Below are 72,089 nucleotides of genomic sequence, written 5' to 3' on the forward strand. Positions count from 1 at the left end.
TTATAAAAATGTGTTTACCACACCATATTTACTTAGGCAAAATATGGCATCTCCCGAACATTTTTATTTTAATATTTGAAAACTTTTGTTATTGACATTAATTGAATTTAAATTTTGAAACGGTTTCGAATCATCGCGAGGTTAACAACAGTAACCGTGGTGACGTGGCACCATTAGCGTGGGATTACTGTAGCTTAATTATCCGGGCGTTACAAATCTCCTCCACTACAAGAAATCTCGTCCCGAGATTTAGGAGGTAGAAGGAAACAGTGCGGGGTATTCATCACGCAGGCGATCCTCGCGTTCCCAAGTGGCCTCATCTTCAGAATGGTGCGACCACTGGACTTTGAGAAACTTGATCGCCTTCTGACGTGTGCGGCGTTCAGCTTGGTCGAGAATGCGGACCGGATGCTCCTTATAGGAGAGGTCTTGCTGCAATTCCAGCACTTCATGATCCACGGCTCGGATTGGGTCCTTGAAGCAACGGCGGAGCTGTGACACATGGAACACATCGTGAACCTGAGAAAGGTTCGGCGGTAGCTCCAGTTGGTATGCCACTTTTCCACGCCTTTCGAGAATAGTGAATGGCCCAATATAGCGAGGAGCTAGTTTGCCCTTGATCCCGAAGCGGTGAGCACCCTTCATAGGTGTGACTCGAAGATAAGCCTTTTCGCCAGGTTGATAGACCATGTCTTTATGATGACGGTCATACTGACTCTTCTGACGTGACTGAGCAGTCTTGAGATTCTCACGGATAATGCGGACTTGTTCTTCGGCATCTTGGATAATATCCGGACCGAAGAGTGGACGTTCCCCAGTTTCTGACCAGTTCAGAGGGGTTCGGCACTTTCGTCCATATAACACTTCGAAGGGGGCCATCTTCAGACTAGCTTGATAGCTATTATTATAAGAGAACTCAGCATACGGGAGAGATTCCTCCCATTTCTTGCCGAAGGAAATAACGCAAGCTCGAAGCATGTCTTCGAGAACTTGGTTGACGCGTTCAACTTGTCCTTGCGATTGAGGATGAAACGCAGTACTGAATGACAGATGAGTTCCCATAGCTTCTTGGAAACTTGCCCAGAATCTTGAAGTGAATAAGTTGCCACGGTCTGAACTGATAACCAATGGAATACCGTGGAGTGAAACAATCCTGGACATATAGAGCGTTGCCAGTTGACTAGCAGTGATCGTTTCCTTGACCGCCATGAAATGTGCAACTTTGGAAAGCCGGTCAATGACGACAAGAATAGCATCATTACCTTTCTGTGACTTGGGAAATCCAGTGACGAAGTCCATCTCAACATGGTCCCATTTCCATTCAGGAATAGAGATAGGTTGCAGAGTTCCAGCAGGCCTTTGATGTTCTGCTTTGATACGACGGCAAACGTCACACTCAGCAACATAACGAGCAATGGCTTGCTTCATATTAGACCACCAGAATCTCTGACGGATGTCTTGGTACATCTTTGTACTACCAGGATGGATACATAGAGGTGTATCATGAGCTTCTTTCATAACTTCCTGTGTCATATCCAGGTTTTTCTCTGCACATGGCACCACTAGGCGCCCCTTGAAGTATAAGGTGCCATCTTCAGCAATGGTGAAGAATGAGGGCTTTCCTTCTGCGAGGTAGCGCTTAATCTTGTGGGCTTCAGAGTCATACTTCTGTAGCCTTTTGATGCTGTCCTCGAGATCTGGTTTAGCAACTAGGGTATTGAGGGAACCCTGGGTAACAACGTGGAGGTTCACCTTGCCAAACTCCTTAGGAGGGGGAGCGAGTGCACCCGGAGGAACAATATGGAGGTTCAGCTTCCTGAATTCTTCAACAAGCGAGGGCTGAACTTTGTGAACCTGGAGGTGGTTGCAGTAAGACTTGCGGCTCAAGGCATCAGCCATTACATTAGCCTTGCCTGGCGTATAGGAAATACCCAAGTCGAAGTCTGCAACAAGCTCCATCCATCTCTACTGACGGAGGTTCAGGTCTGGCTGAGTAAACAGATACTTCAGACTTTGGTGGTCGGTGAAGATCTCGCAACGATTACCGAGAAGGTAATGTCGCCACTGCTTCAGCGCATGAATGACAGCAGCAAGTTCGAGGTCATGAACTGGGTAGTTCTCTTCGTGAGGGCGCAATTGCCGAGAGGCATAAGCAATCACTTTGCGGTCTTGCATTAGGACACAGCCTAATCCTTGACGGGAAGCGTCGCAGTAAATGACGAAGTCCTTAGTATCAGGTGGAGCTAGAACTGGGGCAGAAGTCAACTTGTCTTTGAGTGCCTGGAAACTTTCCTGACACTTGTCTATCCATTGGAACTTGACGCCCTTATGCAACAGGTTAGTCAGAGGCCTGGCGATCTTGGAGAAGTTCTCGACGAATCGACGGCAATAGCTGGCGAGACCGAGAAAACTTCTGACTTGCTTAACGTTCTTTGGAGGAGTCCAATCAAGAATAGCCTGAACTCGCTCGGGGTTGACGGCAATACCATCCTTAGAGATGACATGCCCAAGATACTTCCGGTAGCCAGAATTCACATTTGGAGAATTTGGCATATAGTTGATGCTCTCGTAGCTTTTCCAGCACAAGTCGAAGATGTTCAGCATGTTCTTCTTTGTTCTTGGAAAATACCAGGATATCATCCAGATAAACCACGACGAACTTGTCGAGGTAATCCATGAATATATAGTTCATCAGACGAGAGAAGGTGGCTGGAGCATTGGTTAAACCGAAAGACATGACGGTGTACTCGTATGAACCATAGCGAGTCACGAAGGCGGTCTTTGGGATATCCTCTTCGCGAACACGGATCTGGTGGTAGCCCAACCTCAAGTCGAGCTTAGAGAACACTGACGAACCCGCCAGTTGATCATACAGATCATTGATCCAAGGAAGGGGGTATTTATTCTGGATGGTAGCTTGGTTTATAGGACGGTAGTCTTGAACTAATCGGTTTGTCCCATCCTTCTTCTTGACAAAGAGAGAAGGTGCTCCCCAAGGAGAGCAACTTGGGCGAATGAATCCTTTGCGAAGAGATTTGTCGATTTCCTCCTTAAGCTCAAGGAGTTCATGCGGCGGCATTTTGTAGGGTCGCTTGGCTATAGGAGTGGTGCCTGGTTTCAAGTCGATGATGAATTCGACAGCTCTAGCAGGGGGAATCCCCGGAAGTTCTTCAGGGAAGACGTCGAGGAATTCACGCACGACGGGAATGTTTTCAATGCCCTCGAGTGGTGCAGCGTTCAATGCATTCAATGCATAGAGCCTTGCCTCGGCATTTTGCACCAGATGAGCTTGGTAAGCAACTATTTCATCTGAAGGGTGTAGCAGATGGACGGTTTTAGTGGCGCAAACTATAGAAGCAGTATGCGCTTTCAACCAATCCATACCCAAAATGAGGTCGATGTTAGACGACTTCAGGATAATGGGAGAGGCATAGAATTCTAGCCCTTCGATTTCCACGGGGACATCGATGCCAACCAAGGAGGTTTGACACTGTCCCACGGGGGTTTTGACCAGTACCGAAGTGTTCATCTCCTCACATTTAACGTCGTGCTTGTATGCAAAATCTTCTAACATGAATGAATGTGATGCACCTGTATCAAATAAAACGGATGCTGGTACTGAATTTACGAGGAGTGTACCCATCACAGTAGCAGGCTGGTCTTGAGCTTCGTTGAGGTCAACGTGGTTGGCATGAGCACGACCATAAGACTTAGCATTGTTGTTGCGGGGCTGATTGTTACCACGGCCAGTTGCTGGAAGGGCCAGTTGATTCTGGTTCTGGTTGCATTCTCTAGCACGGTGTCCTGGTTGACCACACCTGAAGCACAAGCCATTATTCGGAGTGGGAACAGGAGCTTGGGATGGTGGAGCTGGAAGTCTTGACTGCCTAGATGGTGGTGGAGGCAGACGAGGTGCAGCATAGGTTTGCCTTGGGGCAGATGCATTTGGACGGTACATGCTGTTCGGGATCCATATCTTACGCTTTTGTGACGGCGGGCCCGAAGATGAGCCCGTGTCACGGTTGCGCCTGTGAGAGCTCTGGTATTCCTGCAGACCAGTTTCGACATTGATGGCCTTGTTCACCAAGGTGGCGAAATCAGCAAAGTCATGCACTAGAAGTGCGAGCTTGATGTCAGCTTGAAGGCCATCACGGAACTTCTCCTGTCTGCGTGCATTAGTTGCAATGTCCTCTTCAGCATAACGAGACAAGTCCAGAAACTCCCGTTGATAAGCTTCAACAGTTTTGTTGCCTTGGGTGAGGTTGCGGAACTCACGCTTCTTCCGGTCCATGACTCCTTGAGGAATGAAGCGGGCACGAAAAGCAGCTTGGAAGTCTGGCCATGTGATGATTGTTCCAGCTGGCAGAGTACGCCTGTGGCTGTCCCACCATTGAGCTGCGGGTCCCTTCAGAAAGAAGGAAGCAAAGTTGACATAGCTGGCAGGGGCTACATCAGCAGACTCCATCTCATAGGTGATGTCACAGAGCTAGTCATCAGCATCCAGAGGCTGAGTTGAGCTGCGGTAGATGGTTGGGTTGAGGCGTATGAAATCTTGAAGAGTCACTTGGGCTGGCTGCTGGTTCATATTGGGGCGAGGAAACTGAGCCATCATATTTTCCATGAATTGGCGGTTCAGTTCAAACTGTTGGATCATACCAGCCATGTACTCAGGTGGTGGTGGGGCATCGCCACCACGACCACGACCACCTGGTCTAACCATCCTGCTAATATATAACAGGGGTAGTTCAGCATTGGGAAATATTTGCAAAGACAAGAATCATTCATGATGAAACATGCATAACGAGAGGAGCACGATAGCTACTACATAGTAGTCGGCATAACTTACAAAAGGGGTCATGCATAGAGTTCAGTACACAGAGTTTAGTACATAGACTAAAACATCATAGGCGGCACACAGGCTCGCGGCGACTGCAACTAATACTTAACTAAGCAAGACTACATCAGTCCCAAGAGGTACTGTGGAGGTAATCGTAGCCCGACAGCTGGTAGTGAGGCAACGGATAGCCCTCCACGTCAGCAGACTGGGCCGCGGATACTCAGGTGTAGAACCCGACGCTCAGGTGGCCGAAGAGGACCAATGTGCGGGGAGAGTAGCCTCCCACCTCTGGCCAACCGACACCGTGGGGCATCACGGTCCTGGCTGGGTAGATCGCAGTACGCCGGTACCTGTCCAGATCGGACAAAGGGGTGCACGCAGCGTCAGAGCACGGTAAAGGTGCTGATAGGTGGTGTACATCTCGTGGCGAAGAGCTCGGTTAGCTCGATCCAGCCCATCAGCATGCAGAACCAGGTTCTGATGGTAGAAGGGCTCTCGGGTGACAGTGGAGTAGGCAGCAGTATAGTATCCCTCCGCACCAACATCAGAGGCGATAGCAATGTGCCTGAAAGGGGAGGTGTCCAACTCCTGATACTCTCCACGAAGACGTGTCAGAGCAGCATAGGCAGCATCGTGGACAGCCATATCGATGGTCACACCAACTCCATGTGCGGTGTGCAGCACGGTAGTGGAGTCATACTCCGAGAGTAGAGGTGGACGATGGCACGGTACTGCTCCTGGTTAAAGTCCTGGTACTCCTCGTAGACGGTGTACTCAGGGTGCCAGCGATAACCCAGATAGGTCATCATCTCAGCTAGCACCGCAGGTGATCCCGAGGCACCAATGGCCGTCGTGTGGCGAACGACCTGCCTCGTGGGTTCCATCTGAAAGCAAAGACGTTTCAAAAGGAGTCAAATGACAGTGTGTGAATTGTTCAAAATACTACTCTAAGAAACAACTATGGCTTATCCAACTTTGGGGTGAATGCGGTCACGGGATCCTAGTGTTAGAGTTAGTAAATTCGTTTAACCCGAGTAGAAGAGAGTTCAGAGTCCCAGAGTAAAGGTCGAGGAGTAAAAGATCCTAGTACCACCCAATGGCGACGTGGGCCCGTAAGACACACAGCCATGTTAGTAAAAGTTTTGTAATGTCTAGACTCGACTTCGGCCAAGGAGTGTGGAAAGGGGGATTCCTACAGGCAGTCGGCTCTGATACCAACTTGTGACGCCCCCGATTTGACCGTACACTAATCATGCACGCAAATGTGTACGATCAAGGTCAGGGACTCACGGGAAGATATCACAACACAACTCTAAAACATAAATAAGTCATACAAGCATCATAATACAAGCCAGGGGCCTCGAGGGCTCGAATACAAGTGCTCGATCACAGACGAGTCAGCGGAAGCAACAATATCTGAGTACAGACATAAGTTAAACAAGTTTGCCTTAAGAAGGCTAGCACAAACTGGGATACAGATCGAACGAGGCGCAGGCCTCCTGCCTGGGATCCTCCTAACTACTCCTAGTCGTCGTCAGCGGCCTGCACGTAGTAGTAGGCACCTCCAGTGTCGTAGGAGTCGTCGTCGACGGTGGCGTCAGGCTCCTGGACTCCAGCATCTGGTTGCGACAACCAGATAGAAAGGAAAAGGGGAAAAGAGGGAGAGAAGCAACCGTGAGTACTCATCCAAAGTACTCGCAAGCAAGGAGCTACACTACATATGCATGGGTATATGTGTAAAGGGGCATATCAGTGGACTGAACTGCAGAATGCCAGAATAAAAGGGGGATAGCTAGTCCTGTCGAAGACTACGCTTCTGGTCATCTCCATCTTGCAGCATGTAGAAGAGAGTAGATTGAAGTCCTCCAAGTAGCATCGCATAGCATAATCCTACCCGGCGATCCCCTCCTCGTCGCCCTGTTAGAGAGCGATCACCGGGTTGTATCTGGCACTTGGAAGGGTGTATTTTATTCAGTATCCGGTTCTAGTTGTCATAAGGTCAAGGTACAACTCCGGGTCGTCCTTTTACCGAGGGACACGGCTATTCGAATAGATAAACTTCCCTGCAGGGGTGCACCACATAACCCAACACGCTCGATCCCATTTGGCCGGACACACTTTTCTGGGTCATGCCCGGCCTCGTAAGATCAACGCGTCGCAGCCCCACCTAAGCACAACAGAGAGGTCAGCACGCCGGTCTAACCCCATGCGCGCAGGGGTCTGGGCCCATCGCCCTATGCACACCTGCACGTTGCGTACGCGGCCGGAAGCAGACCTAGCCTAGTGGCGTCCCAGTCCAATCCGGCGCGCGCCACTCAGTCGCTGACGTCAAGAAGGCTTCGGCTGATACCACGACGCTGGGATACCCATAACTACTCCCGCGTAGATGGTTAGTGTGTATAGACCAAATGGCCAGACTCAGATCAAATACCAAGAACTCGTTAAGCGTGTTATGTCGAAGTAACCGCGGACGCCGTCCAGGGCCAGGCCCACCTCTCGCCTAGGTGGTCTCAACCTGCCCTGTCGCTCCGCCACAAAGATCCACTTGCGGGTACTCGTACGAGCCGACCCGACTTTAGTCATCACATGTGTCATGTATAGTATATAAGCATATACCCGTGATCACCGCCCAGGTGATCACGGCCCGATAGTATAGCACAGCAGACGGACAAGAATGTAGGGCCACTGATCGAAAACTAGCATCCTATACTAAGCATGTAGGATTGCAGGTAAAGGTAACAACAGTAGTAGCAAGGATAGGCTATGCATCAGGATAGGATATCGGAAAGCAGTAACATGCTACACTACTCTAATGCAAGCAGTATAGAGAAGAATAGGCGATATCTGGTGATCAAGGGGGGCTTGCCTGGTTGCTCTAGCAAGTAGGAGGGGTCGTCGACTCCGTAGTCGAACTGGGCAGCAGCAGTGTCGGTCTCGTAGTCTACCGGAGAGAAGAAGGGGGAAGAAACAGTAAATACAATGCAAACATAAGCATGACGATGCGTGACATGACAATGAGCGGTGCTAGGTGTGTCCTAACGCGACAGTAGGTGGTACCGGCGAAGGGGGGGAACATCCGGGAAGTATTCCCGATGTTTCGCGTTTTCGGACGGACGGACCGGAGGGGGAAAGTTGCTAGTTCGATAGGTTAGGGAGGTGTGGTGGACGAACGGACTGCGCATTCGGATTCGTCTCGTCGTTCTGAGCAACTTTCATGTTGAAAATATTTTAATCCGAGTTACGGATTAAAAGATATGATTTTCTAAAGATTTTATTAATTTCTGGAATTTAATTAATTATTTAATTTAATTCGAAATTTGGATTTATGACATCAGCATGATGTCATGCTGACATCAGCAGTCAACAGGGGTTGACTAAGTCAAACTGACATGTGGGTCCAGTGGGACCCACCTGTCATTCTCTGATTAGGTTAATTAGGGTTTAGCTAAATAATTACTATTTAATTAAATTAATTATCTAATTAGATTAATTTAAACAGGATTAATTAACTTAATTAATTTAGTTAATTAATTAATTAATTAAAATTATTTTTATATTTATTTTCTTTATTTATTTATTCATTAATTTTTATTAATTAATCTATTATTATTATTTTATTTATTATTATTATTATTTATTTATTTATTTATTATTATTTTTTTATATTTTTTTCTTGTAAACGTTCTGTGTGGGGGGGCGCGGGCCCCGTTTGGAAGTGGCCCAGAGGGGGCGATGCGGGTGCGGGTTACGGGCGCCCGTTAGTGTGCGCCGCGGAACCTAGAGGGGCGCCGGCGGGCAGGGCGCTGGCCGGGGTAGGGCGAGGTCGGGTCGGGGTAGGGCGAGGCCGGGCCGAGGTGGCCGAGGCAGGGGGGGCGCGGTGGCCCGGCGGGACGGACCCGAGCGGCGGCCAGCGAGGGGGCCGCGGGCGATCGATGGCAAGGCCGCCGGCGAGGCGTTGCCTCGACGCGAGGTGCGCGCGGCCAGGAGCAGGGGAAGCGTGCGTCGGGCGGGGCACCACGTGGTTGGCCGGGGGCGGCTGTCCGCGGGCGCCGGCGGGCGACGGAGCCGAGCGCAGGGGAGAGGCAGGGTGCACAGGGGGAACGAGGAGAGGGGGAGCTCACAGGGGTGGTAGGGGTTCGGCAGCGGGGGTCGAGGAGGAGCACGGGGACGCTGGCGACGTAGGGGAGGCAGTCCGGCGGGGTCGTCTCCGGCGACGGCGTCGAGGGAAGAGATCGGCGGCGTCGGGCGCGTGGAGGTTGTTCGGGGAGGATTGGTGGAGCGAGGCGGCGGCGATGGCGTTCCGGCGACGGAGTGGTGGGGCGGGGCAGCCCGGCGAGGCGAGGGCGAGGCCGGCGGGGCGGTCGGCGACGGTGGCCTCCTCTCGATCCCATTCTGGATCAGGGGAGGGAGGAGGAGGAGATATTTCGGGGGTGGGGGGGAGGTGTCGGTGGGGGTGGGGGTACCGGGGAGTGGATAAGGGGAGAGGGGGGCGCGGGGTGGGCCGGCCCAATCGGGCGGCTGGGGGTTGGCCCAGTTGGGCCAGGTCCAGTGGGGGGCTTTTGGTTTTTTTTGTTTTTTTGTTCTGTTTTCTTTTCTTTTTTGTAATTTCTTTTCTTTTATTTATTTGCTTTTCTGTTTTATTTCAATTTAAACTATTTAGGCATTTTATAAAAATGTGTTTACCACACCATATTTACTTAGGCAAAATATGGCATCTCCCGAACATTTTTATTTTAATATTTGAAAACTTTTGTTATTGACATTAATTGAATTTAAATTTTGAAACGGTTTCGAATCATCGCGAGGTTAACAATAGTAACCGTGGTGACGTGGCACCATTAGCGTGGGATTACTGTAGCTTAATTATCCGGGCGTTACAGAAGCGGCGGCCTTTGGTCCCGGTTGGTGGCACCAGCCGGGACTAAAGGGGGGGCATTGGTCCCGGTTGGTGCCACGAACCGGTACCAATGCACCCATTTAGTCCCGGTTGGTGGCACCAACCGGGACCAAAGGCCTCTTGCTGCCCGCGTCGCGGCCAAAAGTTTAGTCCCACCTCGCTAGTTGAGAAGGGCTCGGAGTGGTTTATAAGGCCCGCTGCGGCTGCTGTCTCGAACTCCTCTCTATAGCAGGCTTCTGGGCCTAACTTTGGCGCGCTGTGTGTTGAGCCCTCTAGCCCTTCTAGGCCTGTATTTGCAAACCCGAGGGTTGGAGGGCCCAGCGGACAGCGCCCCAACAATTTTTTTGCTGTATTTAGTTTTTTTGTTTTCTTTTTTTGCTTTATTTATTTTGTTTCGTTTCTACTTACAACAAAAAACTTATTTATTTCATTTTATTTTGTTTCTAATTACTTATTTATTTTACTTTATGATAATTCTTTTTGCTATTAAAGTTTCTATCAAAAAAAGTTCTTTATGAAAATTCTTTTTGCTGTATTTAGTTTTTTTGTTTTCTTTTTTGCTTTATTTATTATGTTTTGTTTCTACTTACAACAAAAAACTTATTTATTTTATTTTATTTTGTTTATAATTACTTATTTATTTTACTTTATGATAATTCTTTTTGCTATTAAAGTTTCTATCAAAAAAAGTTATTTATGAAAATTCTTTTTTCTTTTAATGATTTTGAACAGAAAATGCTTTGATAATTTTAGTTGCATCAATTTTATATGATTTTAGTTTCAATAATACTAGAGGTTTGTTATAATGTTTTGAACAGAAAATACTTTGTTAATTTTAGTTTCATAAATTTTATTAAAGTTTATTTTATTTTGTCGGAACACAAGAAGTCCGGAGTTGTTAAAAATAAAAAAAGAGGCGCAATGCTCGTTGATTTGCTTCAAGCCTTTCGGAATAGTGTAGACTGCACTGCACATAGCTCCATGCAGTCTACCTTATTCCTCAAGGCTTGAAGCTAAGCAACGTGAGCATTGCGCCTCTTCTTCATCGTCTCTGCACTCAGGGCTTATAAACCGCTCCTAGTGCCTCTCAGCTAGCGAGGTGGGACTAAAAAACTGCTTAGTAAGGAACTCTAGTACCGGTTCGTGCCACGAACCGGTACTGAAGGTGCTCGTGGGGTCACAGCCTCATTAGTACCGGTTCGTGGCACCAACCGGGACCAAAGGGTGGAATTGGTCCCGGTTCGTGCCACCAACCGGGACCAATGGCCTTGCACAGCGGCGTGGTGGTGAGTTTAGTCCCACCTCGCTAGCTGAGAGAGAGCCGCACCTGTTTATAAGGTGCGGTGCGCCTGAGCTGTCGAGCTCCTCTCTAAAGCAGGCTTACGGGCCTAACCTCTCTGTACATGCCTATGGGCCTACTGGGCCTTCTGCGGGCCTGAATCCTGGCCCATGGATGGATTTCTAATCGTATTCAGGCCGTGGTGGCCCAGTAGGTGGCATAATTTTTAATTTTTGGCCTGTTATTTTTCATGCATTTACTAATTATTTTGAGCTATAAGACCCTAAAATTGAAAAGCATTTCAAATGAACTCTGAAAAGGTTGAAAGTTGGCATGGTATCATCATTTCATCGACATAGCATGTGCAAGAAAGTTGAGAGGGTTACAGCAAAAACTAGATGCACTTCGTGTACAAAACGGACAATGGTATCATACTCGTCTGTTACAAAGTTGGCATGGTATCATCATAATAGTTGCGGGAGAAAGTCTTCACTTTTTCTTCGCTTGTGTCATTTGCTTATTGCGCCGTAACCATGGATAATCTTCATCGTTTATCAGGATGCTTGGGTCAGCCTTGACTTTGAAGGGAGGAATTTCATGAAACTTTTCATAATCTTCAGACATGTCTGTCTTGCCCTCCACTCCCACAATGTCCCTTTTTCCTGAAAGAACTATGTGGCGCTTTGGCTCATCGTATGATGTATTCGCTTCCTTATCTTTTCTTTTTCTCGGTCTGGTAGACATGTCCTTCACATAGATAACCTGTGCCACATCATTGGCTAGGACGAACGGTTCGTCAGTGTACCCAAGATTGTTCAGATCCACTGTTGTCATTCCGTACTGTGGGTCTACCTGTACCCCGCCTCCTGACAGATTGACCCATTTGCACTTAAACAAAGGGACCTTAAAATCATGTCCGTAGTCAAGTTCCCATATGTCCATTATGTAACCATAATATGTGTCCTTTCCCCTCTCGGTTGCTGCATCAAAGCGGACACCGCTGTTTTGGTTGGTGCTCTTTTGATCTTGGGCGATCGTGTAAAATGTATTCCCATTTATCTCGTATCCTTTGTAAGTCAATACAGTCGAAGATGGTCCCCTGGACAACGAGTACAACTCATCACAAACAGTGGTGTCACCTCTGAGACGTGTTTCCAACCAACTGCTGAAAGTCCTGATGTGTTCACATGTAATCCAGTCGTCACACTGCTCCGGGTGTTTGGAGCGCAGACTGTTCTTGTGTTCATCGACATACGGGGTCACCAAGGTAGAGTTCTGTAGAACTGTGTAGTGTGCTTGAGACCAAGAATATCCGTCCCTGCATATTATTGAGTCCCCTCCAAGCGTGCCTTTTCCAGTCAGTCTCCCCTCATACCGCGATTTAGGGAGACCTATCTTCTTAAGGCCAGGAATGAAGTCAACACAAAACCCAATGACATCCTCTGTTTGATGGCCCATGGAGATGCTTCCTTCTGGCCTAGCGCGGTTACGGACATATTTCTTTAGGACTCCCATGAACCTCTCAAAGGGGAACATATTGTGTAGAAATACGGGCCCCAGAATGACAATCTCGTCGACTAGATGAACTAGGACGTGCGTCATGATATTGAAGAAGGATGGTGGGAACACCAGCTCGAAACTGACAAGACATTGCGCCACATCACTCCTTAGCCTTGGTATGATTTCTGGATCGATCACCTTCTGAGAGATTGCATTGAGGAATGCACATAGCTTCACAATGGCTAATCGGACGTTTTCCGGTAGAAGCCCCCTCAATGCAACCGGAAGCAGTTGCGTCATAATCACGTGGCAGTCATGAGACTTTAGGTTCTGGAACTTTTTCTCTGGCATATTTATTATTCCCTTTATATTCGACGAGAAGCCAGTCGGGACCTTCATACTGAGCAGGCATTCAAAGAAGATTTCTTTCTCTTCTTTCGTAAGAGCGTAGCTGGCAGGACCTTCATACTGCTTCGGAGGCATGCCGTCTTTTTCGTGCAAACGTTGCAGGTCCTCCCGTGCCTCAGGTGTATCTTTTGTCTTCCCATACACGCCCAAGAAGCCTAGCAGGTTCACGCAAAGGTTCTTCGTCACGTGCATCACGTCGATTGAAGAGCGGACCTCTAGCTCTTTCCAGTAGGGTAGGTCCCAAAATATAGATTTCTTCTTCCACATGGGTGCGTGTCCCTCAGCGTCATTCGGAACAGCTAGTCCGCCGGGACCCTTTCCAAAGATTACGTGTAAATCATTGACCATAGCAAGTACGTGATCACCGGTACGCATGGCGGGCTTCTTCCGGTGATCTGCCTCGCCTTTGAAATGCTTGCCTTTCTTTCGACATTGATGGTTGGTCGGAAGAAATCGACGATGGCCCAGGTACACATTCTTCCTGCATTTGTCCAGGTATATACTTTCAGTGTCATCTAAACAGTGCGTGCATGCGTGGTATCCCTTGTTTGTCTGTCCTGAAAGGTTACTGAGAGCGGGCCAATCGTTGATGGTTACAAACAGCAACGCGTGCAGGTTAAATTCCTCCTGTTTGTGCTCATCCCACGTACGTACACCGTTTCCATTCCACAGCTGTAAAAGTTCTTCAACTAATGGCCTTAGGTACACATCAATGTCGTTGCCGGGTTGCTTAGGGCCTTGGATGAGAACTGGCATCATAATGAACTTCCGCTTCATGCACATCCAAGGAGGAAGGTTATACATACATAGAGTCACGGGCCAGGTGTTGTGATTGCTGCTCTGCTCCCCGAAAGGATTAATGCCATCCGCGCTTAAACCAAACCATACGTTCCTTGGGTCAGCTGCAAACTCAGCCCAGTACTTTCTCTCGATTTTTCTCCACTGCGACCCGTCAGCGGGTGCTCTCAACTTCCCGTCTTTCTTACGGTCCTCACTGTGCCATCGCATCAACTTGGCATGCTCTTCGTTTCTGAACAGACGTTTCAACCGTGGTATTATAGGAGCATACCACATCACCTTCGCAGGAACCCTCTTCCTGGGGGGCTCGCCGTCAACATCACCAGGGTCATCTCGTTTGATCTTATACCGCAATGCACCGCATACCGGGCATGCGTTCAGATCCTTGTACGCACCGCGGTAGAGGATGCATTCATTAGGGCATGCATGTATCTTCTGCACCTCCAATCCTAGAGGGCATACGACCTTCTTTGCTGCGTATGTACTGTCGGGCAATTCGTTATCCTTTGGAAGCTTCTTCTTCAATATTTTCAATAGCTTCTCAAATCCTTTGTCAGGCACAGCATTCTCTGCCTTCCACTGCAGCAATTCCAGTACGGTACCGAGCTTTGTGTTGTCATCTTCGCAATTGGGGTACAACCCTTTTTGTGATCCTCTAACATGCGATCGAACTTCAGCTTCTCCTTTTGACTTTCGCATTGCGTCCTTGCATCGACAATGACCCGGCGGAGATCATCATCATCGGGCACTGGTTCCTCTTGATCTTCAGCAGCTTCCCCCCTTGCAGCATCATTGGGCACATCGTCTGGTTCCTCTTGATCTTCAGCAGCTTCCCCCGTTGCAGCATCACCGTATTCAGGGGGCACATAGTTGTCATCGTCCTCTTCTTCTTCGCCGTCTTCCATCATAACCCCTATTTCTCCGTGCCTCGTCCAAACATTATAGTGTGGCATGAAACCCTTGTAAAGCAGGTGGGTGTGAAGGATTTTCCGGTCAGAGTAAGACTTCGTATTCCCACATATAGGGCATGGACAACACATAAAACCATTCTGCTTGTTTGCCTCAGCCACTTCGAGAAAATCATGCACGCCCTTAATGTACTCGGAGGTGTGTCTGTCACCGTACATCCATTGCCGGTTCATCTGCGTGCATTATATATAATTAAGTGTGTCAAAAACCATTACAGAACATCATGAATAGATAATTAAGTGACCAAATTAATAGAAGTTCATCATCACATTAAAACCAAAGTACATACATAGTTCTCAAATTACTCCAGAGCATCTAATTAATTAAACCATACATTGAAACTATGTAAAACATTTCAATGCGAAAACAAATGCGATCATAATCGCAACCAAGGTAACAATTGATCCAACGGCATAATGATACCAAGCCTCGGTATGAATGGCATATTTTCTAATCTTTCTAATCTTCAAGCGCATTGCATCCATCTTGATCTTGTGATCATCGACGACATCCGCAACATGCAACTCCAATATCATCTTCTCCTCCTCAATTTTTTTATTTTTTCCTTCAAGTAATTGTTTTCTTCTTCAACTAAATTTAACCTCTCGACAATAGGGTCGGTTAGAATTTCCGGTTCAACCACCTCCTAGATAAATAAAATCTATGTCACGTTGGTCGGTATATTTGTCATAAACAATAAATGAACCAAATAGTTATAAAAAGATAATATATACCACATCCGAATCATAGACAGGACGAGGGCCGACGGGGGCGGATACCAAAACCATCGCACTATGTAATAAGAAGGAATAATAAAAGTAACAAAATTAGACAAGTAACTATCTAAAGTAAGAATTTTTCCTTTCAGAAAGAAGATAAGAACAAGAGGCTCACCACGGTGGTGCTGGCGACGAGATCGGCGCGGGCGATCGACGGCGGTGAAGACGGGGACGGGACGTGACGGACCGCTAAACCTAGACAAATCTCGGGGAAAATGGAGCTCGGAGGTCGAGTTTCGAGAGGAGAAAGATTAACTAGTGTGGCTCAGACATTTCATCGAACACCTCATGTGCATAGGAGGTGAGCTAGAGCACCCAAATGCCCTCCCCTCGCCGGCCAGAAAAAACAGAGCACTGTGGAGTGCTCTGCTGTGGCGATGGGGTATATATAGGGAACTCTTTGGTCCCGGTTCGTGGCACCAACCGGGACTAAAGGCCTTTGGTCCCGGTTGGTGCCACGAACCGGGACCAATGCCCCCTTTAGTCCCGGTTGGTGGCACCAACCGGGACCAAAGGCCTTGTGCTGCCCCGCGTCAAAAGTTTAGTCCCACCTCGCTAGTTGAGAGGGCTCGAGAGTGGTTTATAAGCGCTGCTGCGCCCACCCTCTCGAGCTCCTCTCAACTGCAGGCTTTCGGGCCTAACCGTTCTCTTTGCCTGTGGGGCCTACTGGGCCTTCTGCGGGCCCGAATCCTGGCCCACGGACGGGTTTCAAGTCGTATTCAGGCCGTGGTGGCCCAGTAGGTGGCATAATTTTTTTCTCTGTTTTTTTGTTTTCTCTTTTGCTTTATTTGTTTTGTTTTGTTTCTACTTACAACAAAAAACTTATTTATTTTATTTCTAATTACTTATGTATTTTACTTTAATTATTTTATTTTTATTTATTTTACTGCTGCTATTTTTATTTATTTTACTGCTGCTTTTTTATTTAATTTATTAAGGTTTATTTATTTTAGTTACTATAGTTTATTTTATTTTATTAAGGTTTATTTATTTTTATTTATTTTATTAAGGTTTATTTATTTTATTTACTTTAAAAAATGAACATAGATGCGCTTATAGAGGAAATTCAACCTAAATTCATAATAAATTTCTATGAAATTTACTGTGAATTTAGGTCAAATTCCCTGTATAAGGGCATCTATTTTCACTTTAAGAGGAGCTCAACAAGGCAGAGAGGGACGGGCTTATAAACTGGTGTGAGCGCCCTTCGGTTGGCGAGGTGGGACTAAACACTGGCCGCAACTACGACCAGCCCTTTAGTCCCGGTTTGTGGTATGAACCGGGACTAAAGGGTTGTGGACCAGGAGCGTGGCCCATTGGTACTGGTTTGTCCCACCAACCGGGACCAAAGGGTCCGGACGAACCGGGACCAATGCCCCCACGAGGCCCGGTAGGCCCCTGGCCGCACGAACCGGGACCAATGCTCACATTAGTCCCGGTTCGTGACTGAACCGGGACTAATGTGAATATTGCCCTGTGACCAAAGCCCAGTTTTCTACTAGTGAACCGGAAGCGTGGTATGCAAGCAATCCGGCGGGCGCTTTTGAGGACCCGAAACCCCGCACGCCCGAGAGGACCCTAGGGCCTCAAGGTTCGTTGCGCTACAACTAGAAGAACAAACAAAGAACGAGAGAGAAAGAACAAGGGAGAAGATAAAAGTAAAGGTAAAAGATGATAGATTGATTTGTCGATTGTGTGTCGTTCAATCGGCCATCACATCTTGTCTATATAAGAGGCGGATGGACTTTACGTATAAGAGAAGGACTCCAAATCTGGTCCAAATCCTTCCAAAATTAGCTGAACTTGGATTAGGTATGTCAGAGACAGCAGTTCGCCTTTTGTGTTTCACAGGCCAAATACGACCTCGGATGAAGATGCGCCCAAAAGAAAATTTAACCGTTTCGACGAGACGAACAACTTTTGTGTTGAAATTTTTTCGATTAGAGCGTATTTTGAAGGCTGAATAGCTAGTGCAAACTTGCAACCCATCACACATAGTCACATGTGTGTCTGGTCCCGGGCGTCATATTTTGCTCATGGTAGGCTCACGCTGCGCGGGCTCTAACTTTTGCATACGACCTTGAATTGAGACAATTATATCAAAATTGATCATTTCGACGAGACGAAGACAATCAATGTATAAAATTTTCTCATATGAGGTTGTCTTGGAGGCCTAATCGGCCGAACAGTATTCTTCATACAAAGTTCTAATACTTCGAGCACAACTTCGGCCCTCGAGATGATATCGGATGACGCTGACCCAAACTTCAAAGATATTCATATCGACAATGCATAATTTTTTCATGCAGATCACTTCTTCATTTGAGGCCATCTTAATTGGATTTTTGACCATACCAAACTCTGGTGTCAACACCCATCAGCGAGTGTAATGTAGCGCCAAAGCAGGGACGCATCGCTGGGGCTATTTGTCGCCAGTATCTGATTCCTTATTATAGGAATTGCCTGCGTGCGAGGGTGAGCTAATCGGCCCGGCCCATTTGGGGTAACCGATCGCTTGTGTTCGTGTGTCGTTGTAGGATGTGTTTGGTAGCATTCTCAACCTATCTTAGTTGTTCTCGTTCTATACATGCTGAACGTAGACATGTTGAGTAATGCATTAGCTGATGTTTGGCAATTGTTTATGTGCTAAGACATGCTCGGCTGAGACTTTGTTTGGTGGACTACATCTATTTAGGCATGCTGAACAATTTTGGATTTCGAAGATCTTTTTTCGAATCGTGAATAACATTTACAAAATGTGAACAAAACTTTTGAACATTTTTTAAAAATAAACCAATGTTCGAATTTTGAACATTTTCTGAAAAATCAAACATTTTTGAAATTTTGGAAGTGTTTTAAATATTTAAAGAAATTTTGAAATCTGAACATTTTTTTAAAAATGTAAACAAAATCTATTTTTAAACATGTTTTGAAAATTTAAACAAATTTAGAAATTCTGAACATTTTTATAAAAATAAAAAATAATAATTTTAAACTTTTTTGGAAATCTGGATATTTTTTGAAATTATGAACAGCTTGTCAAAATTTAAACAAATTTCGAACTTTTTTGAAAATTTAAACAAATTTTGAATTTCTAAATATTTTTTGAAACACGTACTCCCTCACTTCGCTCGTGCATGCTTGAAGCATCTCCAGCCATTCGCCCCCCCCCCCCAAGGGCTTGAAATAGCGCCGCTTAGGGGCTAACCGACGATAAATTTGGCATGGGGGTGCTCGGGTTCCCACCCGACCCCCCCCCCCCAAGTTTGCCGCCCCAGCCGCTGATTTCGACCCAAATTCGGCACACTTCAGCACAAATTCAAGAACAACTAACTTTTATCACATAGTTCATCACAAAAAAAATACAAATCAAATAGTTCAACGAAGCAAACTCATAATTCAAACACATATTAAAACACAGCGAACTAGGCGTTGCCCTTGAGCCTCCATAAGTGCTTCACCAGATTGTGCTGCAGTTCTTGATGCACCTATGGGTCTTGGATCTCCTGACGCATATTGAGGAAGGCAATCCATGATGTCGGTACCTGGTGATCAAAAGTTGCAAGAGGACCCTGCCTATAATATGGTTCAGTGGCAAACACTGGCTCTTCCTTCTCGCTCTCAATGATCATGTTGTGCAAGATGACACAACAAGTCATGACCTCTCACTTTTGAGATTTCGACCAGGTCAGAGCGGGGAACCAAACAACAGCAAATCGAGATTGGAGCACACCAAGTGCCCGCTCGACATCCTTCCTGCAAGCCTCCTCACACTTGGCAAAGTAGGAGTTCTTGCCTCCGGGCACAGAGTTTGTGATAGTCTTCACAAATGTGGACCATCTCGGATAGATGCCATCTACTAGGTAGTATCCCTTGTTATAGTGACGCCCATTGACCTCGAAGTTCACCGGAGGAGCATGACCTTCAACAAGCTTGGCAAAGACATTTGAGCACTGCAGTACGATGCTGTCATTTTAAGTTCCTGGCATACCAAAGAATGAGTGCCAAATTCAGAGGTCTTGTGTGGCCACTGCCTCAAGTACCACACTGCAAGCTCCTTTGGCGCCTTTGTACATCCCCTGCCAAGCAAATGGATAGTTTTTTCATGCCCAATGCATGCAGTTGATGGTGTGGACTCGGCCATGCATCCATAGTCTTCCAGTATATCACCGGGAGCTCTGTATGCAAGCATCCTCATAGCTGTCGTGCACTTCTAGAGTGAGGAGAATCCAACTATGCCGATGCAATCCTTCTTGCAAATGAAATAGCTGTTGAACTCCCGGATGGCATTCACAATCCTGAGGAAGAGCTTTTGGCTCATCCGATAACGGCGCCGAAATACTTTCTCGCCGTGCAGTGGAGCGTCGGCGAAGTAGTCGGCGTAGAGCAAGCAGTAGCCCACCAGCCGATGCCCCTGCTTGCTCTTACGGCGGCCCGGTGCCGAGCCACCTCGCTGTGGCTTTGCATTGTTCGCGAACAGGCCGGCCAGAGCAGCGAGGATCATGAGGTGCTCTTCGTCCTGGGTGTCGGCCTCGGCTTCCTCCTCCATCAGAGTTGCGAACGCCTCCTCGTCATCGAATTCCATTGCCGGACAGGCAAATCGCCGAACACCTAGCGGGCGTGGTGGCTGGGCAGCTGTCATATCCCCGCATGCGTGGTCGGAGTCCTGGAAAGCTCTCCCAGGAACGGGATGGAGGTTGTCGCAGCGAAACCCTCTCTTTCCGTTGGGGAAATGGCATTTCTATCGGTGGACGCGGGTGGGCAGCGCCGGGAACGGCATGGCGGCGAAAGGGGAAGTGGTGTCCTACACCGCGCGGTTCGAATCTGGGCGGGGAAAAGTCGTTTCTCGCCTAACAGTGGTGGCCCTAGCGCAACTTTTCCTTCCGCTGGAGCCCCCAAGTACCCCCCGGTGCGCTGGGTTCGGCCTGGGATCGCCGGGTCAAAAATGGGTTGAACCGGCAGAATGCGATGTCCTGGGGGTGACTGGGCTTTTTTTCAGCGCCGGCGGAAAAAATGGCGTCTTGGGGCGGCGTGTTGGGTGGGCGAGTGGAGATGCTCTTACCAAAGAACGACTACTGGGTGTTCTGCGTTTGTAAAGGCTACGTCAGTATTTGGGCTCAGCGCGTGCATGGTGAGGAGGCTGCGTGCAAGCTATCAAACACCCAAGAGTGGGTATAGTAGGGAACTTTTATCCTCATGCACCCGTCATGTACCCTATCAAAAACACCGATAGTCGCTCCTTGTGCTCCACGTTTTTTCTTTTGTTTTTTCACCATCGTTTGGTTTTTTTCTTCATTATACTTTGGTTTTCTTCTATTTTCTTTCCTAACTTCGTTATACTTTGGTTTTCCTTCTTTCTTCACGGTTTTCTTTTTGTTTCTTTGTCGGTCTTTCTTTTTTTCTTCGGGTTTTTCTTCTTTCTTTGTTTTTATAAGGTTTGTTTCAACAAATGTATACATTTTTCAAAAGCGTTGTACAATTTTCATATACTGAAGGAACATTTTTGTTGTGCTCTTTAAACATTTTTTATAGAATACATGATTAACATTTTAGGAAATAAATGTTTTTCATGTTTAGTTTTTTAGGCACGGTGTACATTTTTCGTATATATCTAAAACATTTGCATATATGTTTAACATTAATAAATACATGATTTCACTTTTTTTTAATTGAGCATTTGTTTTTGACTAGGTGTTAAACATTTTTTTAAATAGATAATACATTTTTAATGACATTTTTTTCCTTTATGCAAACATGTTATTACATTTGTACAAGGATTTTTTATAGAAAATGTGATGTGCACATTTTACTAATGTAATGTGCACTTTTTTAAGGCCGCTGCTAGGCGTCAGCCGGCTGATCTTAGAAAAAGATAAGCCGCCTAGCCAGCCGTTGATTTGCGTCAATAAATCTGAATTGGGTCGCTTCATTCCCTGATAGAACCACGCCATCACTTCCATCCCAACTTTCACCAGCATCACTGCCGTGTCTCCGCGCGACACCTCCAGCCACCAACAGAGCATCAGCTGTAGCCTGTACAAGCTCCATGCTACTGCTTCCCCGGTGCCGCGCGTGTAATTCCTTGAAGCATCGGTCATGCTTCATTGCTCCACCCACGATGCTCTGCAGCTCCGGCGGCCCGACGATGTGTCATTCCAGCGCCAGCGATGCTTCCGACGGCCAGGCGATGCTCCACTGTAGCACCGACGATCCTTCAGTGTCTTGGTAATGCTCCGACGATCCTCCGGCAACTCGGCGATGCTCCATCGCAGCAGCGGTGATGCTCCAACGATCCTCCGGCGGCTCGGTGATGCTCCGACGATCCTTCGGCGGCTCAGTGATGCTCCATCCCAGCAGCGGTGATGCTCCGACGATCCTTCGTCGGCTCGGTGATGCTCCATCGCAGCAGCGGTGATGCTCCGACGATCCTCCGGCGGCTCGGTGATGCTCCATCCCAGCAGCGGTGATGCTCCGACGATCCTCCGGCGGCTCGGTGATGCTCCATCGCAGCAGCGGTGATGCTCCGACGATCCTCCGGCGGCTCGGCGATGCTCCATCGCAGCAGCGGTGATGCTCCGACGATCCTCCGGCGGCTCGGCGGTGCTCCATCACAGCGCCGGCGATGCTCCGACGATCCTCCGGCGGCTCGGTGATGCTCCATCGCAGCACCGACAATGCTCCGACGATCCTCCGGCGGCTCGGCGATGCTCCATCGCAGCAGCGGTGATGCTCCGACGATCCTCCGGCGGCTCGGCGATGCTCCATCACAGCGTCGGCGATGATCTGACGATCCTCCCGCGGCTCAACGATGGTCCATCGCAGCACCGGCAATGCTCCGATGATCCTCTGACGGCTCGTCGATGCTTCATCGCAGCAGCGGTGATGCTCCGACGATCCTCCGGCGGCTCGGTGATGCTCCATCGCAGCAGCAGTGATGCTCCGACGATCCTCCGGCGGCTCGGCGATGCTCCATCACAGCGCCGGCGATGCTCTGACGATCCTCCCGCGGCTCAGCGGCAATGCTCCGATGATCCTCTGACGGCTCGGCGATGCTCCATCACAGCACCAGCAAAGCTCCGACGATCCTCCGACGGCTCGGCGATGCTCCACCGCAGCACCGGCAATGCTCGGATGACCGAAGATGCTCTGTTGCAGCACCACCGATTTTCCAACGTCCCGACGATGCTCCATCACAGCACCAGTGATGCTCCGACGGCCCGGCAACGTTCCCGTGGCCCAGCGAATGCTCCATTGCAGCAACAATGATGTTCCAGCGGCCCGGTGATGCTTCAAGTCTCGCCCACCTCGCTTACTACTAAGCGTCATAGGAACCAGCAATAAGCTCGACCACCACGTGTCCCATTCGCGCACCAGTCGCAGCATCCCCGGGCGGTTCGCAACAGCCGGTCGGCAGCCCCTAGCAGGATCATCGGTCCCCCGTCACAACGGCCGCCCATCCTACACACCCCTGGCTTAGCAGCAGGCCTCAGGCTGTCGCAGCAGCTGCTGGTCCGCTCTTGGAGCAGCAACCAATTAAGATTGCCCTCTTATTATCGCCCAGATTTTTCTTAGCAACTGTACCCAAGCGGCTTGTTGAAACCCGTGTTGAGAATGATCCATCAATAGACTTTGCATTATCCATTGTTGAGGCTCTGCGAGGAGAAAACGAAAACCACAACAAAAATGAAAATATGGTACTCCGAAAACCTATGCAACAACAGTAGTACACCAAAACCGAATAAGAACCACACTATCTCTACAATGGCGACTACTTGCTGAAACACGTATTTGCTAGATAAAAAACCACTGCCGCTACATTTTCATACTACCAATATAAAACAAAAAAACACAGCACCGTAGATATAAAACCCCAGTACATGCAGGTAATCCATTATCCACTGATAACAAAAGCACGCAGCTACTACTGAAAAAGTAAACTACAACTATCCTAGAATGCAAAGGCTACTAGCAGGCATCTACACGTAGAACTACTACTGCAGTAGGAAAGGATGCAGCAGGAGTCAAATGAAGGCTGAAGTAAACTACAACTATGCTACTCAACTGGTGAATATTGTACAGAGATTATCCGCCAGAGCATGAATATTGTGTTTGTCTGTCAGAGATATCACGGTACTTGGGAGTTCAGACAGCCGCACGAAGGCGACCAATGACCAACATGATTAATTAGCAATGAAGAAGAGATACAGCTCTGTTAGGCTGACGAAGCACATCACACGAGTATTACATTATCCAGCACTAATGAAGCATTACACAAAAGGTAACCCTGCTAGTGAAACAAAGTTACTAATGATACATTATCATATTATATACAGCATACCATACATGTAATCAGAAGCCTCATTTTGACAAAAGAAAGAAGAAAACACCAGTAGTCTGTACTGCAATGAAACAACACTCAGTTGGGTAAACTCAAGCCCATGCCTAGAAAAGAAAAGAAAACAACAGTAGTCTGTACTGGAATGAAACATCACTCGCAGTTGGTTAAAATCAAGCCCATGCCTAGAAAAAGCAAAATAAAAGAAGCACATCCCAGTCTGTGTTGCAATGAAGCACCACTCCCAGTCTGAAAAACAACATTCGCTGCTGTGAAGCCCCAGATCACACCCATCTCAGATTGGATTTGCTTTCAATGTGGATTTGCTGCACTGAAACAAGGAAATCCGCCCTGACAAGCCCCTCTTCCCCAAAATCACAACGCCATTGACTCCCCTCTGCCTCACGAGCGCCGCTCATCGAGCCCCCGCACGAGTACCCCTGATTTTGTATCGAGACCTAGCATTTCAGCTCGATTTGGGGTAAGTGTGTTGAATACCTGCGTGGCAGAGCGTCGTCATCGATTCTCCTAGTTTGATCCAGCCGCCGTCGCCGTGGCTCGCCGCGTCGCCTCTCACACCAGCTACTGCTTGAGTAGCGCCCGGATCTGACGCCCCTGCTTCCATCTCCCTGAGACGCTAGGCGGTCGAGCGCGATGCAGTCGAAGCTGAGGCTGCTGAGCCCGTGTTGCTGTCTAGGCGGGGGCGTGAGAGATGCCAGCGCCGCACGATCAAACTCGATCGGACGGCTCCCGAGGAGGTTTGCGCCAGCCATAGAATCAGTCGGTTGAAACAAAGGGTTTCCCTTTTTTGATGTATGAAACCTTTTTTATATTTATATGGACATTTTTTGTATTTTCTAAAAATCATTTTTACATGGCATGTACAGTTATTCTAAAGCGTGGCATTTTTCAAACACTTTTTTGTACAGATTACTAATATTTTTCAGATACGTTAGAAACATTTTTCCATACATGTTTTCATTTTATTTTCAAATGCAATCTTAACATTTCTAAAACAAAAATGGTAAATAATTTTTTAATATATATATTTAGAATGTTTTAAGATATAAAAACAGAAAACCAATGTGAAGTAAAATCGGAAGGAAAAAACAAAGAGGAAAAACCATGTGATGTTGACATCACCAACGTTAATGTACCAACCCAGTAGCATCTCCTTTAGGCGACCCTAGCTAAGAGCATCTCCAGCCGTTGGCCTCCTAAGAGGCATAAAAATCGCCGCATGGGAGTGAGCCGGTGGTATAATCGGCTCTGGGGGCGATTGGGCACCTAGCCGTCGCCCCCGGGTGCCGATATCAGCCCATTTTTTGGCCCAATTTCGGCAAAAAATAGCGTGATATCGGCACGAATCGGCCCATATTCGGCGTCTTGGGGGCGTGACTGAGGGGTTTTTTCGGCGCCGGCGCGTAAAAAGTCGCCTGGGGGGCCTGTTGGGGGCGCGACTGGAGATGCTCTAAGGACTTGGCCGCGCCCGTGAGGCATGTCAAACAATTTAAAAATGCAAACGTCAAAGAACCAAAGGCATTGGCTCGCTTTAGTGCTTGTAGTCGTCGCTAGGTGGTCTACGGATTTGGACGTAATTTTTATTATTTCTTGTGTTCGTTGTACTGTCATGATTGAAGATGAATAGATCGAAAGTTTATCCCGCAAAAAAAAGAACCAAAGGCATTGGCAGATTCGAATATTTTCTCAAATTTCAAAGGTAATTTTTTTAAAACAGTTTTTCTTGAAAGACGAACATTTTTAATTTCTTTATTTAAAAAACTCAATCTTTTTTTAAAACACAAACAATTTTTGGATATATGAACTAGTTTTTGAAAACAGGAAATTGTTCGAAACTCCGAACATAGACATGCTTTGATAATTTAACATTTTTTAATACCTACTATTAAAGCAAGATAATATTCTTGGTTCCGTCCCGCTTAGGTGATTTGATATTTAAGGTATATAAGCTTTTTATAGGCAAATTTGTAGGAAAATCCATGCAGTCCATTAAAAATCGTTTCACACATCGCTTGGAGCCTGAGCCTGAGCCTGAGCCCGTTTTGTAGGTCACCTGGGCCAAAAGTCTCAACGTGGCTGGCTTCCCAGGGAGTGAAAAAAAGGTTGGCGTATCATGGGCTCGAGCTCGCAACGTCCTCTTCAAAGCCTACGAGTGCCACCAATTGAGCTCTATCACGTCTGTGATGTCAAAAAAAAAGAGTTATATCACATTTGTGCTCTTCCGATTAATAGTCCCATGTCACTTTTTTTATAACAAATCACATCAACTTATATATGCATGAGTTGAGAGAATTAACAAGCTGTTGAGGCATCAACAAGGGGTGCGTTTACTGAATAGAAAATAAATTAGCGAGGCATCTGGACGAAAAGTAGAGCAGCCTTGAGAGGTGCCCAACACACGCATGTTACTAGTAGTTGGGGCCCGCCATTGCGGGCCACTTGAGAGGAAATTGTGCATACCTCACCTTCATCTTAAAATTTCGCAAGCACCCATCATCTTAAATTGCAATAGTGGCTTGATTAATATTTGACCAAATTGCAATTATCAACTTCCGCAAGCAACCAATATAATTAGTAAATAAAAAGCACAAAAGATATCCAAAAAATCCAACAATTCTAGTAGTTTTTTTGGAACCCTAGCACGAACTGTAGTAGTTTTATACTATTTACTCAAATTGATGGGAGTAATAGGTGGGGTTCCATCATAGGATGTATGTTTCCCTTGTAGCAGGTAATCTTCCGACTCGATGAAGTCGTGCGAGCGTATGGGCCGGCCCAGTGCGCGGGAGGCCACTGCCTCTTTTTTTCATGTTTTTCATTTTTGTTTTTGTTTTCATTTTTTACTTACGTTTATACTTACGAATATTCTAAATAAATATATTACAAAATATTTTACATTCAACATTTAAAAAATTCTAAGCAAGCATTTAAAAAATGTTAAATGTACATAGAGAAAAAGTTTCTCATGTATACCAAAAATGTATACAAAAAAATTAAGATGTGAAAAAAAAATTAATCATGTATTTAACAAATATTAATCGAAGCATTTGAATTTTTTGAAAACAAGTATTTAGGAAATGTTAAACAAGCATTTAGAAATTGTTAAATGTGTATACAAAAATGTTGACCATGTATGAAAAATGTAAAATGTTGACCAAGTATTTAAAATTTTCTTTGCAAAATGTTGACCAAGTATTTAAAATTTTCTTTGCAAAATGTTAATCAAACATACGAAAAATGTTAAATGTGCACAGAAAAAATATTGATCATATTTTCAAGAAATATTAATCAAAAATTTGAAAAAATGTTAAATGTATATAGTAAAAATGTTGACCACGTATTGAAAAAATGTTAAACTTGTATTTCAAAAAATTTAATCAAGGATTTGAAAAAAGAAAGTGTAAAATGTGTACACAAAAAATGTTATCGGGTATTTACAAAGTGTTAATCAAGCATTTGAAAATTGTTAACTGTATATTGCAAAAATATTGACCATGTATTCAATAAATGGTACTCCCTCCGTAAACAAATATAAGAGCGTTAAATCTTAATCTTGTACTTGAAAAATATTAAACATGTATATTATAAAAATGTGTATTAGATATATACCGAAAATGTGTATAGAAAAACAATGAGAACCCAAGATAAAACAAAAGAAAACCAATGAAAAACAAGAAAAAAGACCAAACAAAAGCGAAGAAAATGAAGAAAAGAAAGAAGCTAGTGAAAAACGAAAAATGAAATAAAGAATACCAAAAGAAAATAAAAAACCAGTAAAATAGAGAAAATAAACGGAGGAAAATGGTGGGAAAAAAGAAAAAAAAAGTGAAAACCCAACGCTTTTTCTTTAACAAGGTCGTGACCTTCTAATTAAAAATGAACCCGGTGGTGGACAAGTGGCTAGCAGCGCAACGCTACAGCTAGGACATCATGGCCTCGTGGGATTGATTCATGCGGGACCCTTTTTCTCTAGTGTATTTATTTTAGTGTGAATGGGCCGGCCGAAAACTATAGACTCGCTTCAGGCGAGACCGAAGGAAGACTTGCTATAAGCGTGATATAGCCTCTGCGATGTAAGCGAGCGAGAGCGTACAAAGGCAGAGGAAGAGAAGGAAAACAGTCGCTCGCTCACCTGGGTGGTTGGGCTGCAGGCCCATGAGGATGGAAGGGAAGCAGGGGAAAATTAGAATTAGAAAGTGGTTGGGCTGCAGCCTAGGAAAGAGAAGAAAAAAAATTAAGAAACAAAGAAAATCACAAAAACCGAACTCTTCACATCCCCAACAAAATCGCAAAAATCGAATGCGCCAATGCCCATGGCCCTATTGCGGTCGTGGCCACGAAGCTCGCCACAATTTAATCCCATGCACACTACGGCCCTCCCCATCACGACAGCTCCAACATCTTGGGAACCCTACCCTGACACCGCAAATCACCACCGCGACGACTGCAATTGCGACGCCGTGTCGACAAACCTATGGCTGTCGAGCGAATAAAAATGTCACCGCCGCCATGTCAACCACTACATCCATCGAACCCCGACGGAATGAACCCTACAGAAAACAGAGCGGTGGCGGCGGAGCAGTGTACACCTTAGCCCAATGCTGGAGCCGATGAAGAACTTGACTCCGAGCGGTCGAAGACACTCGAATTGCCAGCGGAGACAAAGAAACCATACTGAATCATCTGCGGGGCGGAGTGCGAGACAGATTAGGAAAAGATGGGGGACTGGTGTTAGTGGAGCGAGGAAGGGGGATATAGGGAACGTTCGCTCAGCCGACAGTTGGCGCAAACAATTTTTGCGCCTCACATGGCGATCCTCGCGCCAAGATCCGTGCGATGCATCCGAGGGCGCAGAGCGCGTTCACACAAGATCAGTATAGAACTGACGTCAGTTCTATAGTGTTCAGGACATTACTCACTCAACTTGCCTAGCTAGCAGCGCCCAGTTGCTTGAGACAAACAACTGACGTTTTTACTTGACAATATATATTAGCAGAAAAAAGAACATCCACATTGACAAGATTTAAAACCAGTAGGATTAATTTAGGGGATATATTTGCTTGACAATATATATATTAGTAGAAAAAAGAACATCCACACTGACAAGATTTAAAACCAGTAGGATTAATCTAGGAGACGAGGCGAATTCTATGGTCGGAAAAATTTGTATACAGCCGAACAGATAGCACTGCATTTTATTTTCTAGGGAAGCCATACACCACCCAGAACAATCGAACATTCGCTTCCCTTTGGTATTATGGTAAGTAAACACTGACCTCATATTATTCGCAAAAAAAAACACTGACCTCATACAGCTTGAGAAAGGAATCACGAAGTTCCTGGCATGCCTAGATTTTTCATAGCAAGGAAGGATGCATTTCAAAGTTTCATCACATGCTTTCACATTATGTGAAGATCCACTATTTCAATCAGGACAGTAACCACAAAGAATGTAATGCAAATTGTGTGTAATGCAAACAATACAAAGAAGGTAATGCAAACAATACAAAGAAGGTAAGTGCAGCTCCCTCCACATCCGGGCTTGGGACCGGCAAAGGCGGTGTTAAACCACAACAATACAAAACACAAATTATACAACATCAATCATTCAATCAAAGCATACAGGACACACAATCAAGCAAATGCAATATCAATGCAGCTCCCTCCACATTTTCACATCCGGGCTTGGGACCGGCAAAGGCAGTGTTAAACCACAACAAACAAAACATACAACACCAATCATTCAAGCAAAGCATTCAGGACACACCATCAAGCAAAGCATACAGGACACACCATCAAGACACCATCAAGCAAATGCAATATTAATTCAAGCACACACACACACAGTCGGTCACACACAGAATCACAGTCACACACAGATTCAGTCACACACACATACACACACAGTAACAGTCACACAGAGTCAAGTCACACATACACAGTCACACACAGTCAGTCACACACACAAGAGATAGAAAGGGCAGAAAGCTAATACTACAAGCAAGACCCATGATGTAAGTTGTTTGGCATGCAGTACCTTCCAGGAATAACTTTTGCTATTTCTGCTCATTTATTCCCATATATTTGATGGCATTAATCAGTGCATGTTCCTCCTCAGTAGTCCAAGCATCATTCCATATGTTTGGATTCAGATGATTATGCCACCTAAGATGTTTTGAATGAATTCAAAAATCAGCTTCATATTAACAACTAAGATGTTTTGAATGAATTCAAAAATCAGCTTCATATTAACAACTGCATCACCTAGACCAAATGTGTTTCCCCCGATAGCAGCCAGAACTTGATTGAAGAATAGAGCAACCGTCTGAAGAAAGCAGAACAAAATAGTTAGCACGGACTGCGAATAGAGAAAGAGACGCCAAGAAATAACAAGTTACTCAAGGCAATTACCTGTTCATTAGCGATCGGAGGAAGTCCACCAAAGTAAACACGCAGAGCATGCCGAGTAACCTAAGAAAAGAGTGGTCAGACATATGCATCACAGAACAAGAAAAATCTCAAGCACAAAACAAAAAATCGAGCATACCTGCTGTGTCATGGCAGTGGCTGCATAGCAATTGGATCGATGCAAAGGGAAGAAAGAATTAGAAAGTAAATAACAAAACATTGAATAATAAAGAAGCGTAATAGATCACAGGTGGGTTAATTCTGCCATCACCAAATAAACTGCAAACCAGAGTGAATCTGGTCACGTTATGATGACAGAATGGACTATCCATGATTTGAGTACTAGCTACACAGAATCATAAAAGGAGCACAGTAGTCACCTGTCCTAGGGCGGACAAATTGAACATGTTCGGAAACATCCTAGGATCAGCAGCAGGAAGTTCTGGTAGCTGACCTGCAATGCATCAACAGAGAATTGTTACCAGTGTGTTTACCTTGCACATAGGGGAAAAATGCATTTCAGCAAACCATATAAAAATAAAACAATCAAAAGAAATACCTTACAATGCGACCATTTTGTTAATCCATACTTGTTTACAAGGTCAATAATTTTTTCATCTTCCTGTAGAAAAAATATCATAAATATAACTATAAAATGTGCAAAAAGAAATTTTCTTGAGCAAAGTCAGGAGTGCAATGACAAACCTCTTGAGTCCAAGGACCTTTGATGAGTTCAGTGTTAAAGAACCTTCTACCATGGATGTAAACATTGCACCTCTGTCCTATCCGGAAATAATTCAGCTGCGTAGGTAGATACTGACACAATATGTGAGCTCACCACACTTGCATATACAGAACAACGTCCAAAGAAGTATGGTGTTACTATATTACTAGCTAAAACATTCATAAGGTATTACCAGACGTAAGATAAATATTGTGTACAAAATTGGAAGGAGTTAAATTCTAGAAGGATTACCATACAAACACAGACCAGGTTGATGAGTGATCCACGGCTTCAGTTCAAACACAAGAAGCACACCATCAGAACCATAACAAATCAAATTAGCCATCATGAAAACCTCCATCCACCCTGGATTCTACATATACATCATTCTGAGCACAAACATCATACTTGTGGCAGGAAAATATACAACAATGCATTGAAGAGTGTCCAAAGGGCAATGATACTACCAACTACAGAGGTATGTAAGCCACAAAATTACATGCCCATGACCTTATAGAAATTTTCATGCATAGGTAGTTATGGAGAGCTTGCACAATGACACACAGTCACAGTCAACACACACACACACACAGTCACAATCAATACACATTCACAGTCATAAAATGACACACAGTCACAGTCAACACACACACACACAGTCACAATCAATACACAGTCACAGTCAACACAAATGCGCACACACAATGGAGCGCTTGCACACAAGAAACAGACAAAGAAACACACACAATCAGTCACACACACAAACAGTCAGTCACACAGTCACACAGACACAATGGAGTGCTTGCACACAAGAAACAGACAGAGATAGGATGAAACTAATCAAAGACATGAGAAAAAGTAAATTATTTGTTCAAGCTTCCCGTTCAGAACCTTCAACTCTGCATTATTTTAGCTCTTCGATTCCAAACCTCTCTCTGCATTACCCAACTACAAGCTAGGAGGCCACTACTGTTATATAAACAAAGTCAAGTGTAAGAGAGACAGAGAGCAAATAAGGAGGTACCTTTTCTTTATCACCAAATTTCAGAGTCTGCACGTACCAAAATTGTATTTTGTGTCACAAGATGAACCTAAAGAACTCACCAGGAAAATACTCAAATTAACAAATCAAGTGAATCATGGAGAACATCATGTAGAATAGTAGTCCGACAAATCCAAAGCAATCCAAGTATATAATCAGAGCTCATGTACATGCAAACCTTTCCCTCCCATAAGGTGATAAATTTGCAAGCTGAAGATCAAAATTTGATTACCTTAGTTGGGCTAACAGAAAGCAATAGGAACCCGGAGCATTGGCGTGCCAGTTTGTATGACTGTAGAGGTGAGCTAAAATTAGAATGATGAGTTGTTCAGGTCAAGATGGCCCTCAGAAGCAGCCGTCTTTTGTTTATACTTGAAGTCATCAAGGCAATTAGTCTTGGAATTGCCAAAATATTTCTGGTGCCATAGATATCTATCTTCTTTCTCAAAGAAATATTCCAATGATTCTTTATAGAATTATCTGTCCTGAAAAGAGTAACATACTACCAACATGAATACTTGTGAAGTGAACAAGGAAAACATGGCTAAATAAGCATTTTGGGACTACATACATCAGCATCACAAAATGTAAAAAACATATTCCAATGATTCTTTATAGAAATTTCGGTCCTGGAAAGAGTAACATACTACTATCAGCATAAATACATAATCTTGTGAAGTGAACAAGGAAAACATGGCTAAATAAGCGTTTTGGGACTACAGACATCAGCATCACAAAATGTAAAAACCATAACTATACCTGCGCTGTAAGCAAACCCAACCCATCAGTGTCCTCAGCAATGCAAGGAAGAGCAAATGTGACATTTGTCTATATCCTACCTGAAATACTTACAGAAGCATTATTCCAGTGATCGGACATCAGTAATACCAAAAAAAGAACATAATTATTGTCAAACACAGATATCACAAAAAATGTATTGTCAAACACCACGGTAAACATGATTATTATGATAAGAAAAATAAGGAACAAAAGCAGGGAAAAGGGTGCTGTGATGAGTGAGTGAGATAAACAGGGAAAAGGGCATGGGATGCATTGGATGCCAAATCGGCCACGCAAAGGAGTGGAAGCCAAGCAAGTGAGTGTTACAAGAATCAAACTTTTCTGCTCAGCCTATCATCATCTATCAGCAGGAGAGAAGCCTGACCAGTGCATGTCTCTGGATCCCTGCCTGCTCGAAACGGCCTACATGGTTTGCATCCTTGAACAGATCCCCATATATGGGGAGACGACATTGGAACACAAGCAAAGCATGAAGAAGAAACCAATTGGACAGATCATACAATCAGTAACACAATCAGAATCATCACCCCATCTAAGCAGTCAAACAGTCACACGCAGACAATGGAGTGTTTGCACACATGAAACAGACAAAGAAACATACATAGATAGGGGCACATCACACATACAGTCAGACAGACACACAATCAGACACACACAATGGATCGCTTGCACACAAGAAACACACAAGGAAACAGAAACAGACATAGATAAGGGTACAAAAATAAAGCTAATATAAAGAAGTTCCAGAAACTGAATGAGTAAACTGATTTCTGTAGAGGGGTGAGGGTAATTCAGATCTTCATTCCTGAAAACAGGAAGCTAGTTAGATCATCATCACTACGGCACTACCCACAAGTTTGTAGGCACAGAGACACATGCTTATTCTTGCAACAAGGTCTAGGCAAAGCAAGAAAAGCATTATTTCAGCGACTGGACAACAGTAATTGATATCATATCTCATGCATAATTGAGTCAGGGAACCTCAAAAGGGAACAAAGAACTCTAGAAATGTATTGTCAAACACCACGGTAAATGATTATGATAAGAAAAATTGACAGCATGAATGTTCATGCACACGCAAAAGAAATACCACTTACGAACAAAACCTACTTGCATTGAACACAAATTAAATAAAAAAATTAGCAGATTTACACTATATTAGGTCACAACCAGGTTATAAACAAACATAGCATAAAATCTATATGCAATCCAAATCCTAATCACGCCCAGGCTTCCCAAGTGCATGGCTTACATAGAGACAAATACAAAAGTCAGCATTCTTGATATTTTAACCAGTGAGTACAAAATTTGCTCCATAAAATTTAACAGGACAAACAAACGGGACATGACAAAAGTGAGCAGCATTGATAAGAAACGTGTGATGAGCGTGCTTTCACAGATAAATAAACTCTGGAATTATGCTCAGGTGTGTAATGACAAAATTCTGGAGTTATGCTATGCAATCTAGAACAAAGTCTGAGGCACCCCATCTAGTACTCCAATATGAAAATGGAAATAGCAACATGAGGAACAAAAGAAGGAAACCTTGTCCAGCAGTAGCAGCAGCAGGTGTTCAATGTCAAGCAGCAGCCACATGATTTGCACTACTTTCTGCTCTGCTGCCTGCTGGAAATGGCACCCACGGCCTACATGGTTTGCACCCCTGAACACACATCACCATATATGGAACATAAGCAAAGCATGATAGGAAGTAACCAATTGAAAAGAACAGAAGCATTAACACCCATCAGAACAAAATCACCCCTGCATCTAGCCTGACGAAAGTGAAACAGAGTATCTAGGCTAACACGAACAAGCTAGGCGTTTGAGATCAGACAACAACCGACGAACAACGCAGGAGCCTATGAACCGATCTGAACTAGCACGACATACTGACAATTGCTCTCCGCCTCTCCATCTCCGGCCGTAACCTAATTTCAAAACCAAGACCCTACCGTTCCTGTAACGCTCGCGCTGACACGAACACGAAACGCGGGGATCCAAGGTGTCGCTCGGACAACAGAAGCGCACGCAGAGATTTCTGAACCGCAAACCAGACGAACACCCTCGACGAGACGGACCAAGAACATGCGAGCGCGCCGGGGCAAACGGCAAGGACGAGCAAAAACGGACGACGGCGAGGACGAGCAGAACCAAATCAGAAGCGACTCTAGACCGACGACGGCGGGGACGCGCAAAATCAACTCGGAAGCGACTCTAAACTGACGAAATGAGCACGAGCAAAATCAAATCGGACGCGGTTCTAGACGGACGACGGCGAGAACGAGCAAAATCAAATCAGGCGGGATTTCTATCTATGTAAACCGGCGAGGGCGAGGGCGAGCAAAATCAAATCCGGACGCGATTCTAGAGGGGGAAATTGATCGAGGAGGACGAGCAAGATGAAATCCGGCTCGAGGAGGACATACACCCGGCCCGGGCGAAGGGTGGAGGAGCAGCGGACCAGCCGGAGTGCGGCGGGGAGGTCGGAGGAGAGAGGCACCGCCTGGACGAAGAGGAGGAGGAGCGGACCGGGCAGGGCGCGGCGAGGAGGAGGAAGGCACGGCCCGGGCGAAGCGAGGAGGAGGAGGAGCGGGCCGGCCAAAGGGCGCGGCTTATAGCCGGGGCAGAGGCGGTGGCGGCAGCCGGAGCCTTGTCCTTGGCCGAGGTGCGCGTGGCGTGGCGGCGGAAATAAAAGGAAAGTGGAGCTGGTGATGGATGGAAGGATCCGGAGCGGGCAGGGGAATTTCTTACCGTTGTGATGCCCATCCACGCCGTGCCTTGGAAATGGTTTTTTTTTTATTCTCAAAAGGAAATTGTTTTTTTAGTACAGGTCATGGCATACCATACCATATTAGGCCATCTCAAACGCTGGCCATGGATATATGCATCTATCTTCAGACGTCCACATCGTGGATATATGCATCTATCCTCAGACTCGGTCGTCCAACCATGCCCTAGTACATTTCAAACCGTATTTAAACAAACCAAATGAAATACATGCAAATTCAACTGTTTTCATCTATATCAGACGATCTTTTTTACATTTTTGACATATTTCATTAAAGAAAGCGACCGGACCTAAACTTAGTCTAAATCTAAGATAGCGCACGTCCTCACGGGTCCTTATTCTTCCCTTTCATGCCCATGTCGGGCGGTCGTGTCCATGACCGACGGCCAGCTGTACCACGCGGAGTGGAAGTGCGGCCGCCGATGAGCAAGAGTGGAACATGAGACACGAATCGGCTCACAGGACTCGAGGCCTCGCCGCCTCCCGCTCCTCGTCGGAGTCTGCAGCCTGTCCATCACCAGTTCATGTGAGATCGATGATCGACATGGGCGGACATGCCTCATCATAGAATTGGCACCCTCGAAACTTCATTGGCGGCGCGAAAGGGTGCGCAGCTGCCGACATTCTCGTCCGCATCCGACTGTGTCGCGAACGCGTTGCGGGCGGCACGAGTGCGCGCAACCTTGTACAAACACCCTTTGCTCGGTGATGAAGTTGGGGTTCTCTGCGGCCTTGGCCGCCTCGGCTTCCTTGCTCGCGAGTTGGCTGTAGATTTGGCCTTCCATTAGCCGATCCTGCTTGAGGAGAGACAAGTTGTACCCTATTCTTCCTGCACCTGCCGGAACCCTGACATTGACTGCGGTGCCGGCTACTGCTCCGCCATGGCATCCTTGAAGTGCGCCTGCGCATGCTCCATGGTCAAGCCGGCATGGAACAGGGCGGGCAGGGGCGCCAACTCGTCGTCGAAGGCTATCTCCATCGTCAGGTCATTGTCGGAGACCTCTGAGGAGTAGGCCGGCAGGCCGACCTCTATCCGCCTCACACGACAACCCTGCCAGGCGGCCTCAAGGGTGGCCAACTCGTGCTTATGCCTTGTTGAGAGGCTCTCCAACAATGCACTAGAGCTCGCGACACTAGAGCTCGCAATCATGGCGGAGGTGGTCCACTGAGGACGATGTGAAGCAGACGTGGTGTGGTGTGGTTTGTGTCGAGTGTGACCTGGTGTAAATGGCGGACACCGGCCAGGCCAAGCGGCGGGGTGTGTCAATGCGGGCGCCGGAGTTGGTTTTGCGGCCGGTGTGCCTGTATAATGATGGTAGGCGAACGGACGGTAGCCTGCTTCAAGTGGTAGATATCCATCATGCCCCGTCCAGCAATGTCTCTACGACATTAAACAGGCGCAGACATCGTACGCGGCGCAAGTGGAGCTCTCGACCGATGCGTCGCTTCAATGTCGGCACAAATGAGAGGTCGCAATCGTTTTAGGCCAGCATGAATGCAGCGCTCGTGCTCTGGACCGACTTGAGCAATGGCAACCGCTTCACGCGGGAGAGATTTTCGGGTCGGACCAGGGTCACCTTCGCGTACGTGGCAGCAATCCCGCAAAGCCCCTGGTTTTGCCTCTAGTTTGTAGGAAAACATACGTCCAAACCGGTCCGCTGACCGATGGGATGCCATGTTGGATGGCAAAAATGGGTCCAGACAGAAACGGACGATTTGAGGGTCAGCTTTAGAGATGCCTTTACTCCTATAAAAGGATGTTGGAGTACCCACCTTCTAGGGGCTTCACGAGTGAGGAGGCCCTCTGTGCGTCCGTTTTCAGCTGGTGTTCCGCGAGGGCTTCTTGGCAGCTCTCCGCTTCATCCAATTTACCGGAACGGCAGGCACCCAGGCGACCCGCCATGGATGTCCATGACGAATGGACCGCGGGCAGAGGGATGGGGCCACCGTCTTGCAAGGCCCTTTCACATGCCCACTCGTACATGAGAGCGGATGCCGGACCCGCGCGTTGGCGTCCTTGCCTCGCGGGGGTCGAAGGGGGGCACAGCCGCATGAGCTGGCGCAGGTGGGCGCGACGCACACCCCGTTTGTCATGACCGAACTAGCCCGGCTTGCGTCGCGCCCATGCGTGGCCTACTGGGAGCCTCTGTGTCTATCTGTTCCACGAGGGCTTCCTAGGGGCTCTTTGCACCATCTGATATTATAATATATTCTTCCTAACCACTTTAAGACAAATCGATCTTAAGATGATCATTGCCTACTCGTCAGTAGCCCATATGAATTTGGTGACTATTGGTATGTTTAGTCGGGCGGCGGCTGTTAGGTCACCTATTTTGAGTTATGGACACACAAGTAAGGCCAAAACATGTGTGTCAGGCATGCAAACCATCAACCTACTAGCAACAGGGGAGAAAACTTAGCATGTCGCAACAAAAGGATCGATGTCTGTTTAGCCAGCACTACCTGATTAAAGAGTTGTAAATATCATAAACCCATACCACCACAAGGTTTGTGATGGATCATGCATATTCCCACGAGATCTAGTGGGTGCAATGGATACCTTTGCTTGCACCCCATCAAAACTCTCTCATGATTTTCATGAGTTCTTCATAAAGGCCCGGGAAGTTTAAAGACATCCATCAAATAGGTCGGTGGGATTGCATAACTACCTTGACGAGGATTTCTTTGCCGCCGTTAGAAAATCCTTCGTATTGCACACCATTCCTTTCAGAAGTTGCGCTTGGATGATGTGAAAAATCCCTCATACCATTCGGTCCATTGGTGTAGGGAGCCCCAAATATTTTGCTCAAACTATACTTGTGTAACCCTGCAGCACAACCTTGGCCTCCTGTTGTACATCGCTAGGGCAAGCTTTCCCATGCATGAGACCACTTGTGTCAAAATTTCCCAACTGGCATGTCCCTTGGGCATGTTGATCACTTGCTGCACCGCCGACCTTGCTCGGCCTCTGCCTTAAAAAAGACCGTCAGGACTTTTTTCAATTTTTAGGGCATATATGTATGTAAATATTTGCAGCTGCTAAGGGGTGATGAACAATAGGACAATCACGTTGCTAAGGCAAACATAATGACTTCAATTCATTTAGGAACCGAATATTCAGCGAACGTCAGCTTTTAGGCATGATAAATCGAACATTTTTTAACGGCAATTATGTTCGTCGAGAATGGCAATTTTAGTTGGCGAGCATGGCAAATCCGCTTCAGCTTTTTCTTTTTGCCAGGAAATTATTGTGCTTGAAAACTAAAATTTCCATAATTGCGCCAAATATAAATTGCCATGAAAACGTCAGATTTGCCATGCCTAGAAATCTGACGTCATATTTTTAGCGTTTTTGTTCATTTAACCCTCATCAGATTAAGGAGAAAAATTCCAGGCCTAACAAATGTTGGGCTTTTTTGCGGATGAAAACAACCATTGGTTTTATATACATTCCCACACGAATATGAGTTTATTTGTGAAATTCAGCACGTTTATAATGTACATCGATGTTCTTTCTTTGCGAAGGGGTACATCGATGTTCTAACATACTGTATTTTCTTTAGAATTATTGAAAACTATCAAATATAATGTTCATGAAGTTATCTTTATTATCCTCGCAAAAAAATCTTTAAATATTATTTAGTACTCCTACTTTCTCTTTAAAACTAATAATTTTTATTACTTCTTTTGAGAAGAAGTAATTGTTACTGGACAATGGGTCTAATTGTTACCTTCTTTTTCGACTTGATCTAATTGTCACCTTTTGATTTGTTCACGATGGACATACCACGACGGCCTTACGGCCCATTAGAAAATGAAACCGACCCCATAGAGAAAAGTTCAAAGCCCAACACACCCGCGCACTGCCAAAGCCCGAACCCCCCCCCCCCCCTCCGGCGCCGACCCACCGCCGCTCACCATGGAGCCTGCCGCCATGGACTTTTTTCAATTTTTAGGACATATATGTATGTAAATATTTGCAGCTACTAAGGGTCGATAAACAATAGGATAATCATGTTGTTAAGGCAAACATAATGACTTCAATCATTTAGGACCCGGATATTCAGCAACATCAGCTTTTAGGCATGATAAATCGAACATTTTTAATGGCAAATTATGTTCATCGAGAATGGCAAGTTTAGTTGGCGAGCATGGCAAATCCGCTTCATTTTTTTGCCAGAAAATTATTGTGCTTGCAAACTAAAATTGCATCATCGCACCGAATATAAATTGCCATGAAAACGTCAGATTTGCCATGCCTAGAAATCTGACATCATATTTTTAGCATTTCTGTTCATTTAACCCTCATCAGATTAAGGAGAAAATTTCAGGCCTAACAAATGTTGGTTTTTTTTGCGGATGATAACAACAGTTGGTTTTAAATACATTCCTACATGAATATGAGTTTATTTGTGAAATTTAGCACGTTTATAATGTACATCAACGTTCTTTCTTTGCGAAGGGGTACATCGATGTTCTAACATACTGTATTTTCTTTAGAATTATTGAAAACTATCAAATATAATGTTCATGAAGTTATCTTTATTATCCTCGCAAAAAAATCTTTAAATATTATTTAGTACTCCTACTTTCTCTTTAAAACTAATAATTGTTATTACTTCTTTTGAGAAGAAGTAATTGTTATTGGACAATGGGTCTAATTGTTACCTTCTTTTTCGAGTTGATCTAATTGTCACATTTTGATTTGTTCACGATGGACACACCACGACGGCCTTACGGCCCATTAGAAAACGAAACCGAACCCATAGAGAAAAGTTCAAAGCCCAACACACCCGCGCACTGCCAAAGCCCGAACCACCCCCCCTCCGGCGCCGACGCACCGCCGCTCACCATGGAGCCTGCCGCCATGGACTTTTTTCAATTTTTAGGACATATATGTATGTAAATATTTGCAGCTACTAAGGGTCGATAAACAATAGGATAATCACGTTGTTAAGGCAAACATAATGACTTCAATCATTTCGGACCCGGATATTCAGCAACATCAGCTTTTAGGCATGATAAATCGAACATTTTTAATGGCAAATTATGTTCGTCGAGAATGGCAACTTTAGTTGGCAAGCATGGCAAATCCGCTTCATTTTTTTGCCAGAAAATTGTTGTGCTTGCAAACTAAAATTGCATCATCGCACCGAATATAAATTGCCATGAAAACGTCAGTTTTGCCATGCCTAGAAATCTGACGTCATATTTTTAGCATTTCTGTTCATTTAACCCTCATCAGATTAAGGAGAAAATTTCAGGCCTAACAAATGTTGTTTTTTTGCGGATGATAACAACAGTTGGTTTTAAATACATTCCTACACAAATATGAGTTTATTTGTGAAATTTAGCACGTTTATAATGTACATTGATGTTCTTTCTTTGCGAAGGGGTACATCGATGTTCTAACGTACTGTATTTTTTTAGAATTATTGAAAACTATCAGATATAATGTTCATGAAGTTATCGTTATTATCCTGGCAAAAAAATCTTTAAATATTAATTAGTACTCCTACTTTATCTTTATAACTAACTGTTACTTCTTTTGAGAAAAAAACTAATTGTCACCTTTTGATCCGTTCACGATGGACACACCACTACGGCATTACGGCCCATTAGAAAACGAAACCGACCCCATAGAAGAGTTCAAAGCCCAACCCACAAATCCGCGCACCGCCAAAGCCCGACCGAACCAGCCAACCCCTCCTCCGGCGCCGACCCACTAGGCCGCCACCACCGCTCACCATGGAGCCCGCGGCGATGGACCGCATCGCCACCCAGCTCTCCGTCGTCGACGGCCTCTACTTCCCCACGACCTTCCTCCGCACCTCGCCACCGCCGCCGGCGTGCAAGTCGGCCCTGCTCGACTTCCTCTCCCGCGACGCCCTGCTCTTCCTCGAGGGTTTAGGGTTTTAGGGTTTAGGCTTTAGGGTTAGGGTTTAGGGTTAGGGTTAGGGTTTAGGGTTTAGTGTTAGGGTTTAGGGTTTAGGTTTAGAGTTTAGGGTTTAGGGTTTAGGGTTAGGGTTAGGGTTAGCATCCATCTCAGAAAGAAAAAGAAAAAGACTCAAAAAAAGTTCTCGAAAAGGAAAAGGAAAAAGTCTCACTGTCATTTAAAAAACTCTAGAAAAATCAAAAACTTTCTCACCGTGACCAACCAGCATGCGCCACGTGGCATAGCTGATTGGCCACCATTCTACCGCACCTTAATGAGTTTAATGGGAAATTAGGCATACCAATGAAAGATGCGCAAAACAAAAAGAAAACGAAACACATAATAATTAATCCTTTCAAAGTCCAGTAGTCTGAAATATTAAACTGATTTTGTGAAATTACTAATCCGATTTTAATGAGGAAAAGCAAATGCCCTAATTGAGCAATTTTTGCTAATGTGTTTAAGACCTTGGCTTGCGCCCCCATCGTCGCCGGATGGCATTGTTTGGATGCTGTCGTGATGAACGTTTCAATGGACACACTAATTTACCTCACGTTGAAATGGATGTTGTCGTGATGAAAGTTTCAATGGACACACTAATTTATCTCCTGTTGCAAGGCACGGGTATATGTGCTAGTAAACTCCAAACAAATTTGGAAACGTGAACACTTTTTGGATCTATGAACAATTTTTGAAAGCGAGAACATTTTTTAAGCTCAGAACAAAATTTAAACGAGAACAAATTTCAATTTATAAACATTTTTTATGAAATCACAAAAATAATTGTGGAATGTTTTGAAAACAAAAAGGGAAAAGGGGAGCAAAAAATAAATAAACTAGAACAAAACAAAAATAATAATGAAACAAACAGGAAAAACCCCAATTAGAAAACCGGACAAAATCTTAAAGAACGCACCTAAACCGGAAGCATGTGTAGCGTCAAATGGGTACACCAGCAATTTGATGCAACGTGCGTCATATAGGGAATTCGGGTGTGTGCATTATTCGCTGCGACACACAAGAGGGGCGTTTTGGCACCCAGGAGCATGTGCTCCTGGTTTTTAAAATATGCTCTAAATGTATTTTGAAATGTCAAAAATTCCGATAAAATGTTTTGTCCATACATCTCGACATTCTGCGTACTCACAAAGTCGTTTCGCAAAAAACCGACAATTTTTGTGTCGCGTGTGAAAAAGACAAAATTCAGTGGTTAAAAAGGCTTTTCACGAGACGTTTCTTTGTCTTTTTTACACAAGCCATAGAAAATGCTAGTTTTCCACAAAACTTGGCGTGCACACATAGAATATCGAAATGTACGCGTTAAATTTTTGTTCGAAATTTTTGACACTTTGGAATGTTTTTCCGATGGCAGGAGCATATGCTCCCATGTGCCAAAGTGAATTTCAGGTAATACTACGTGCTATAGGTTTACTCTTCTTTGAGTTTTATCATGGTCAAGACTTAGGCAAGGGCTGGGGCGCAATTTGGCCTGGACCCAGCGTGAGGCATGTAAACCCACCTCTAGGTAGCCCGGGATTGAGCCTATACACGGTTGCAATTTCATCTGCACATCTGGTTGCAATCTTCCTTAGCCCAACAAAGGTCTCAATCTCCACGTACAATCACAATTCTAGTCCTTTGAACATCTCACATGTTCACACTACTGGTGGATTGCCCATGCATTTCAGGGCTAGCAAATGAATTTATAAACAATTCTTATTTTCTCCCATAAACGAGCACATTGCATGCAATGTTCAACCACAACAGAAATGCAAGCATCTTCTTCTCACTATTCTCACAAACATCACACACCCCTCTAGTGATCCAGGTGGCATGAGTTGCGAAACTATTCCACACTGTTTCAAATGAAGACCAAACTCATAACTCAAATATTCACCTCCACGATCAGATCGTAGAAACTTTATTTTCTTGTTACGATGATTTTCCACTTCACTCTGAAATTCTTTGAATTTTGAAATGTTTCAGACTTATGTTTCATTAAGTAGATATACCCATATCTGCTTAAATCATCTGTGAAGGTCAGAAAATAACGATACCCGCCGTGAGCTTCAACACTCATTGGACCGCATACATCAGTATGTATTATTTCCAATAAGTCAGTTGCTCGCTCCATTGTCCCGGAGAACGGAGTCTTAGTCATCTTGTCCATGAGGCATGGTTCGCAAGCATCAAGTGATTCATAATCAAGTGATTCCAAAAGCCCATTAGCATGGAGTTTCTTCATGTGCTTTACACCAATATGACCTAAACGACAGTGCCACAAATATGTTGCACTATCATTATCAACTTTCATCTTTGGGCATCAATATTATGAATATGTGTATCACTACGATCGAGATTCAATAAACCATTCACATTGGGTGTATGACCATTGAAGGTTTTATTTCATGTAAACATAATAACAATTATTCTCTGACTTAAATAAATAACTGTATTGCAATAAACATGATCTAATCATATTCATGCTCAACGCAAACATCAAATAACATTTATTTAGGTTCAACACTAATCCCAAAGGTAGAGGGAGTGTGCGATGGTGATCGCATCAACCTTGGAATCACTTCCAACACATATCGTCACTTCGCCCATAAATAGTCTTTGTTCATTCTGCAACTCCTATTTTGAGTTACTAATCTTAGCAACTGAACCGGTATCAAATACTCAGGGGTTACTGTCGGTGTCAAAACCGGCGGATCTCGGGTAGGGGGTCCCGAACTGTGCGTCTAAGATCGATGGTAACAGGAGACGGGGGACACGATGTTTACCCAGGTTCGGGCCCTCTCTATGGAGGTAATACCCTACTTCCTGCTTGATTGATCTTGATCAATATGAGTATTACAAGAGTAGATCTACCACAAGATCGTAATGGCTAAACCCTAGAGGTCTAGCTCGTATGACTATGGTAATGAGTCTCTCCTTTCCGGACTAAGTCCTCCGGTTTATATAGACACCGGGGAGATCTAGGGTTACACAAGGTTGGTTACAAAGAAAGGAATCTACATATTCGGTCGCCAAGCTTTCCTTCCACGCCAAGGAGAGTCTTATCCGGACACGGGTGCAGTCTTCGGTCTTCGTATCTTCACAGCCCATCAGTAGCCCCTGAACCTGGCTTCAATGACAAGGTATCCGGCGCGTAGGTCTGTCTTCAGCATTGCAAGGCGGGTTCCTCCTTCCAAACTCCAAAATTGTCTTCGGACGTATCGACGTGTCCGGACCTGTAACACACACACCACACACAACCGCGGAGAGAATATAATTTTACATGAGTCCAATCCGCTGACAACTTTTTGTAACACGACCTCATATCTGTCCGGTCATAATTTCGAACCGCTTTTCGTCTGCCGCTCCATGTTTCGAGACGCGGTTGCCATTGGCACGTCTTGTCAAAGCAGAGATCATGTCCCCTTATTGCGGGATTCTCATCAATACGGGCGTGGTAACCCAACTGTGCTGTTTACACAGCCCTTGGGAATAGGCGAGTTTCGAGGTGAATGGGGAGGCGTTCAATATTCACTGCCTTTATATGGGGATTAGGATCCCCCTTCTTCTCCCACGCCTTCTCTCTTCCTCCGCCCTTCCAATCTTGAGCTCCAGCGCCCAAGTCCCCATATTCTACCCACTCAAGCTAGCACTCAACCATGTCCAGATCCGGAGGTCAAGGCAAGTGGATGGTCTCCTCTGTCAGGGAGAAGGACATTACTGAGCTTCGGGCGGCCGGGTACTTGGCGAAGGAAATCGCCCACCGTCTTCCAGTCCAGGGGCAAATCGTCCCCATGCCGAAGCCCAACGAGAGGGTGGTATTCATCCCTCATTTCCTTCGCGGGCTAGGGTTTCCACTCCACCCTTTTGTCCGTGGGCTGATGTACTATTATGGGATAGATTTCCATGATCTATCCCCAAACTCTTTCCTCAACATCTCAGCGTTCATCGTCGTGTGTGAGGCCTTCCTCCGCATCCAGCCCCACTTCAGGCTGTGGCTCAAGGTCTTCAACATGAAGCCGAAGGTGGTGGATGGCCAGCACGCGGAGTGCGGAGGAGCCATGGTGAGTAAGCTGTCCAATGTCTCCTGGCCGAAAGGCACTTTTGTGGATACTGTCAAGGAATGGCAGAAATAGTGGTTCCACATTACAGAACCCCGCGGCACCAACTGGGCCACAACTGCCGAATTCAACCCCGGTGCCCCAAATGCGGCTCACCTCCTGGGTCGAGAAGAGCCCGAACTGGTGTTCTCCAGACGAGCTGATAGCGCTGCAGACGCACGTTCAAAGCATGGTGGACAAGGACGTCAAACTTGTCGATATAATCCAGGTGATGCTAGTTCGCCGGATTCTCCCGTTGAGGGAGTCCTGGACTAAGGGGTCCTCGGGCGTCCGGCCTGTTAGCCATGGGCCGGACTGATGGGCTGTGAAGATACGAAGACCGAAGACTGCACTCGTGTCCGGATAGGACTCTCCTTGGCGTGGAAGGCAAGCTTGGCGACCGAATATGTAGATTCCTTTCTTTGTAACCGACCTTGGGTAACCCTAGATCCTCCCGGTGTCTTTATAAACCGGAGGACTTAGTCCGGAAAGGGAGACTCATTACCATAGCCATACAGGCTAGACTTCTAGGGTTTAGCCATTACGATCTCGTGGTAGATCAACTCTTGTAATACTCATATCCATCAAGATCAATCAAGCAGGAAGTAGGGTATTACCTCCATAGAGAGGGCCCGAACCTGGGTAAACATCGTGTCCCCTGTCTCCTATTACCATCAATCTTAGACGCACAGTTCGGGACCCCCTACCCGAGATCCGCTGGTTTTGACACCGACATTGGTGCTTTCATTGAGAGTTCCACTGTGCCGTCCCCAAAAGGTTCGATGGCCCCTTCAATCGTCAACAATGACGCTGTCCAAGGAGAAACCTTCCTCCCCGGACAGATCTTCGTGTTCGGCGGCTTCGCACTGCGGGCCAACTCGTTTGGCCACCTGGAGCAGATCGATAGCTACGCCCCTGGCCATCAGGTCAGATTTGGAAGTTTGAATTACGTTGCGGACATCCAGGGAGATTTGATCTTCGCCGGATCCGAGACCGCGGCGACCGCCCCTGGTCACCTTGACGAACATGACCTAAATATGTCGTCAGACCGCATCCAGGAGATAGCTCATGTGACCACTCTGGCCTTAGATCCAGAGCACACTGCGACATCCAAGGATCGGAGGCTCGACCCCACCACGGAGGCCACAGATTCCCCGGCGTTGGAGCCGCACATGGAATTAACCTCACACAATATCTGTGTCGCCGGAATTCCGGACTCGTCTCTGGTTATAAGTTCCGAACCATGTGAGCCCGTGGACGCCGAACTTGACCGCTCATCGATCTTCGAATTCAGCGCCGCAGACATCTTCCAGCACTCGCCTTTGGGCGATGTGCTAAACTCATTAAAGAGCCTGTCCTTGGCGGGGGACTCACAGCCGAACTCTGTCCGGTTCGGACTAGGGGCTGATGATCGAGAATTTTGCTTCCCACCCGCCACCCACTTCATAGCCACTGTCGAGGATTTAACCGACATGCTTAACTATGGCTCCGAAGACATCGCCAATACGGACGACGATGCCGACAAGGAGCGAGGCCAAAACACGCCATTCACTGGACGACGGACGACCACTTCTTCCTATGACGTATACATGGTGGACACGCCTGAAAAACTAACAACGATGACAAAGAGGATTCAGCTGAGGATAAACCTCCTGAGAGACAGCCCAAGCGCCAGCCTCCTCAACACCGCTCTAAGTCACATCGTTCCAAAGACTGCAGTACGGGCACCGGAAAAAATAATACTCCGGACGATGCCGAAAATAATGAAGACCCCGTCAAGGTAACCTCCGAACAGGGGGAATGGGAAAATGGGCAAGTTAGCCCTGATGAACAGGCCATACACGGAGACTCGGAGGACAGTAATTATCTTCCACTCTCCGAGGAAGAGGAGAGCCTCGGCAAGGAGGATTTCATCATGCCGGAGGAACCTCTCGAGCAGGAGCGCTTCAAACGCCGGCTAATAGCCACTGCAAGGAGCCTGAAAAAGAAGCAGCTGCAGCTTCAAGCGGACCAAGATCTGCTTAATTGTAGATGGACCGAAGTCCTAGCCGCCGAAGAATACGGCCTTAGTGGCCCAGCCAAAAGCTACCCGAAGCGTAGATTGCTACCTCAGTGCGATGACGAGGCGCTGGAGCCCGTACCATCATCGCACAATGCGGCAGGTCGACCACAACTTGGTCCGGATAAAGCGGCAACTCAAGCCGAACACCAGACCGCCCCACCTCGTCATAAAGGCAAGAATAAAACAGCTCGGGGTTGTACATACGACCTTCGACAGGACTTGGACAGTAGAGCAGGACACGCAAGATCGATCTACGGATCGTGAGGACATGCCTCGACACGCGGCAACGGCTACCTATTCGGATGTGACAAACCTAGCCACGCCCGGGCCAAAAACCGCAAAGGGACTCCATCGGAGGTACGTCGCAGTGTGGCCCAACATTGAGGCGCCGCACACCCTCTTTGCTTCACAGACGAAGTAATGGAGCATGAATTCCCAGACGGGTTCAAACCCATGAATATCAAATCATACGACGGAACAACGGATCCCGCGGTATGGATCGAGGACTTCCTCCTCCATATCCACATGGCCCGCGGAGATGACCTTCATGCCATCAAATACCTACCACTAAAACTCAAAGGACCAGCTCGGTACTGGTTAAACAGTTTGCCAGAAAATTCTATTGGCAGCTGGGAAGATTTGGAAGAAGCCTTCCGCGACAACTTCCAAGGAACATATGTCCGGCCACCGGACGCCGATGACTTAAGTCACATTGTCCAGCAGCCCGGAGAGTCAGCCAGGAAGCTCTGGACTAGGTTCTTAGTTAAAAAGAACCAAATCATCGACTGTCCGAACGCGGAAGCCCTTGCGGCCTTCAAACACAGCGTCCGGGATGAATGGCTTGCACGCCACCTCGGTCAACAAGGACCTAAATCCATGACAGCCCTTACCGCTCTAATGACTCGCTTTTGCGCGGGAGAAGACAACTGGCTCGCTCTTAGAAGCAACAGCGCCAGCGACTCGGGCACTTCCGAAATCTGAGACGACAATGGCAAGCCACGATGAAGCAAACACAACAGTCGCAATGATAATGAAAGATCACGCGACATAGCGGTCAACGCCGGATTCAGCAAATCCAAACCCGGTCAACGAAAAAAGCCATTGAAGGCAAACCAAGACGGACCATCCAACCTAGACAGGATATTGGACCGACCCTGCCAGATTCACGGCCACCCCGATAAACCAGCTAATCATACCAACAGAAGCTGTTGGGTCTTCAAGCATGCTGGCAAGCTCAACGCCGAACACAAGGGGAGGAGGCCGCCAGGCGATAGGGACGACGGAGAGGTTCACCAACCAAATTCCGGGGGTCAGAAGCAATTTCCCCCCGAGGATCGATCAATCCCGGAGCGGAAATAGCAGTTCGGCTTCCGCCGCCCACCTCATATACCCGCAAAATTTGTACCGCGCATACATCACTACGCACTTAAGATACCATGGGCATTGACGGAAGCACAATACGGACAAGCCGGCAAGCATTACCATAACATTTTTTATCTACTTTCCCTTTTCTTTCTCCATTATCTCTTAAAAATAGGTGACGCAAACGACAAACATCTAAACCGACTCAATCGGAGTTCGGATCTGTACACTCACCTAAGGGGCTACTTCCGTCAAGGATTCCCCTCGCCGAGGACAGGCGGCGCAGACGTGCGACAGGAGGTCCAAAATAAACTTTTTGTAGACCGCACCTTTATTTCGAGCCTGTAATATGCCTTTTTCCTCCGCCTTCGACCCCGACCATGTCAAATAGATGGGGTTGAGGTCTTTTTATATATAAAGTAATCATTGGCATACCGCTCAGGTCCCAGTAAACATTATCCGAATTAATCATTTGTGTCTTTTCGCAAATGAATATGGCTCCTATGGTTGTTTCACAGATATACCTTGGCATAACCTGCCAGGGGCTCGGTATGGGAACAAATGAGTTGCCAACAAAGTCCGAACAGTTTTACAGCATACTTCGGCGTCGCGAGTTTTGCCTTATATGCATCAGCTCCGAATCATGTCTTGGGTCAATGGTTGGGTTGCCCGGCTCCTGTGCTTGCTACCTTACGTTCCGCTCTATCGGCTAGGGTAGTAAAGGGAGAACTACTGCGATTGTGCTTCCGGTTCATCTGGTCAAGCACCTCAGTAGAGAAAGCCGAAAACCGACTGTCATGATGCTGCGAGAGCTGGTCAACCACTCGATGACTTATCGGAATCTATCACGATTCCCTCCGTATCACACGAAGGACCCTTTTTCTTCAGGTCATATATGTAACGCACCATATTGGAATAAGCCGTACGCATACCAGGGGCTATATCGTAGTCCCCCCTATAAAACTCCTATGGCTAAGTGAAAGTGTTAACGCCCTATAGTATGATTGCCTGGTTCGCCACATTATCACCTCCTTCATGGGCCAAGACGTTGGGTCAAGAGTGATCAAATGCTTTTCCGAACACCCCCGTACTTCCTACGAGGGGGCTGAAACCAACGATTGGAAAACTTTCAGATTATATAAAAACGGCCGCACAGGAGGAACACAAGCTTTCGAGCAAAACATAAAATAGATTAACTATAAAATTGTCTTTTACAATTCCCATACACCTCACTCGAATATTATGTCTTTCGAGCATTGACCCTCTATCAAGCGGGCAGCCTCTAAAACGTCTTCAAAATAATGCTCCGGTGCGTAACGGTCCTTGCCCTTGGGTGGACTCTTCGCCGCAACATCGATGGCCTTCATCTTCCCCCAGCATGTCTTGACTCGGGCAAAGGCCATCCGTGCACCCTCAATGCACTCGACCGCTTCACAGCGTCGATACGTGGCGCCGAATCAACAAGCCGCTGCACCAAGCTGAAGTAGCTATTCGGAACAGGCTCAGTTGGCCACAATCGGATTATTACGTTCTTCATGGCAGCGCCGGATATCCTATGAAGCTCGGCCCATTGGGACATCTGTTCATTCAGCAACAGAGGGCGCTTTGACGTGCCAAATTGTGACCAGAAAAGCTTTTCCGTTGCATACCCCTCTCGCGCTTGGTAAAACTGCGCCGCATCGGAAGAACTCTTCGGCATGTCTAAAAACTCGTCCGAAGAACTCCACACTTGCTTAAGCTGAGCATAGTTCGGATCGCCGAACTTAGTTTGTAGCAAAAAGGGCTTACCAGCCGCAATCTTCCCAGCTTGCCAGATCTCCTCACGGGCTGCTCTGGATTCAGACCGCGCTTCTCTCGCCTCTCGTAAGGCCTTGTCAAGTTCAGCCGTTTTGGATTCATTCTCCTTCTCAAGAAGTTCACAGCAGCTAGCAGCATTTTTTAGTTCGAGCGCCATCATGGATATCTTCTCCTCGTCTTGGTGCCGAGTAGCTTGTTCGGCTTTTAACTCAGCTGATGCCTTTTCGGCAGCCGCATTACTAAACCGGGCCTGCTCCTTGGCCCGGGCCAGCTCTGCCCGAAGAATTTCAACGGCGGCAACACCATCTGCAGCCATGCATATTCCAGTATATAACTTTCAGCGTCATGCTTATATCACAAAAATGTATGTGAAGGGACTGCCCCGAATACATACCTTGCGACTCGTCAAGACGCATATTGATTAACGCAATGTCATCCCCTGCCACATCAAGCTTCCGCTGCAGGTCGGCAATATCCGTAGTCTGGGAAGTAGCCAGGGGGGAAGCAGCCTGTGTTCAAGTTAATCAGATTAGTCCTTGAATATTTCTTCCCGATCCTCCGTTCGCCTCCCATGGGAAGCCAACCCGAGTCTCAAGGGCTACTACCTATACACAGGTGCATCTTTGCAAATAAGATATAGTTGAAAACATTACATCACAAACCTCGAAGCCTTTTAGCAGGCTCATGAAGGCTTCATTCAATCCGCTCTTCGCGGACAGAATCTTCTCAACCACCGTACCCATCAAGGTACGCTGTTCCCTCGAGACAGATGCTTTTCGCAGCATATCCCGCAATATATCGGGCGCCGCCGGGTCTCCGAAAGCCGCCCTAGGAGCACGACCGTCCTTTGAAGGAAACCGTTCACCCGTCTCCAGAATCATCGTTGGCCAAAAACCGGACAGTTCGGGGCCTTCATTATTGGCCCCCGAATCCCGGACGATCGGAGTTCCACCTTCGGGTACTGCCTCTTTCATCCCCTGCACAGCTTGTTGATCAAGACAAACCCTCCGAGATGACACTTCGGAGTCGTCCGCCTTATTGGGCGAGGAGATCGGGGGAGGCGTCTCGCTTTCCATCATCTTTGGGAGGAGATCTCCCGAAGAAGAGGATTGCCCAGAAAAACTATGTGACGAACTGTAAAAATACACAGGCATGTTACCTATCTCTTCGGTAACAGGAAAGGAGTGGGATGCTATCAAAGCACCCCGGATTCACTTACGGTTTGGTTGAGGGCTTGTCCTCATGATGGAGCTGTTCAACGGCGTCGCCTTCCAATCCCGAGCCGCTCGATGGTGGCATCTTGCCCCTCTTAGGAGACCACCCCTCCCAACCTTCGGAGGCGGCCCTTTTCCTCCTGAATGGAGAAGGGATACTGGCTTCTCTTTCGCCTTTGTCTTCAGGCGAGGAAATGTCGATTTCTCCGGACTTAGTATCTATCTTACATCCGGAACGAAGGTCATCCCGGGTATTCTCACTCTCCACCTTGCCCTCCCCTGCCGGCGCCTGGTACGATGCCGGTGCTAGCATCCTTGTTAACACGGGGTCTGCTGAGTCTTTGGGAAGAGGGGTCGGACACCTAATCCGTTCCGCTTTATTTATCCAGCCCTGGAAAAGGATGGTTTGCTCAGTGTCTTACCACTGGTTATCTGATTATGAGGTGTCGGCGGACGAGTACTTACCAGGGTGTCCGGATGGTTACAATCTAGGCCAGTATCTTCGATGGTGTCTGGCCATTGTCTTCGGCTCCCGAAGAATAGTTTCCACATTCCTTCATGCGTAGTGCCGAAGAAGTGCTGAAGAGTCCGTGGCCCTTCTGGGTTAAACTCCCACAGGCGGAGAGGCCGTCGCTGGCACGGCAGGGTCCGGCGGACTAGCATTACCTGAATAACATTGACAATATTGATATCCTTCTCAATGAGGCTTCGGATGCGACTTTGCACAGTCCGCACCTCGTCAACGGATCCCCAGTCCAACCCCTTATTAATCCACGATGCAAGCTGAATTGGGGGGCTGGATCGAAACGCAGGCGCAGCTGCCCACTTGGAACCGTGGGGCTCGGTGATATAGGACCACTCCTGCTGCCATAAGTCGGAAGATTCCTGAAAGACCCTGTTAGCCAGATAGCGCTAGTAAGCTTGCTCACTGAGGCACCACCGCACTCCGCCTGCTCCCCCTCTATCATTTGCGGTTTCACATTGAAGGTCTTGAGCCACAAGCCGAAGTGTGGAGGAGTTCGGAGGAAGGCTTCACACGTGACGATAAACGCCGAGATGAGAAGAATAGAGTTCGGGGTGAGATCATGAAAATCTAACCCGTAATAGAACATGAGCCCCCAGACAAAGGGATTGAGGGCGAACCCCAATCCTTGGAGGAAGTGGGAAACGAACATGACCCTCTCACCGGATCTGGGGGTAGGGATAACCTGCCCCTCCACGGGAAGCCGGTGGAGGATTTCTGCGGTCAGGTATCTGGCCGCCCGAAGCTTCGCGATATCCTCCTTTGTGACAGAAGAAGCCACCCACCGGCCTTGACGACTGGATCCGGACATGACTTAGGCTTACGGAGGGTGAGACCTGGGTGTTGGAACTCGAGGTAGTAAGAGTCGAGGAAGAAGCAACCATGGAGAGGAAAGGTGGGTCTGTGCCCCTTTATAAAGGCCGAGAATATCAAACGCCTCCTCCCGGGCCTTAAACTTTGCCTATTCCCAAGGAGTTGTACCCTAAGGACGGTTGGGTTACCCACGTCTGTGTCAATAAAAGAATCCCTTAATAAGGGGACACAATCTCTGCTTTGATAAGATGTGTCGATGACAACCGCGTTTCGGAACGTGGGGCCGCAGGCGAAACAACGGTTCGAAATAATGACCGGACTAATATGATGTCATGTTGTAAAAAGTTGCCAGGGGATTGGACTTATAAATTATTATGCCCTCTGTGGAGATATATGCTGCTCATGCTGCCAAGCCGAACTCGATCGTTCGAAGACCATTGTGAAGTATCCGGAAAGAAGGGAACCCGCCTTACAATGCCCAAGACAGATCTATGCGTCGGATACCTTGTCATTGAAGCCAAGTTCAGGGGCTACTGAGGGAGTCCTAGACTAAGGGGTCCTAGACTAAGGGGTCCTCGAGCGTCCGGCCTGTTAGCCATGGGCCGGACTGATGGGCTGTGAAGATACGAAGACCGAAGACTGCACTCGTGTCCGGATAGGACTCTCCTTGGCGTGGAAGGCAAGCTTGGGGACCAAATATGTAGATTCCTTTCTTTGTAACCGACCTTGGGTAACCCTAGATCCTCCCGGTGTCTTTATAAACCGGAGGACTTAGTCCGAAAAGGGAGAATCATTACCATAGTCATACATGCTAGACTTCTAGGGTTTAGCCATTACGATCTCGTGGTAGATCAACTCTTGTAATACTCATATCCATCAAGATCAATCACGCAGGAAGTAGGGTATTACCTCCATAGAGAGGGCCCGAACCTGGGTAAACATCGTGTCCCCTGTCTCCTGTTACCATCAACCTTAGACGCACAGTTCGGGACCCCCTACCCGAGATCCACCGATTTTGACACCGACACCCGTGCCAAAGCTGAAGCCTCCCGCTATGGAAGTTCAATCCGAAGAAGCACCATACCCTGAAGAGGCTCTTCGAGACCATTCACAAAGATGCCTGGAAGTTTCTCTTTAAGGGCAACGAGATACCGCCAGCCACGTATTCGGATCATGGGCACGACATTAACCACCCCGCCAGCGAGGTGAGTTTCCAACATGTCCTCTACTAGTTTGCTTCAAGGAGGATATCTGAACTTTTACTGTCATTGCTTCTTCAGGAATGGATGAGGGCGAAGCGGATCCAGTGTCTGGCTCCGCTACCTGAAGAACCAGTCATTTCGCGTTTAGTGAAAGATGCTGGTGCCGGCGCCCTATACAGCGCCGGCGAAGAAGGCCAAGGGGAAGGCCAAGGGGGTCCGGAGTGGCCCCCGTCGCAAGAGCGCTTCAGACGCGACGTCCGAAGACAAGACCCGCTCCTCCGCCGCCGAAGATGACGACGATGAGGAGGAGGAGGAGGAGAACAACCCTCCCCCTAATGAGGGAAGGAAGAAGAGGGCGGCCTCCATGAACCTAGAGGCGGGGACGTCCAAGAAGGGGAAGGGCTCCTTCGAGGACAAATCCGCGTGGAATGTTGACAACAGTCCGGAGCGACACCCCCACACCAAGCCTCAAGATGCATCGTAAGTGCTATGACTCCCGCATACCCATATGTCCAGCCTCTCCACTTCAATGTATTGACATGGTTAATTATGCTATTGCAGTCCGGCCCACGACAGCTCCCAGCGATCCTCATCAAGAGGTTCGTTGGACTCAAAGGAGATGGCTAGCGAGACACCGCCGGCCGCTTATTCTCCCAAGGCCAAAGGAGACGACGAGGTGCTGTCCCAACGGACCTTCCTAGGCCGGGGAGAGGCTCAGGAGGTGCCGGAAGGTGAAGCCCCCGTTGCCGAACACCAGGGGGAGCCAATCCCCCTGGAGATTGGGGATGAGAGCCATATTCAGTTCGACCCTCATCCGGACTTGATTCCGGAGACCGATATGGCTCCGGAATCCAACACGCAACCTCCTTTGAAAGGAGGCGGTATGCCTATTCCACCGATGACCCCTGTCCAACCAGGGGCACCAGGTGATCTGCTGGAAGTGCTGCGAGGCGCTTCCATTGTGGATGAGCACCGCGTTCTTATGGGCACGGTGATTGAAAGGGTTCAGTCTGCCAAGAGCGGACTAACCGAAGCCTGCAGCAGCCTGCTGACAGGTTTTGAGGTAAGCGACGCAAAAAGAGAAAATCCCAATATAGACAGTAGCCCCTGAGACACTGTCCGGTGCTTCAAAAAGAAATAGCCGGACAGAGGATCAATCCTTTATTGCAGGAAACTAACTAAATTTGTCTGGAATGGATATGCAGGCGTCGCTGCTGGCCGCGGCCTCACATGCTGTTGAAGTCTCTGAACTGAAACGGAGACTGGAGAAGGCCAAGGAGGAGCTCGGCCACGTGAATAGGCAGCTCCAGGAGAATCAAGGTATGTAATAACCCGTGAAATATTCGAAAAGAGTAAGATTATATGTATTGACCGAAGTGTCATGATATGTATAGGAGCAACGACCGAGGTCGAGGCCCTGAAGGAGGCCCTGGTCGAAGCCGAGGGGAAGGCTGTCAAGGAGCAGGCCGCCCGTAAGAAGCTCAACGCCCGTGTCAACGAGGTTCAACAAGAGCTCCATGACGCGGTGAGGAAGTGCGAGACCTTGGAGCGCGACGCGTCGGTTCGAGAGACCAAACTCGCCCAGGCTCGCCAGAGCGCGGAGACGGCCCGGAATGAGGACCGGGGCACCCTCCAAGAGATCCAGGAGGCCATGAAGATTGCGGCGGGTAAGGCATTTAGTATGCAAAGAAAGTATATGAGGAAGAAGTATCTCTTACTAACCCTGACTCGGAGTTCTCCAGGAGCCTACGCAGATCTACCGCGCAGTGTGTCTGACCCCGCGGAGTTCTTTCGAGCCGAGGAAGGGAGCTCCACGGAAAAATTGTTCTGGTCAGAGTATCTTGCGCCAGAGCATCCCGTGCCCTTCACCGATCAGCTGAAATAGCTGGTGGAGCTGCATAGGGTGGCCGATCTAGCCATGAAGGATTTGATAATCCGGCTATGGCCAGCCGAAGCTATGCCCGACAGCTACTTCGGACTTGTGAAGCGGCTGGTGAACGCCTGTCCTTGGCTGGACGTCATCAAGCGATCAGCCTGTATTGAAGGTGCGCGCATGGCCTTCACCCGTTGCAAGATGTGGTGGGCAAAGATGAACGCCGTCGAGCTGGCCAGGGGGCCGCCAGAGGGCAGGGAGCACCGCACACCCGAGCGCTATTTTGCGGATGTCCTAGAGGGGTGTCGCATTGTGGCAACGCAGTGTGAGCAGGACATTATTTTCGAATGAATACATTCGTGGCCTTGTATGATGAAACAAAGTCGGTTTGTAATATAATGCTTGTTATGTTTTAATTTTTTCCTCCTGTGCGACCGTGTTGTATGGAATCTGAGGGTTGGCCAGTCGTCGGCTTCTGCCCCCACGTAGGTAGTACGGAGGTGTTCGGGATGGAATATAAACAATCTTGATCCAATTATATGGTCCTTGAAGGAGTTGTTAGCGCAACGAACCAGGCAATCAGACTATGCGTCTTAAACGCCCTCACTTAGCCATAGGAGTTTTACAATAAAACATAGGCGCAGCCCCTAGTATCCGAACCAGAGTGCTATGAGCGTCTGGTCGGGAAGTACCGATCCTTCGCGTAATGCGGAAGAAATCTCCAACGATTTGCAACCTCCGAACAGCTGACCGGCTCTCGCCGTATCATGACAGTCAGTTTTCGGCTTTCTCTACTGAGGTGCTCCTTTGGATAAACCAGGGCACAATCGCAGTAGTTCTCCCTTTACTACCTTAGCCGATATAGAGAAATGTAAGGTAACAAGCACAGGAGCCGGGCAGCCCAACTATTGACCAAAGACATGATTCGGAGCCAATGCATATGGTGCTAAATTCGGGGTGCCGAACTATACTGTAAAAGTGTTCGGACTTGGGTTGCCATGTTGTGGGGTGCTATGAAGCCCCTGGCAAGGTGGAACACACCGAGTGTGCGGGTGTTATATGATAAAATTACCAAGAAGGAAAAGGCAAAAAAGAAAGAAAGAGGAAGAACCAGTGGTAAGCTAGAGCCGTGGAAATTTGGGCCGGAAACTGTTTCTATTATAATTTCATTGGTGCGTTAAAGCGCATTTATACAAGTAGTGCAATAAGTAGAAAGGCTAATTACTATGCCTTCACCAAGAGAGAGCTGCGCATGGGTCCTAAAAAGCAGGTAGAGTGATCGTTTAACGAAACCACCTAGAGAAGTCCCCCATATGTCTGCGGCTCTCCCGTGCCGAGCTTGTATAATACCATCCAAAGGGTCAACTATCCCGACCGCTCTTATTCTTGCCGTATTGGTGTGTTTGTCCTTCGAGATGACCCTTGGTCAGGCCATCGGATGAGGTCTGTGGGATTGAGACCTGAAAGGAAAAAGTAAACGTGAAAGTATGTGTGTATCCGGTGCCGGTTAAGCCGCACTCTGGATCGCAAGCTAGTTGTGCCTCCGTCGATGCCCATGGAATTTCGAGTGCGTAGTTATGTACGCGCGGCGCGAATGCCACCGCCTGATCGGGACTGAGACGGAGGCCGGATTGCTAGTCGAGCTCCTGACGAGCCGAGCTGTCCTACAGAGGGTTGTTCAGACCCTCTTAACGGTGTCCGTGGGCTCGGCAGCCGAATTAGGGTTCTGCTTGAGAAGGCCGCTCTGTACTTCTACTGCTAAGGTAGTTGTGTGCTCTTCTGTACGGAGGGAGCATTCCGTATTTCCGTTGACCATGATGACGCCGCGTGGACCAGGCATCTTGAGCTTAAGATAAGCATAGTGTGGCACTGCATTGAATAGAGCGAACGCGGTTCGTCCGAGCAGTGCGTGATAGCCGCTGCGAAAGGGGACGATGTCGAAGATTAATTCCTCGCTTCGGAAATTGTCCGGAGACCCGAAGACAACTTCTAGCGTGATTGCACCCGTACAGCGGGCCTCGACACCTGGTATGACTCCTTTGAAGGTAGTCTTTGTGGGCTTGATCTGTGATGGATTGATGCCCATTTTTCGCACTGTATCCTGATAAAGCAGGTTGAGGCTGCTACCTCTGTCCATAAGGATGCGCGTCAGGTGAAATCCATCGATGATTGGGTCGAGGACTAGTGTGGCTGAACCGCCATGACGGATACTACTCGGGTGGTCCCGACGATCAAAGGTGATCGGAAATGACGACCATGGATTGAGTTTTGGGGCGACTGGCTCTATCGCATAGACGTACCTTAGTGCGCGTTTGCGCTCCCTTTTGGGGATGTGTGTAACATATATCATGTTCACTGTTTTCACTTGAGGGGGAAACTTCTTTTGTCCCCCTGTGTTCGGTTGTCGGGGCCCCACGTCGTCGTCCTCGCTTTGTGATCCCTTTTCCCTGTTCTCGGCGTTTAATTTGCCGGCCTGTTTAAAAACCCAACAATCTCTGTTGGTATGATTGGCTAGTTTGTCTGGGGTGCCATCTATCTGGCACGGGCGACCGAGTATGCGGTCCAGGCTGGATGGTCCCTGATTGTTTCTCTTGTACGGTTTCTTCCGCTGGCTGGACTTGGAGCCGTTGAATCCGGCGTTGACTGTAGTGTCGTCGGTATTATCCCCATTGCTTCGACGTTTGTGTCTGTTACGTCGAAGCTTGCCGTTGCTGTTCTTAACCTCAGAGGGTCCTGCCTCGCTAGCTGTGTTTTTGTTGCGAGCCAGCCAACTATCCTCACCCGTGCAAAAGCGGGTCATGAGTGGCGTGAGGGCTGCCATAGATTTTGGCTTCTCTTGGCCGAGGTGGCGGGCGATCCATTCGTCGCGGATGCTGTGTTTAAAGGCCGCTAGGGCTTCGGCATCCGGATAGTCAGCGATCTGGTTCTTTTTAGTTAGGAACCTAGTCCAGAACTTCCTGGCTGACTCCCCAGGCTATTGAACTATGTGGCTTAAGTCATCGGCGTCTGGTGGCTGGACATATGTACCTTGGAAGTTATCGAGGAAGGCCTCTTCCAAGTCCTCCCAGCCGCCAATAGAATTTTCAGGCAGGCTGTTTAGCCAGTGTCGAGCTGGCCCTTTAAGCTTTAGTGGGAGGTATTTGATAGCGTGGAGGTCATCTCTGCGGGCCATGTGGATGTGGAGGATAAAATCCTCGATCCATACCGCAGGATCAGTTGTCCCGTCGTATGATTCGATATTCACGGGTTTGAACCCTTCGGGGAATTCGTGATCCATTACTTCATCAGTGAAGCAAAGAGGGTGTGCGGCGCCTCTATATCGGGCCGCGTCGCGACGTAGCTCCGATGGAGTCCGTCTGCGGTTGTCGGCTCGGGTGTGACTAGGTTTGTCACATCCGAATAGGTAGCCATCATCACGTGTCAAGGAATGTCCTTGTGATCCGTAGATCGATCGGGTATATCCTGCTCTACTATCCAGGGTTTGCCGGAGGTCGTATGCATGACCCCGGATTGTTTTGTCTCTGTTTTTTCATGGCGGCGGGGCGAGCTGCTGTTCGGCTTGAGTTGCCGCTCTATCCCGACTGCGAGGTGGTCGGTCTGCCGCACTGTCCCGACTGTGTAGTATTCGGTCAGTCGCATTACGCGTGGAAAGTATGGGCTCCGGCGCCTCTTCATCGAACTGAGGTAGCAACCTTCGCTTCGGGTAACTCTTGGCTGGGCGTCTGAGGCCGTGTTCTTCGGCTGCCAGGACATCAGTCCATCTATCGACGAGCAGATCTTGGTCAGCTTGAAGCTGCTGCTGCTTCTTTTTCAGGCTCCTTGCAGTGGCTATTAGCTGGTGCTTGAAGCGCTCCTGCTCGAGAGGTTCCTCAGGCACGATGAAATCTTCGTTGCCGAGGCTTTCCTCATCCTCAGAGAGCGGACGATGACTACCGTCCTCCGAGTCGTTGGGCCTGGCCTGTTCGTTGGGGCTAGCTTGCCCGTTTTCTTGCTCCTCCTGTTCGGATGTTACCTCGGCAAGGTCTTCATTGTTTTCGGCATCGTCCGGAGTATTATTTTCTCCGGTGCCAGCATTGCTGTCTTTCGAACGACGTGACTTAGAGCGGCGCCGAGGACGCCGGCGTTTTTGCTGTGTCTCAGGAGGTTTATTCTCGACTGGATTTTCTTTGTCATCGTCGTTGGTTGTTTTGGGTGTGTCCACCATGTACACATCGTACAAGAGGTGGCCATCCAGCATCCAGTGAATGGCGGACTTTGATTTTGCTCCTCATCGGCATCGTCGTCCATACCGTCGATGTCTTCGGAGTCGTAATCAAGCGTGTCGGTTAAATCCTCGACTATGGCTATGAAGTGGGTGGCGAGTGGAAGCAAGATTCTCCTTCATCAGCCCCTAGTTCGAACCGAACATAGTTCAGCTGTGAGTCCCCCGCCAAGGACATGCTCTTTAATGAGTTTAGCACATCGTCCAAGGGCGAGTGCTGGAAGATGTCTGCGGCGTTGAACTCGAAGATCGATAAACGATCAAGTTCGGCCTCCGCGGGCTCACATGGTTCGGAACTTACACCTAGAGACGAGTCCGGAGTTCCGTTGACACAAATATTGTGTGATGGTACGTCCATGTGCGGCTCCAACGCCGGGTAATCTGTGGCCTCCGCGGTGGGGTTGAGCCTCCAATCCTTGGACGGAGCTGTATGCTGTGGATCTAAGGCCAGAGCTGTTACAGGAGCTATCTCCTGGATACGGTTTGACGATAGATTTAAGTCATGTTCATCAGGGTGACCAGGAGTGGTTGCCGCGGTCTCGAATCCGGCGAAGATAAAATCTCCACGGACGTCCGCGACGTAGTTCAAGCTTCCAAATCTGACCTAATGGCCAGGGGCGTAGCTATCGATCTGCTCCAGATGGCCAAACGAGTTGGCCCGCAGTGCGAAGCCGCCGAATATGAAGATCTGTCCGGGGAGAAAGGTTTCTCTTTGGACAACATTGTCGTTGACAATGGAAGGGGCCATCAAACCTTTTGGGGACGACACAGTGGAACTCTCAATGAAAGCACCAATGTCGGTGTCAAAACCGGTGGATCTCGGGTAGGGGGTCCCGAACTGTGCGTCTAAGGTCGATGGTAACAGGAGACGGGGTACACGATGTTTACCCAGGTTCGGGCCCTCTCTATGGAGGTAATACCCTACTTCCTGCTTGATTGATCTTGATGAATATGAGTATTACAAGAGTAGATCTACCACGAGATCGTAATGGCTAAACCCTAGAGGTCTAGCTCGTATGACTATGGTAACGAGTCTATCCTTTCCGGACTAAGTCCTTCGGTTTATATAGACACCGGGGAGATCTAGGGTTACAGAAGGTCGGTTACAAAGAAAGGAATCTACATATTCGGTCGCCAAGCTTGCCTTCCACACCAAGGAGAGTCTTATCCTGATACGGGTGCAGTCTTTGGTCTTCGTATCTTCACAGCCCATCAGTCCGTCCCATGGCTAATAGGCCGGACGCTTGAGGACCCCTTAGTCCAGGACTCCCTCCGTTACTATGACACTAGTAAAGTACACATCAATAACATGTATATCACAAATACCTTTGTTCACTTTGCCATCCTTCTTATCCGCCAAGTATTTGGGGTATTTCCGCTTCCAGTGACCATTTCCTTTGCAGTAGAAGCACCCAGTTTCAGGCTTGGGTTCAGCTTTGGGCTTCTTCACGGGAGTGGCAACTTGCTTGCCATTCTTCTTGAAGTTCCCTTTCTTTCCCTTTGCCCTTTTTCTTGAAACTAGTGGTCTTGTTAACCATCAACACTTGATTTCTACCTACGCCAATTTCAACATCGCTAAGAGGTCGGTAATCGTTTTCGTCATCCCTTGCATATTATAGCTCATCACGAAGTTCTAGTAACTTGATGATAGTGACTAGAGAACTCTGTCAATCACTATCTTATCTGGAAGATTAACTCCCACTTGATTCAAGCGATTGTAGTACCCAGACATTCTGAGCACATGCTCACTAGCTGAGCTATTCTCCTCCATCTTGTAGGCAAAATACTTGTCAGAGGTCTCATACTTCTTGACACGGGCATGAGACTAAAATACCAATTTCATCTCTTGGAACATCTCATAGTTCAAAATGTTTTTGAAGACCCGGTTCTAAGCCGTAAAGCATGGTGCACTAAACTATCAAGTAGTCATCATACCAAGCTTTGTCAAACGTTCATAGCATCTGCATATGCTCCTGCAATATATAGGTGTGTCACCTAGCGATGCATCAAGGAGATAATTCTTCTGTGCAACAATGAGGAGAATCCTCAGAACACGGACCAAGTCCGCATCATTGCTACTATCATCTTTCAACTTATTTTTCTCTAGGAACAAATAAAAAATAAACATGGAGCTACATCGCGAGCTATTGATCTACAACATAATTTGCAAATACTATAAAGACTAAGTTCATGATAAATTAAAGTTCAATTAATCATATTACTTAAGAACTCCATCAACTAAACCATGTTCGATCATCACGTGAGATGGACTAGTCATCAATGGTGAACATCTCTATGTTGATCAACTAGGAGTAGGTTCCCCCCTTTCCTAGTCCAACTAGGATGGAAGGAAGGGGAAGAGGGAGAGAAGGAAAGGGGGGCCGCCCCCCCTCCCCAATTCGGATTGGGCTTGGGGGGGCACCTCTCCACTTGGCCGCCTCCTCCTCTCTTCCACAATGGCCCATGAAGGCCCATTAACCCCCCGGGGGGTTCCGGTAACCCCCCGGTACTCTGGAAAATGCCCGAACCTATCCGAAACCTTTTCGGTGTCCAAACATAACCTTCCAATATATCAATCTTCATGTCTCAACAATTTCGGGACTCCTCGTCATGTCCGTGATCACATCCGGGACTCCGAACTACCTTCGGTACATCAAAACACATAAACTCATAATACCGATCGTCATCGAACGTTAAGCGTGCGGACCTTACGGGTTCAAGAACTATGTGGACATGACCGAGACTCATCTCTGGTCAATAACCAATAGCGGAACCTAGATGCTCATATTGGTTCCTACATATTCTACGAAGACCTTTATCGGTCAAACCGCATAACAACATACGTTGTTCCCTTTGTCATCGGTATGTTACTTGCCCGAGATTCGATCGTCGGTATCATCATACCTAGTTGAATCTCGTTACCGGCAAGTCTCTTTACTCGTTCCGTAGTGCATCATCCCGTAACTAACTCATTAGTCACATTGCTTGCAAGGCTTATAGTGATGTGCATTACCGAGAGGGCCGAGAGATACCTCTCCGACAATCGGAGTGACAATTCCTAATCTCGATCTATGCCAACTCAACAAGCACCATTGGAGACACCTGTAGAGCATCTTTATAATTACCCAATTACGTTGTGACGTTTGATAGCACAATAAGTGTTCCTCCGGTATTCGAGAGTTGCATAATCTCATAGTCATAGGAACATGTATAAGTCATGAAGAAAGCAATAGCAACAAACTAAACGATCATCGTGCTAAGCTAACGGATGGGTCTTGTCTATCACATCATTCTCTAATGATGTGATCCCGTTCATCAAATGACAACTCATGTCTATGGCTAGGAAACTTAACCATCTTTGATTAACGAGCTAGTCAAGTAGAGGCATACCAGTGACACTCTGTTTGTCTATGTATTCACACATGTACTAAGTTTCCGGTTAATACAATTCTAGCATGAATAATAAACATTTACCATGATATAAGGAAATATAAATAACAACTTTATTATTGCCTCTAGGGCATACTTCCTTCAGTCTCCCACTTTCACTAGAGTCAATAATCTAGATTACATATTAATGATTCTAACACCCATGGAGTCTTGGTGCTGATCATGTTTTGCTCGTGAGAGAGGCTTAGTCAACGGGTTTGCAACATTCAGATCCGTATGTATCTTGCAAATCTCTATGTCTTCCTCCTTAACTTGATCGCGGATGGAATTGAAGCGTCTCTTGATGTTCTTGGTTCTCTTGTGAAATCTGGATTCCTTTGCCAAGGCAATTGCACCACTATTATCACAAAAGATTTTCATTGGACCCGATGCACTAGGTATGACACCTATATCAGATATGAACTCCTTCATCCAGACTCCTTCATTTGCTGCTTCCGAAGCAGCTATGTACTCCGCTTCACACGTAGATCCCGCCACGACGCTTTGCTTAGAGCTGCACCAACTGACAGCTCCACCGTTCAATATAAACATGTATCCGGTTTGCGACTTAGAGTCATCCGGATCAGTGTCAAAGCTTGCATCGATGTAACCATTTACGACGAGCTCTTTGTCACCTCCATAAACGAGAAACATATTCTTAGTCCTTTTCAGGTATTTCAGGGTGTTCTTGACCGTTGTCCAGCGATCCACTCCTGGATTACTTTGGTATCTCCCTGCTAAACTAATAGCAAGGCACACATCAGGTCTGGTACACATCATTGCATACATGATAGAACCTATGGCTGAAGCATAGTTAATGACTTTCATTTTCTCTCTATCTTCTGAAGTGGTCGGGCATTGAGTCTGACTCAACTTCACACCTTGTAACACAGGCAAGAACCCTTTCTTTGCTTGATCCATTTTGAACTTCTTCAAAACTTTATCAAGGTATGTGCTTTGTGAAAGTCCAATTAAGCGTCTTGATCTATCTCTATAGATCTTGATGCCCAATATATAAGTAGCTCCACCGAGGGTTTTCATTGAAAAACTCTTATTCAAGTATCCTTTTTGCTATCCAGAAATTCTATATCATTTCCAATCAATAATATGTCATCCACATATAATATTAGAAATGCTATAGAGCTCCCACTCACTTTCTTGTAAATACAGGCTTCTCCAAAAGTCTGTATAAAACCATATGCTTTGATCACACTATCAAAGCGTTTTTTCCAACTCCGAGATGCTTGCACCAGTCCATAAATGGATCGCTGGAGTTTGCACACTTTGTTAGCATCCTTTGGATCGATAAAACCTTCGGGTTGCATCATATACAACTCTTCTTCCAGAAATCCATTCAGGAATGCAGTTTTGACATCCATTTGCCAAATTTCATAATCATAAAATGCGGCAATTGCTAACATGATTCGGAAGGCCTTAAGCATCGCTATGGGTGAGAAGGTCTCATTGTAGTCAACTCCTTGAACTTGTCGAAAACCTTTCGCAACAAGTCGAGCTTTGTAGACAGTAACATTACCGTCAGCGTCAGTCTTCTTCTTGAAGATCCATTTATTCTCTATGGCTTGCCGATCATCGGGCAAGTCAACCAAAGTACACACTTTGTTCTCATATATGGATCCCATCTCAGATTTCATGGCATCAAGCCATTTCGCGGAATCTGGGCTAATCATCGGTTCCTCATAGTTCATAGGTTCGTCATGGTCAAGTAACATGACCTCCAGAAAAGGATTACCGTACCACTCTGGTGCGGATCTTACTCTGGTTGACCTACGAGGTTCGGTAGTAACTTGATCAGAAGTTTCATGATCATTATCATTAGCTTCCTCACTAATTGGTGTAGGAATCACAGGAACTGATTTCTATGATGAACTACTTTCCAATAAGGGAGCAGGTACAGTTAACTCATCAAGTTCTACTTTCCTCCCACTCACTTCTTTCGAGAGAAACTCCTTCTCTAGAAAGGATCCATTCTTAGCAATGAATATCTTGCCTTTGGATCTGTGATAGAAGGTGTACCCAACAGTCTCCTCTGGGTATCCTATGAAGACACATTTCTCTGATTTGGGTTCGAGCTTATCAGGTTGAAGCTTTTTCACATAAGCATCGCAGCCCAAACTTTAAGAAATGACAACTTGGGTTTCTTGCCAAACCACAGTTCATATGGTGTCGTCTCAACGGATTTAGATGGTGCCCTATTTAACGTGAATGCAGCCATCTCTAAAGCATAACCCCAAAAAGATAGCGGTAAATCAGTAAGAGACATCATAGATCGCACCATATCTAATAAAGTGCGGTTAGGACATTCGGACACACCATTACGTTGTGGTGTTCCGGGTGGCGTGAGTTGCGAAACTATTCTGCATTGTTTCAAATGAAGACCAAACTCGTGACTCAAATATTCTCCTCCACAATTAGATCGTAGAAACTTTATTTTCTTGTTACGATGATTTTCCACTTCACTCTGAAATTCTTTGAACTTTTCAAATGTTTTAGACTTATGTTTCATCAAGTAGATATACCCATATATGCTTAAATCATCTGTGAAGGTAAGAAAATAACAATACCCGCTGCGAGCCTCAATACTCATCGGACCGCATACATCAGTATGTATTATTTCCAACAAGTCTGTTGCTTTCTCCATTGTTCCGGAGAACGGAGTCTTAGTCATCTTGCCCATGAGGCATGGTTCGCAAGCATCAAGTGATTCCAAAAGCCCATTAGCATGGAGTTTCTTCATTCTCTTTACACCAATATGACCTAAACGGCAGTGCCACAAATAAGTTGCACTATCATTATTAAACTTATATCTTTTGGCTTCAATACTATGAATATGTGTGTCACTACTATCGAGATTTAGTAAAAATAGACCACTCATCAAGGGTGCATGACCATAAAAGATATTACTCACATAAATAGAACAACCATTATTCTCTGATTTAAATGAATAACCGTCTCGCATCAAACATGATCCAGATATAATGTTCATGCTTAATGCTGGCACCAAATAACATTTATTTTAGGTTCAACACTAATCTCGAAGGTAAAGGGAGTGTGCGATGGTGATCTTATCAACCTTGGAATCACTTCCAACACACATCATCACCTCGCCCTTAACTAGTCTCTTTTTATTTTGCAACTCCCGCTTCGAGTTACTACTCTTAGCAACTGAACCATTATCAAATACCGAGAGGTTGCTATAAACACTAGTAAAGCATGCATTAATAACATGTATGTCAAATATACCTTTGTTCACTTTGCCATCCTTCTTATCCGCCAAATACTTGGGCAGTTCCGCTTCCAGTGACCAGTCCCTTTGCAGTAGAAGCACTCAGTCTCAGGCTTAGGTCCAGACTTGGGCTTCTTCACTTGAGCAGCAACTTGCTTGCCGTTCTTCTTGAAGTTCCCCTTCTTCCCTTTACCTTTTTACTTGAAACTAGTGGTCTTGTTGACCATCAACACTTGATGCTCCTTCTTGATTTCTACCTCCGCAGCCTTTAGCATCGCGAAGAGCTCGGGAATTGTCTTATCCATCCCTTGCATATTATAGTTCATCACGGAGCTTTCGTAGCTTGGTGGCAGTGATTGAAGAACTCTGTCAATGACACTATCAACCGGAAGATTAACTCCCAGCTGAGTCAAGTGATTATGATACCCAGACATTTTGAGTATATGTTCACTGACAGAACTATTCTCCTCCATTTTGCAGCTGTAGAACTTATTGGAGACTTCATATCTCTCAATCTGGGCATTTGCTTGAAATATTAACTTCAACTCCTGGAACATCTCATATGCTCCATGACGTTCAAAACGTCATTGAAGTCCCGGTTCTAAGCTGTAAAGCATGGCACACTGAACTATCGAGTAGTCATCAGCTTTGCTCTGCCAGGCGTTCACAACATCTGGTGTTGCTCCTACAGCGGGTCTTGCACCTAGCGGTGCTTCCAGGACGTAATTCTTCTCTGCAGCAATGAGGATAATCCTCAAGTTATGGACCAAGTCTGTGTAGTTGCTACCATCATATTTCAACTTAGCTTTCTCTAGGAACGCATTAAAATTCAAAGGAACAGTAGCACGGGCCATTGATGTACAACAACATAGACATGCAAAATACTATTAGGTACTAAGTTCATGATAAATTAAAGTTCAATTAATCATATTACTTAAGAACTCCCACTTAGATAGACATCCCTCTAATCATCTAAGTTATCACGTGATCCAAATCAACTAAACCATGTCCGATCATCACGTGAGATGGAGTAGTTTTCAATGGTGAACATCACTATGTTGATCATATCTACTATATGATTCACGCTCGACCTTTCGGTCTCAGTGTTCCGAGGCCATATCTGCTTATGCTAGGCTCATCAAGTTAAACCCGAGTGTCGGGTGGTAGGTGCGACATATGCCAACGGGTGGCTTATCATTGTGGGAGCCAGTAAGACATCGCCGGTGCCTGGAAACGGGATAAGGCGAAGACATGCACGCCGGCGGATCTTACCCAGGTTCGGGGCTCTCCGTGGAGATAACACCCCTAATCCTGCTCTGCGGGGTCTCCGCATGATCACTAGACCAACACAAGTAGCTACAAGTGCTCCTTGAGCTGTTTGGCTAGAGGAGGAAGAAAGGCAAGGCTAGCTCTCCTCTTCTCTCTATGTGGTGTGTAAAACTATCTCAGAGATCAACCCTTTGCATGGGTGCCCTGGGGGGTTTATATAGGCCTACCCCCCAGGGATACAATGGTAATCCGGCTGGGTGCGGGTCCCAGCCATCAGTGTCTGTGTTCGCCGGCTTCTCCGCCGACCGTTGGGGCCCACCGACTGGTGGGTCCTGCCGGCTGCCGGCCTCTTGGCCGACAGGCCGGCCCCACCGCCTGGGGGTCTTGTTGGTGGCTGGTTATTGTTGCCTCGCCCCTGATGACGAGGGCTTTGTCGAGGTAAGCGTGGCTACAGTGCCGCCGCCTGGCGGGCTCTCACTGTAGCCTTACCTCATCTTGTCTCCTTAATGATGCACATACTTCGAGGGAGGGAGGTAGCCGGCTATTGGGAGCCGGCTACGCCCCAGGCCGACTAGGGGAGGCCTGGCCGCCTTCGAGCGTCTCTCTGGCTGAAGGGGCCCGCCGCCCGCGGGCCGTACTGGCGCCTGTCGTGGGTGGCGTCACGGTCAACATGGCAACAGTGCCGCGCCGGACGGGGGATGGCTGACCCGTACGGCGCACTATGGCCATGCGTGCTCTGGGATTCAGGGGTGGCAGGCTGTACTGTGGCCACGCCCCGTCTCATCACCGTTATGTGGGTGCAGCCCTTGAGGGTGCAGTCTTGGCCGGCTTCCGGGAGTCGGTCTTCTTGCGGCCGGCTTCTGGGAGTCGGTCTTCTTGTGGCCGGCTTCTGGGAGTCGGTCTTCTTATGGCCGGCTTCTGGGAGTCGGCCATCTTATGGTTATATTCGAGAAGGTTTTTTGAGGTCGGGTCGCCTTCCGGTAGTCGGCCTGTGAGATAGCCGTCCAGGGGAAGGCGGCCCTGTGTTTTGGATGCTTGAAGGCCCGATCGGCCTGATAATTTTTCAAAGAGTCAGGGGGAGTCGGTTAGGCTACCCGTGGCCATTTACTCCGCAGTTGTCCCCGAAGCTGGTTGGGCTTCGAGGCTGAGAAGAGGACGAGAAGCTCGGTCAGCTTCCTATCTTGAAGAGCCAGCAGCTAGGAGCCGGCTTCGGTTGGGTGCGCCGTTTTGGCGAGATTTTGAAGTCTGAAGGCGGGAGTCGGCTGGTGCACACCCGGGTTGCGGACCGGCCGCTCGCCGCCCGCGCGCCACATGGCACCCTCCGGCTGAAAAAGCCAGCCAGCCCACGTGCGACGGGACGCCGCTGGAGGCCGGGGCCCACCACTACCACGCCTAGGCCTATGCGCGGATTCTCTGTGGCCCAAAGCGGGCCGCTCGCCTTCCGACGACAGTTTCTGCACGTCGTTAGGGTGCAATAATTGCGGGACGTGGGGGAGTGGGCGCAGTTAATCCCATGTTCCCCCCACGCCTCGCCTCCTCGGCTTCGCCGCACAAGGCTATAAGTAGGGGGAGGAGGGGGAGCGGCAGGCGCTCGCACGCTCACCCTCGCTCCGCCATTTTCTTCCTTTCCTTCTCCGCCGCAGCACCCCTTCGCCGCTGCGCCGTCCCTCTAGTCTTCGCACTACCCCGCAGCTTCGCCGCCGCGGGGCCGTGGTTTCCCCGTCGCCGCGCCCTTTCTCGTCAGCTTCCTGCTGTCATGCAGCACCGCAGAGACTGGGACGGCTCCAACGTCCACGCGGACAACATCGACTTCCTCCGCAAGATGCGGCAGCTGCCCGGCGAGGACCAGGTGCGGGTCCGTCTTGCGCCGAAGAAGGAGATCTCGCCAGCGCCGGAGGAAGGCGAGCGGGTAATCTTCCGCTCGCACTTCCTGCGCGGCCTCAGCCTGCCCGCGAGTGCCTTCTTCCACTCCTTCCTCGAATTCTACCAGCTCCAGCCGCACCACCTCACTCCAAACATGGTGGTGCTGCTGGCCGCCTTCGTCACTCTGTGCGAGGGCTTCCTCGGCGTCCTTCCCACCCTCGAGCTCTGGGGGAAATTCTTCCAATCCAAGCTCGGCACCCGCATGCAGGGCGTGCCGGCTCAGAACGGCGCCTTCATCGCGGTGCGGAGGCCGGCAGTCGACAACCCCTTCCCTGCCATCACGCTGATCCAGTCGGTGAAACTCTGGCAGAAATCGTACTTCTACGTGAAGAACGTCGCCCCGCAAGGCGACTACGTCAATTTGCCGTCTTACGTAGCCGGCCCGCCGGCTGGGAGGCGGCCCCAATTGTCCTATCGGGCCAGGATGCTGTCGCCAGCTGGAGCCGCCGCCATCGCCCGACTCCGGGTAATGATCCAGTCGGAGGGCCTGACTGGGCCCGACCTGCTGGCCGCCTTCGTGGTGCTCCGGGTGCTCCCGCTTCAAGGCCGCCCTCATTTGATCTGTCAAATGAGCGGCTGTCACGACCGGTTTGTCAATAAAACATTTATTGAGAGACCAATCCCTTTTATGGACCAGTAAAGAAGAATTCCTTCTCACTGGTAGACAATATCTTGGTCACAGAAGAAAAATACCAGGAGTACTGAATATAATACAAGGTTGAGCGGAGACTGCTCAACAATTTATTACAAACACGCCGTTAAAACATAACGGCGGATAGGGTGGCATAACTACTAACTCACGATAACAACGGTGGTGGAAATATCACAGCGGAGTGGGTGATATGGCTCCTGAAAACTACAGCTCTTCGAGCGTCGGAGTGAGGCTCGAGGAGACTTATTGCGGGTGGCGGAAGCGTATATAAAACAAGTGACCAAAATCCAGGATCGCACGGGACTGACTGGGACTCCTCTAGGCGTCGGACTCACTAACAAACTCTTCATCCATGAGATCGCCTTCGTCAACATCTAGCCAAATCAACAAGCCAGGTGAGTACTATGAAAGTACTCGCAAGACAGTTCGGACATAAGATATAACAAATGTAAACATGAAGCATATGAACAGATTAAGAAGTGCGTTCAAACATAGAGATCATAATGCATGGGAAAATAACCGAGAAGTCGGGCGGTAGTCCTCCCGAAATCCCAAAATAAATACTGGGTGCCAAACGAGGGTCTGAATGACTCCTCGAGAGGAAACTGCAAGAATAATAATGCCGCGGGTGCCAAACGAGGGTCTGAATGACTCCTCGAGAGGAAACTGCAAGAATAATAATGCCGCAGTCGGGCGCCGGGGCGACACCACATAAAGGGCTTATAATAGGAAATAAAAAGACAGTGCGTGCCACAGTCGGACGTCTGAGCGACATCACATAAAGGGCTTATATTGAAAGTAAAAGACAAACATGCCACAGTCGGACGTCTGAGCGACATCA

At 47.3% G+C, this 72,089-nt stretch overlaps 1 long non-coding RNA gene across 9 annotated transcripts; it reads right to left on the reverse strand.

Moving 5' to 3' along the window:
• Nucleotides 1–23,098: 23,098 nt before the first annotated feature.
• On the reverse strand, nucleotides 23,099–35,492 carry LOC123051371 (uncharacterized). 9 transcript variants are annotated; one of them, XR_006424034.1, is made up of 13 exons: nucleotides 32,757–35,492; nucleotides 32,569–32,626; nucleotides 32,230–32,482; nucleotides 31,980–32,046; nucleotides 31,208–31,244; nucleotides 30,937–31,032; nucleotides 30,791–30,853; nucleotides 30,612–30,685; nucleotides 30,371–30,390; nucleotides 30,235–30,294; nucleotides 30,088–30,148; nucleotides 29,861–29,988; nucleotides 25,811–26,001 (listed from the first exon to the last, which is right to left on the reverse strand). It is a non-coding gene; the product is annotated as an uncharacterized lncRNA (long non-coding RNA). The 9 variants fall into 9 exon arrangements; XR_006424031.1 differs by lacking the exons at nucleotides 25,811–26,001; nucleotides 32,569–32,626 and adding an exon at nucleotides 23,099–23,119 and having other exon boundaries at nucleotides 32,757–35,488; XR_006424035.1 differs by lacking the exon at nucleotides 32,569–32,626 and having other exon boundaries at nucleotides 31,208–31,328; nucleotides 31,980–32,006.
• Between the last annotated feature and the right edge of the window lie 36,597 nt (nucleotides 35,493–72,089).

Source organism: Triticum aestivum, chromosome 2D, assembly GCF_018294505.1.
Source record: "Triticum aestivum cultivar Chinese Spring chromosome 2D, IWGSC CS RefSeq v2.1, whole genome shotgun sequence".
Classification (NCBI taxonomy): Eukaryota; Viridiplantae; Streptophyta; class Magnoliopsida; order Poales; family Poaceae; genus Triticum; species Triticum aestivum.